The 72089-nt window shown below is 42.9% G+C and overlaps 1 protein-coding gene across 3 annotated transcripts; it reads right to left on the bottom strand.

Moving 5' to 3' along the window:
- Positions 1-26102: 26102 nt before the first annotated feature.
- LOC311596319 (uncharacterized protein C18orf63) lies at positions 26103-60778 on the bottom strand. 3 transcript variants are annotated; one of them, XM_084779557.1, is made up of 14 exons: positions 60622-60778; positions 59066-59237; positions 57885-57963; positions 56511-56567; positions 53278-53389; positions 52685-52726; positions 51295-51371; positions 46294-46403; positions 40863-40959; positions 40671-40756; positions 38979-39162; positions 28014-29021; positions 27214-27293; positions 26103-27093 (listed from the first exon to the last, which is right to left on the bottom strand). In XM_084779557.1, exons 2-14 carry the CDS (start codon positions 59197-59199, stop codon positions 27078-27080), a joined length of 2082 nt encoding a protein of 693 aa, XP_084635683.1. In that variant the 5' UTR covers positions 59200-59237; positions 60622-60778; the 3' UTR covers positions 26103-27077. The 3 variants fall into 3 exon arrangements, with proteins under 3 accessions (XP_084635683.1, XP_084635681.1, XP_084635682.1); XM_084779555.1 differs by lacking the exons at positions 26103-27093; positions 27214-27293 and having other exon boundaries at positions 27659-29021; XM_084779556.1 differs by lacking the exons at positions 26103-27093; positions 27214-27293 and having other exon boundaries at positions 27659-29021; positions 46294-46397.
- Positions 60779-72089: the final 11311 nt, after the last annotated feature.

The following is a 72089-nucleotide window of genomic DNA, read 5'->3' as shown; positions in this document are numbered from 1 at the left end:
GCCTCCTTGAGTGAGTGCTGGGATTAGAGGCGTGTGCCACCACACCTGGCTATTTTTCGCATATCCCTCAGAGTTCTCAGAATTCAACTAACTCCAGCTGGCAAAGACCACACCCCTCACAAGACAATTATCAGCTGTGGACAAACTAAAATCATACACTTGGTATTAAAACAAAAACATATTTATATAACTGAGTTTACAGAGAAACCAAAACTTCCATTACGAAAGGTAATCCTTACAGGCACCCCAGGGGCCAGCTTGACCTACGTGATCCCTCGCAGGTGTGATGGAGGCTTTCCTCTTAGGTAAGTCTAGATCTGGTTAAACTGACACCAACAGCATCACACTTGTCTTCTTCAGTAGATTGCTGGACTATTGAGTAAAATGACAAAATGTAGCATGGAAAGTGAGTGAGTTAAAGAGATCTGGAGGAGCAAGGAGAAGGAAACTCAGGATTGATCAACTGCTACCAGGAAAAGCATCTTGGATGAAAAAATGTTTTTAGGAAAATGTCAGAAACCCATGTGATATGTAATAATATAATATAATAATAAGATGTAATATATCCACCTCTACCTTTACATAACTATTCAATAGAACCAACATTTTGAACCCTTGCTTCTAGAGTCTGTAGATGAGTTTCGCAGTGATAAGCTTTGTATCCACTCATATGCTACTTGGGCGACATAAACATAAAAATCTATAGTAATAATAATAATGATAATAGTAATAAAAGCAGTAACAGTACTAATAAAATAGTAAAGTAATAATAATGTAATGGTTATGGTGATATTGATAACAACAGCAGGAGTAAGAATCTGTCTGGCTGGGGCTTTTTTTTTTGTTTTGCTTTGTTTTGGTTTTCAGCTTGACACAAGCTAGAATAATCTGGGAAGATAGAAGCTCATCTGAAGACTTGCTTCTGTTGGATGGGCCTGTGGGCTTGTCTGTGAAGACAAGGGCTTGTCTTCTTGATTAAGCATTGATGTGGGAATGCCCAGCCTATTGTGGGTGGTACCATCCCTTAGCAGATGGTCCTGGGTGCTACAAGAAAGCAGTCTGGGCAAGCCATGGGAAACAAGCAGTGTTCTTTGCTTCTGATCCTGCCTTGAGTTCCTGCTCTGACTTCTCTTCATAATGAACTACAAATGACTGTAAGCTGAAATAAACACTTTCTCTTCAAGTCACTTTAGGTCATGGTGTTTATCACAGCAACAGAAACCTGAGACAGGTAATAACAGTAACAGTGGTAATAGTAATAATAGCAGTAATGCCAGTGGTGTAACAGTAATAACAAACAGTAATAACATTAATAATAGCAATAATGCCAGTGGTGTAACAGTAATGATAACAAAGACAGTAGTAACAGTAACATGACAGTAATAACAACACCAATGGTGACAGTGCCTTCAGTGACTTGTGTGTCCTTTTTTCATGTAAAAGGAAGTCCACAGGCAGCGCAAGGCAGGTCCTTGGCGAGAAGACTTGCCTCTCATAGCTAAGTAACAGGGATGCTGGCAGCTGGGCTTACTAATTAGCAGTATTTATTGCAGTAAAATATACATAGCATAAAATTTGCCCATCAAATTATTTTAAGGTATATAATTCAGTATGCTGACAATGAGTAACTACCACCACTGTGTATTTCCTGACCGCTCCCTTCACTCCCAAAGGAAGCTGAATGTCCACTACAGCCACTCTGTGCTGCCCTCTCTCTTCCCACTGACTGGAGGTCTCCTTACTGCCTTTTTTTTTTTCATTGTCTTTGACTGAACAAGAAACCTTCTAGAACTCTCTGGAGCAAAGGTATGAGAAGAATCCCAGTAGAGGAGACAGTCTTTCTTGCTTCATCCCCAAGTGCTGCCATGGGGCAGAGGAGTTTCTGAGGCGCATCAGGTAGTGCAGAGCAGAGAGATTTTAAGGACAGAAACATGACACAACTTCAGATCATTTCTGCATCTGTTTGGCACTGTCCTCTCTCACATTGCCCAGCGTGGCATAAACTCATTATAGCTGAGGATGCCCTGACCCTTCTGCTGCAAACTCTCAAGGGCTGGGATTATGGACTCTGTGACCACCACCAGCTCATGTGGTGTTTGGGGTGGAAGCCAGCGCTTTGCGCATAGGAAGCAAGCACTCCACCAACAGAGCCGCATCCTCAGCCCTAGACTGGGTTCTTTAGAGATTTAATTTTTGGTGTGTGTATGTAGAGTAGCTTAGCAGTTTGTGTGTGTGTGTGTGTGTGTGTGTGTGTGTGCATATAGAGTAGCTTAGCAGTTTGTGTGTGTGTGTGTGTGTGTGTGTGTGTGTGTGTGTGTGCATATAGAGTAGCTTAGCAGTTTGTGTGTGTGTGTGTGTGTGTGTGTATGTGTGTGTGCATATAGAGTAGCTTAGCAGTTTGGATGTGTGTGTATGCATATAGAGTAGCTTAGCAGTTTGGATGTGTGTGTGTATGTGTGTGTGTGTATGCATATAGAGTAGCTTAGCAGTTTGGATGTGTGTGTGTATGTGTGTGTGTGTGTGTGCATATAGAGTAGCTTAGCAGTTTGGATGTGTGTGTGTATGTGTGTGTGTGTGTGTTGAGTAGCTTAGCAGTTTGTGTGTGTGTGTGTGTGTGTGTGCATATAGAGTAGCTTAGCAGTTTGTGAGTGTGTGTGTGTGTGTGTGCATATAGAGTAGCTTAGCAGTTTGGGTGTGTGTGTGTGTGTGCATATAGAGTAGCTTAGCAGTTTGGGTGTGTGTGTGTGTGTGTTTGTGTGTATGTGTGTAGAGTAGCTTAACAGTGTGTGTGTACATGTAGGGTAGCTTAGCAATTTGGATGTGTGTGTGTGTGTGTGTGTGTGCATATAGAGTAGCTTAGCAGTTTGTGTGTGTGTGTGTGTGTGCACATATAGAGTAGCTTAGCAGTGTGTGTGTGCATATAGAGTAGCTTAGCAGTTTGGGTGTGTGTGTGTGTGTGTGCACATATAGAGTAGCTTAGCAGTGTGTGTGTGCATATAGAGTAGCTTAGCAGTTTGGGTGTGTGTGTGTGTGCATATGCGCATGTGCGCTTATGTAGGGTAGCGTAGATGGGTGTGGCTACAGTTGGACTAGCAGCCACTAGCAGAAGTCTAGTACTTTCTGTTCAAAGGCACCTTTGAAATTGACGCATCAGATTTTATTTCTAACAAGGACCAGCAGCAGGTCTATGGTTCCATCTGGGTCTCCCTTCCCACCCTACCTTGACTCCTGTGTGCCCCCCCCCCCTCAACCTGCACAGCCGGCAACACACACACACACAGACACACACACACACAGACACACACACACACACACACACAGACACACACACACAGACACACACACACAGACACACACACACACAGACACACACACAGACACACACACACAGACCCTGTGGTGTTAACTGCCCTGCTCATTTCCAAAATAGGGAAACCGAGAAGCACCTTTGCTCAGCTGGCCATGCTCTCCCTGGGGCTCCTCCAGCAGCTGCCGCACCCCCAGCTACCCTGACTGCACAGCCCAAGACTCAAGGTCCCTGCACGTGGCTCATCACCGCCTTGCTTAACAGAATGTGGCCTCTGACAGGCATCACCGTGTTGTGTGACGAGAGCAGAAGTGCGAGGACACTGGGGTTTCCCTGTCAGCATAAAATACTGCAGGTGATAGGGACACTGTAGTAGTCAAATCCCAGGGGCAAGCAGCTCCTTTCCTGGCTGTCCGGGGTGACAGGAAGTAGCAGGTACTGCCTGGCATTTGCGGTATACACAGCATGACCTGTGACCTTGAATAGTTATAAACTTTGACACAACACAAGGGTAGAAGTAGCCTACCCTAAGCTTTCCAGAGCACAGCTGCCTTTTCACAGGCGAGGTGCTGAGAAATAAATACCTTAAAAGCCTTTCAAAGTGCTTCGGCAGTTACAGGCCGCTTAAGGAGCAAGCACTTGCTAAGTGTCTTTTCCTCCTGGCTCCCAATTTTTTGCAGGTGCCAGGGAAACGGCACATTAGCTCTGGCACTGCCGACAACCGAGGGCTGCACTGTGCCGCTGATGTGTTCGCTGTGGTATTTCAGGTTGGGAAACACAAGAACATGAGCTGTGAAGTCAACCCTGAGCGCCGACCACGCCCCCAGGGAGCTTCCGGTAGATGTGAGTGGCACACTTCCTGAATCTGAGAAGTAAGGACTGCAGAGCTAGCTGCAGACCGGAAGAGCATGTCTTCGTTTTCTCACGGGCTGGGACCGGCCTTTTGGCTTTCTCATTTACAGCCTGTCGTGGCCCAGGTTGGTCTCGGCGCTCTTCCTGGTGTAGGCTGGTCGCTAATTTAGCCTTATTTCCCAAGTGGCCATGCTGACCTTCAGGCCCTGTTTTTCTCTTGCGCTCTCAGCCTTCACTGCTCATGACTAGCATGATTCACTAATGACAGGCCAGGTGCTGCCTCAGGTGTGTCCGTGGAGTGGGGGTGGAGGATTGGCACGAACCTGGGTGCCCAAGGGTGCTTGTGTTAGGAGAAGGCTCAGGGAACAGGGAAATCTGCCCTCCACAGACTGTCTAACGTGGGGACAGGAATCTACTTCCAGCTAGGTGAAACTTGTGACCCCCAAGTGCAGAGGCACAGACCTGCTTCTGCGGAGGGCAGCTTGGTGGCTGCAGCCCTCGGTTTAGATGGCTGAAGATCAGGATCAATGTCAACATCTGGTCTGAAGACAGTGGGAAGACTGGGACCCTACAGGGTTAAGCAGGGACTTCACCACACATCCCGGCCCAAAGGGACGGATGCCGATACTGAGGGTCGAGCCAGATGGAAGAGGAGGAGGCCGTGAACTGTGTTTTCCTTTTAAGAGCCACACGTGTTGAAATCCTACAGACTGAGTGGTGAGAGCTTCCACAGTTGTGGAGAGTTGGAGTGTTGCAGAGAGAAAGCCGAAGTCATCTTGTGCTGTGCTTAGCACACTCAATAGTCCTTCACCACTAACTTCTGCCTCTAACGTCCTTTTAATATTCAGGTTAGAGCTTTGGAACATGTTAAATATGAACATGCTTCTAGCTTCTGCCAACTCAGAGCTACAGTTAATGTCAAAAGGCAACTGAGACCATAGCAGGGACCTCACTGCCCTGCTGTAATTGTTAGTCAGCATGACAGGGTCTAGAATTGCCTAGAAGACACAGCCTCTGGGCGTGTCTGTGAGAGTGTCTACAGTTGGTTAACTGAGGTGAGAAGACTTGCCTTAAATGTGGGCAGCACCATGGGCTGGGGGCCCTGAATGAATGAAACAGAAAGTGAAAGAGAAAGAGAGACGCACTTGCTTCTCTCTGCTTTCTGGCTGTGGGTGTACCGTGAGAAGCTGTGGCCACCACTGCCAGAGCCAGCTCTGGGAGGCTGGAGAAATAAAAAAGATATAGGAAAAGATAGAAAAGATATAGCAAAAGCAGTAAGAAAAAAAGGACAAGTATCCGGGAGGACTAACAGTAAATACTGTAGCCCTGAGTTTATTTCTCTCACAGCTTTTATACAGTATTCATCCATGTGAACCGGAAGATTCTTGGAACAGAAACAAAAGCTACCAATTACTTTAGTTATCTATATGATTAGACTTCTTTCATCTCAAGGCTAAAGAAGTATGTCACGCTCACACCCACACCTGGAATTAATAAATAACTTTCTTATCTAGGAAGTTAGCCAACCTAGCATCTTGTCAAGTCCTCAAGGCTGTGTGAGAGTTTGCAAGCCAAGGCTGTAAGTTCTCTGGCCTGCTTCTGTTAAGCACTTAAAAAAAAGGCTCCTAGCACACCACAACACTTCCTTCTTTCCTTAGATTGTTTTTGTCAGGTGTTCTGTCATGGTGACACATATGTCCACACACTGGATGTCACCACCAGTATATTTGGTAAGTGCATTGTTTTGTGATTCCTTTTCTGGGGCTGGCTGTAAGAACTTCCTGTAACTCCTTCCATGCTGGAAGAAGATGTCCAGAGCATCCTGAATCTGTGTCAAACCACATGGTACCCACAAAAAAACAAGTAAAATTGAGAGTCCAAATGAAGGATTCTTTCCTATTATACAGTTACAGGCAAGAAGAGTGTGGGACCATGAGCCATTAGTCCAGAAGCCTCTGCAAGGACATGCCCAGCTGCTCTGTCAACCTCAGACTGCTGTCCTTCTTGCCATCAATCACTATGGTTAAAGACTGTTATTTGTTTTAAAATATCCTCATTTTTATCTTTAAAGGCTGCCCGTATCTCACTCTCTTTTAATCATTTACTGTAATATTACATCTTGATCCCTATGATAGAATACTTGGAAACAAAACAATTTTGTGGAGAAAGGGTTTATTTTGTCTTTGAGTTCCAGAGATGAAAGAGCCAACCAGGACAGGGAAGGCGTGTCAGCAGAGGGCGTGGTCGTATTCCTTCACACACAGGAAACAAGGAGAGCAGAGCGGAGTGTAAGCGAGAGACCGAGAGGGTGAGAGGAAGCGAGAGAGCAGGAGAGCCAGAGCGAGGGAGAGGGAGAAGGAGAGCCAAAGCGAAAGTGAAACAGTGAGCGCGAGAGAACAAGTGAGCGTCAGACGACAAGAGGCGTGAGGTGTGGCCAGGCTACAGATGTTTAGCCTGCCCACATGACCTGCTTCCTCCAACAGGGCTCCATTTCTCCATAACCCTTCAGACAGGGCCACCCAGTAGGGATCAAGTATTCAGATACATGAAACTTTGGGAGACTTCTTCATACAAACCTGCATTCATTGTGTCACACACGTTCCCAACACAATCATTTACTTTTCTATACTATACTATACTCAATTACATACTATACTATACTATACTATACTCAATTACATACTATACTATACTATACTCAATTACATACTATACTATACTATACTCAATTACATACTATACTATACTGTACTATACTCAACCATATACTATACTGTATTCAATCATAAACTATACTATCTTTCTCAAATAAATATAAAATCAGTATTCTTTTGAGATCCATCCCACAGAACTTTCTTAGAGACAGGGTGTCACTATATATCTCTATCTGGCCTAGAATTCAGGGATCTGCCTTCCTCTGCCTCCCGTGTGCTGTTATTAAAGGCGTGCCTCACCACACCTGGACAAGAATTTCTTAAGAAGCCAGATTGCTTGAAATATTCTTGTTTGTATCTTGCGAAGTCCTAGTTTGTAATTTCAAGCTCAAGTTTTATTATGTGGTAATCTGGAACTTTATGTTGCTTCTAGTTATGTCATGATGACTGTGTGTGCATGTGTGTGAACATGTTTGTGTGTGTGTGCACGTGCATGTGTGTGTATATGTGTGTGTGTGTGTGTACTTACCTACAATATTCTGGATCATGGTTTATTTGATTAAGATTCATCTGTTCAACAAAAAGAAACTTCATTGTTTAAAAAAAAACTCTGGTTTTCCTTCTTTCTGTTGAAGCACATTCAGTTTCTTTAAGTGAGACTATATGCACACTGCAGTGCACAGTGATTCCCCTAGGAAGCCTGTCTGGGAGGACTGGAGCACAGCTTCGTGGTGAGTGCCTGCCTAGGGTTACAAGGCCCTCGCTATGATGTCTAGCTCTGAAAAATATTGTACACGTTAAATGAAATACAGTATCCTGCACAAGATCCTAGAGCAAGAAAACAATGAATTGTACACTAGTCTAATAGGCATGAACATGGGATTTGATAAGCAAAAGAGAAAGAATTAATGTCTGACCAATTGTCTGGGCACCGGTGTTAACATCCAAATGAACATCTGAAGCCTCTGGATTCTTCCCAGATGAGGACACAGCTGCATAGGCCATCAGAGAGGCCTGCATGCAAGGCATGGCCACGGACACTGACGCTGCTCTGCCACACTCCGGCACCGCGCCTAGCGTCCTCCCTGTGAGGGAGTGCTGCTGTCTCCACCTTCTAGGGCTGCCAGCCCTGTTTTATAAAGGCCAGATGGATCACAAGGATGCACATTCCTGTCCAAAGGTATGCTGCGTGTAAGAAACCTACCACCTGACGTACTGCCTCTTTCCTACACAAGGTGCAAGAGCAGTGTTGGAAACACCAAGATAGTCTGATTCCCAGGCCAGCAGTGCCCTTTGCCCTGTCTTAGAGGAGCATGTTTTCCAGTCACTGGGAAAGGGACATGAAGACAAATTATTTCAGACCTTGCTCGTCTGACCCACTGTCGGTGTGCTCTGAGCACAGGCGAGCGTCCAGGGCTCGTCTGACCCACTGTTGGTGTGCTCTGAGCACAGGCGAGCGTCCAGGGCTCGTCTGACCCACTGTTGGTGTGCTCTGAGCACAGGCGAGCGTCCAGGGCTCGTCTGACCCACTGTTGGTGTGCTCTGAGCACAGGCGAGCGTCCAGGGCTAGACACTGACTTTACTCTCAGAGCAAAGAAGAGGCTGTTGCCTTGTGATGGGGCTCAGCATTCTGCTTGCTTGTAGCTGCTTAGTTTTTCTTTCTGGAAATTTTTTTTGGGTTGGAAAACAAAGTTCTCCACTGTTCTGACTCTGCACATGCTATGAAACTTTCCTATAGCATTGGGTTCTTCTGCCTAAGACCCAGGCTCTTACTTCCTCAAGATACCCTGCACTACTCCTTTCAATAATTCTCTTTAAAATAATTCTCATTCCTCTTTCATATTTTAGGATTGCCCCAGCTTTTCTCTTCTCTTACCTTTCTCACTTCTTTTTTCACATCTTTCTTTTTGGTCTAGTTTCTGGACTTTTCCTCATCTATATATTCTTTTCTGTGTATGCCATATTTTGTGGTTTATTTTTCATCATTTTTTTCTCAGTCATTTTTATTTTTTCAGTGTTAAAAAACTGTGATAAGCAGCATTGAGACATGTGGTTTTATTTGACAGTGTCTGCCAATATTTAAAACGTGTTTCTCCTTTGAGCCAAAAATTACATTTAAATAATTTATATAGCAGATAACCTGGCAGATGTGAGAAGTAGCATATTTATGAGAGTAGGTTTTGCATTGTGGCATATAATGTTCAAAGAGTGAAAATAAAGCTAGAGCCATAGCTGAGAGGTAAAGCATTTGCTCAGCACATGAGGGCCTCAGCTGGATCCCCAGCACAGAGTGGGAAATGCCCAAAGCGTGAGACAGCCGTGAAGATAAAAGGCTTAGCGTGTTCACCAGCAGAGGGCCGGCCAAACCGCCAGACTCTGACAGAGGGGATCCTAGGCAGCGCGTGGTTACAAATCTGACCTCCAAATACTGACTCCTGATAGAGGATGACCAGGATACTGGAGATGCTACTGTAGATAGTGGGTGTGGGGGAGCAGGGACACTCTTGTATATGTGGGAAACGTCACTAGAAGGGAATACAAGACTTTGACAGCTATCTGAGCCTGGGGAGCAAACTGCATGTGTAAGAGTCAAGGGTGAGGAAGAAATGTGGTTTTTCTTCTTTCATAACCTATGAGTTTTGTAGAATATATACTATCTCACCACAAATTTAAATTACTATATCAACAAGTAGTATAAGGAAATAAGTTGCGTAGGTCTGACAGGTAAAAACAGAGTTCTGTGACACACACGACTATTTAAGGAAATAGAAGGAAAGAGGACACACGCCCCAGGCTCCACCTTCATCATGAACTATGGCACTGCTCCATTCCTGTCGGCTGTGCCTGACCTGCCCACTACACTCTGTCTCTGTAAAGGAGGTCACAGACACTACGACGCAAGAGCTGAGATGTTGGGGACTGCTAACACTGCTAGGGAAAGAAGAAAGAAATATTGTCTGACTTCGACCCATTTCTAAGCACTGAACAGTCCTCTCAGCTACAGACTTCTGGATCATAGGCTACTCCGTGTGTCTGGGTAGGGCAGGGAGAACTCTCTGCCATCCCCTTATGGCTGTTGACAGGGAACCCTGTGATCACAAACAGCTCTATCCTCACTTCCACCTTCTAATTTCTCTATGAATTTTAAATTTTGCTTCAGCCACCAAGTTTTTATTGCTGTTTTCTTTTTGAGAAATAATATTACCCATGTTTATAGATAAAATAGTTCCCTTGTCTCTGAGAAAGTTAATGACCGTGTTTTGGAAGTTGTCCTCTTTCTACAGCCTTGTTCTCTGCACAGCTCTCTTCTGTCCACACTACTCTCCATCTTGAAAGTCAGAGTCCCTTTGAAAATCAGGTCCTCGGGGTTGGATCTAAGGCTTGAGTTCTGAGCCAGGGGGTGTGTTTGAGCCAGCATGCAGCTCACGTGACCTGCTGAGCTTTGCTGTTAGGCATCTCCGATACCGGTAGTGTCTTTAGGAGATTTCCCCCTGAGCTCCTTAGATTTCTGAGTAAAGCTTTTCATCACTTGATTGGAGGCCTTGAGTTCAGAGAAGGACTCGGAGAAGTTGAGGATTTCTGTATTTGAACAGCTCTCAGGGAACAGAACCAATAGCTCCCCTGACCCAGGAATTAACTTACCCTGATCATGGGACTGCAGACACATCATCAGTTCCTGGCAACTTGCAAGGTGGGCTGAGGACTGGTTCTGATGACCTTCATCAGAGTTGCTTTCCTCGGAGAAGAGACGCAGAGTCCAAATAGAGACACGTGTGAGGACATTTAGGGAATCAAAAGAAGTTGCTAATGCTGATCGCCCTGGGGACAAGAATTGAGACGCCAAGAACTGCACTCTATCCCAGGAAACCAAGCTTTGGTGACAGTTACACTCCTGGGGACTTGATGGACTGCCCTCCCCAGTGCGACTGGTGAGTCCCACACTATCAAGGATGGCTGAGGGAACAGTGTGTGGGTCATACTCCTGGCTTCCCATTGGTCTGTGGCTTCCCTGAAGACCAGTGCCCGCAGGAACACTATGTCCTTCCTCCCTGGTCATGTGTTTAACACACGAGGTTCATGCCTGCTGCCCTGAAACAGAGCCATGAGCAAAGAGTGTGGGTACAACATGAAAGGCCAACCAGGATGGTCCAAGGGATGTGGTCATGATGTTGGGATCTGGACATAAGGTTCTATCCCTAAAGTGAAAGCCCAGAGAGCCACCAAGAATGCCAGACCTCCTTGTGGAGAGGATGAAATTGCTGCTCTGTCATCTGCATGGCTTCCAGCCACCGGAAGGAGACACTAGACTTACCACCCTTTCAAACATCTAAGGTTTTGTGTGTTTGTTTGTTTTCTGCCCAGGTTTTTAGGAAGGTCTCTGTTTAGGGCTCTCTGGATAACATACATTATATATTCCCGTGATTTGTAATAAGTCAACATTCAAAGCACTCTGGACACAGTGTACTTGAGAGACACTTGCTGAATGAATCCGAGGGGACGGTGGAGATATCTGGTGACTGCTGTTGGATCCCAGCGCTGGAGAACATCTGCCTCTGGGTTTTTGTTTTGTTTTTTTTCTTCTTTTTTCCCTTTCCCGACTCTCTCTTACTTTCAACATGAAGATGTCTTTTTTTTTTTAATTAGAGGAAGGGCAGCAGATGTCTGAAATAAAATCATTAGTCTGGGAAGGCCCTATCCATGGTTTGGCCCAGCACAGCTTGCTACCTGAACTCTCAGCCCTTTTCGTGTTCCTCCATTCTAGCCAAGCTGGTTTCCTCACTCCTGTCAAAACACCTGGAACACAATATACCTTCAGTTGCAAATGTCAGGTTTTTTTCATCTCCCCATCCATTTCTCAGGAGTTCTTGTCCTCAGCTGGAGCCCACAGAAGACTCTTCTCTAATGATCTAGAGACAGGCACACCCCCGGAAGACCAGCGCGCCCCACCATTGCTTTTCATCATGCCACATGCCAGTCTTCTTCACATGAGCCTGGGTCCTGTAGAACAGCCCACATCTGTTGGTAACTACAGAAGCTGCAGCCCTGCAGCCCTGTAGCCCTGCAGCCCTGTAGCCCTGTAGCCCTGTAGCCCTGTAGCCCTGTAGCCCTGCAGCCCTGCAGCCCTGTAGCCCTGCAGCCCTGTAGCCCTGTAGCCCTGCAGCCCTGTAGCCCTGTAGCCCTGCAGCCCTGTAGCCCTGTAGCCCTGCAGCCCTGTAGCCCTGTAGCCCTGCAGCCCTGTAGCCCTGTAGCCCTGTAGCCCTGTAGCCCTGTAGCCCTGCAGCCCTGTAGCCCTGCAGCCCTGTAGCCCTGCAGCCCTGCAGCCCTGTAGCCCTGCAGCCCTGTAGCCCTGTAGCCCTGTAGCCCTGTAGCCCTGTAGCCCTGTAGCCCTGTAGCCCTGTAGCCCTGTAGCCCTGCAGCCCTGCAGCCCTGTAGCCCTGCAGCCCTGTAGCCCTGTAGCCCTGCAGCCCTGCAGCCCTGTAGCCCTGCAGCCCTGTAGCCCTGCAGCCCTGCAGCCCTATAGCCCTGTAGCCTTGTAGCCCTGCAGCCCTGCAGCTCTAAGTGGTCAACGGGCAGAATATGCAACATGGTGTGTCTCGCTCAGGGTCTCTGGACCTCAGCGCAGCTAACATTTTAGTAGGAGACTCTTTGTTGACCCAGCACCCGCCTCATTGGTGCCACCTCCCCACCACTCCCCGCTCCCATTACTTCCGTTAAGTATATTCACTTGTGGATTTCTTTTCATGTAATCATCTTTGATAAAACTGTCCATCAGCTTCAACACCATACACAGCCAAGTCTCCCAAGTCCACCTTGAAGATATGAGAAATTCTGTAACAGAAAGCTAGTGGAAATGTTCAAAACGCATTTTGTTGAAAAGTAAGAACTCTGAGCCACATTCGTGACAAACAGTGACATTTATAAGTGGCCTTATTTTAGAAAACTTGTATAAATGTCTCAAGGGACTTTGGCTATACCAGGGCAAATCCAGTGGCAGAACACACAGCAGCTGTGCCAACAGTTCACACAGAGTAGAAAAGATATTAATGTGGAGAGAAGGCGAACTGTCTCTGCCCTGTCCTGGTCACGTCATGCATATGGAAGCTCCTAGATTCGTTAGAGATATTACAAGCGGACTTCTCATCAGGCAGAAGCTGAGTGAGGACCTGTGGGAGTTAAAGCTGCAGCTGGACGGAGAAGTGGAGCACGGGGCAATAGCTGCCACAGAACTTTCCAAGATGTTGACAGAGACATAAACGTGATGTTTCAGACGTGGGACACAAGTGGCTATGAATTCCCAGCTCAGTGGTGGAGACCATGGTTTTAGTCCCCAAAGAAGAAATACACTTCAAAGGAGAACTAGTAGAGCTTCCAAGCTGTTTTAGGTTAAAATTGTTGCAAAGTCCCAAATGGCTGTTACACTTGCTCAACAGCTGTTCCCAATCCTTCCCACCTCTTCTCTTAAACTACAACATTCCAGAGAGGCAAAAAGTCACTATGTTTCTTCCTTCAAAATGTTACCAAATTGCTTAAAATTGGGCGGTTTTAAGCGTTTACAGGAATTTAAGCTACAGACTTTGGGGTTTAACTTCTTTTTATAATTTACTTTCAAAGTTTCATATATTTATTCAATGGGTATTGATTATATTCACCCACCTCCTCCCAGCTCCCCCTACTGCCCCCTCACTCTGTCTTCCTCCTGACGCCGTGTCCTGTTTACTGTCCTTATCACACACTGAGTACAGGCAGTGCTGACCATGTGCGCACTGCTGTGTGGCCACTTCCTGGGCCACAAGCAACCTACCAGCAGCCACTGCTCTAAAGGACAGTGACTGTCTCTCCCTCAGCAGCCATTAACTACCAATGATTTTCTCCCCAAGGGGGGCTGGGGCTTCAAGGGCTCCCTCCCATCCGCGCTGATGTACTGGCTGACTTGATCTTGTGTGGGTCATCATGGTGGCTGTGAATTAATGCTAACGGTAGACCTGTCATATCCAGACCGACTTTAGCATTTCCTCACTGTATTTCCGTCAACTGCTGCTTCTACTGTTTGTTCACAGCATGGCTGGAGTTGCCTTTATGCAATGTGATTGAATGATGCCGCAGAACAGCTGTGGTGAGACTAGGGCCCCAGTGTCTCAGACTTACCATTCCAATGTGTAGAGACCTGATCTGAAGGACCACTTTCTGGAAGCTGAGCAGAAGCCTGGGGGGCCTGGGGCTGGCTTATATAACAGTGGGTACCCCTGGGACTCAGGCTACATAAAGAGAGCAAAGTGTGCTATACATTGTCTGGCTCATGTTCGTGTCTCAACATGTGGGTTTTCTTCTTCATTAATCAATAGCCATGAACTATGACCTGGGGTGATACAGGATCTCAAGATGTATGTATCTCTATCTATGTCTTCAGTCAAGGAAGACTTTAATTTGTGACAACATCTCGCCTTTCAAGCATAGGGGCTTAGGTTTAAACTTGAGACCTGTGTTCTTCCTTCATGAGGATCACTCTGGCAGAAAGAGTGTTTTCTCTGGACTCTGGCTTTTGGGACCTGGCCACCTTTGCATAACAGCAGCAGGCTGCAATTACTGTAGTCAGAGCTGCGTGGTTCTTGGGACTTTTAGAACAATTGTCTTCCCTACAGATGGATTTGGGCTCCACTGTTGTTATGTTATTGCTTATTTCTGTGGAGATGGTGCATAGAGCCTATGGGGCGGTCCTAAAAGAGATCTCTGGACGTTGGGAGAGCCAGGTGGCATGACTTCTCTGCACTGGAAAATATGACTCAAAAAGGAAAGAGAGAGACTATTGAAAAATAGTCAACAACAAAGGCAAAATAAAGGTACAGTCAGGTGGGGCGGGGCTAAGGAAGGTGGGCGGGGCTAAGGAAGGAACCAATTGGGCCCCGTGTAGCGCAGAATACATGCAAGTGTTCGTGCTTCTCATGATGTAGTATTTTAAGAGGAACAATATGACCTTGGGAAACGGATGGAGGCTGGGGCATACACTGTAACTCTGGGAGGCTACTGGGCAGAAATTTCCCAATTCATTTTCATGAAGGATTTTTAAAATTCATAATGAATTAAGGTCTCTCTCTCTCTCCCTCTCCCTCTCCCTCTCCCTCTCCCTCTCCCTCTCCCTCTCTCTCTCTCTCTCTCTCTCTCTCTCTCTCTCTCTCTCTCCCTCTTTCTCTCTCTCTCTCTCTCACACACACACACACACACACACACACAGTGTGTCTCTCTGTGTCTGTTTTGTCTGTGAGTCTGCATACATGTCACAGCACCATGTGGAAGTCAGAGGACGGCTCGCACTAGTTGGCTGTCTTCTTCCACAGTGGGCTTCAAGGATCGGACTCAGGTCATGGGGCTTTACTCCGTGACTGTTTTTAACTCTGCACCATCTTACCAGGAACTTTTCTCCCAGTGTATGGCTGTACCTATTGCTGGCTACAGAGGCGTTAGCAGCTTATAGCAGCTGAGCATCAGAGTGGGATAAATATACTCAAGGGAAGGTTGTGAGTGAGGTGTTCTGAGCCCCAGTGCTTACTTCTTTAATGAGTTGTAAGTAATTCAGAGTTGACCTGTGCAGGAACAAATGCATCAGGACCTGACATTCCCTCCTCTTTTCACCAAATGGAGTTTGGAGTTTGCTGTCCACCTGTGGACCACTCAGGAAACCTCAGGCATCCGTAACTTGCTTTTCCCATGATCTCAAGAGAGTGGCTGCTGGAATGAGGTTGGGGGAGGTGGGAGTGTCTCATATATACCCTGGATGGATCACTGTTATTATTCCTCACTTGTTCATATTTATTTCTCATCACTCACTATCATTTGCTGAGTTGTAATAAATACTATTCTTTAAATTACATATACACAAAGTTGTTTAAGTCTTTGATATTTTTCACAACAAAAGGGGTTAGCTTTTTAAGGCAGCAAAATAAGACCCTAGAGGAATGCCATCTATTTTCTTGTTACCATGTGATTCTACACCTCAGCTCCTTCCTTGTAAATTATGGGGGGCTGGGTTTCTATAGAGGAAGGCCACTTTCTGCTCTAATGTTTTGCCACCCAGTACACAGCAGGCAGGCTGGAGAGAGGCTGTGAAGTCACCTGGCACATCTCCATGGTTCAGCAAAATTACCGCTTAATCAAAACCAGTAAAACAGTTTGACTTGAAAACCCCCATTTCTTATCCCCTGAATCCCAGCGCTTCCTCCAAAGAAACTACCCACCCTTGTTAGAGAACCAACTTCGAATGTCTCAGCGTCCACACTCTGGACTCAGACAGCTTCTCTGCACTTTGAGGCCTCTTTTTGAGCAAGGCAGCCTCAAGGATGAGGCTGCCTGTCAGGGACATCATGGTCTCCAGCGTGAGGTGGCCATTGTGCCTCCCTCCCCAGGCAGGACAGGTAGAGGTGGTGAGCATCCAAGTGTGCATGTGGAGAGGAGGGCAGCGAGCAGTGCTGGTCCATGTTCTCCTTGACCACAGGGCGCTCATTGAGCTGATACAACAGGTGGACCATCCAGTGGTCTCAGTGGGGAGATCCTGCCTGTGCCATGCTATGCTCCTGTCAGGCAGGGAAAATGAAGGCCATGTGTCCTGATAATGTGGAATAAGCATTCTGTTTCTCATCATCCCTCAGAACTGAGCTGCACTTGAAATCAGGTTAACGAGAGCTAAATTTAATCATTGCTTGACCTGATTGGGCCTTTGCAGCTGGGGTATCGGATATCCTGCTTTCTGTTGCTCTTCTCAGTTTCATCTCATCATTTCCTTGGGGACTGCAAGGCAATGGGAGGCAGCAAACTAATGAAATGTGGTAAATCTGGTCAGAGAAAAATATGACAAAAATATTTCCTTTGTTTTATTTCCACAGCCCCATATTTAGTGTGCCTTTTTTTTTTTTCTTACAAAGTACTAAAGCTAGTTCTTGGAAGTAAAGAGGAGACAGAACTATTGCTCTGGAGGGCACCAAGACTGCTCCACTTTATGCCATAGAAAAGTCTTTTGTTTTATGATACATTATGAAAATAGGCCATATCATTAATTCCCTTTGTACAAGTTTGTGGAGCTTCTGTGGAATCGTCTGAGAAGGCATGTCACCGGCCCCCAGCGCACACAGAGGGTTTTTCTGCACCCAACGCTTCTCTCCTCACCCCTGACTAACTGCACAGATCTGGAGGTCATGGCAGCAGGGAAATGTGTTTCTCTGAGAGACTTTGGACTCCCTGATCATAAAGGCTTTCTGTTGGTAACTATGAGAAATTAGCACTTGTTTCTCAGATAAGTCTCAGCATTGTAAGCTGGGAAAACTTTTAGGCATTGGCCTCAAACCATGCAAGAGTGATTCTCAAGAGAAAAGCAGTAGAGAGCCACCTAGAGGGGTTTTTAAATTAATTTTTTCAGATTATATCCTGATTGTTATCCCTTCACTTATTTCATCCCTCCCTCTTTCCCCCTATTCCCCTCCCCTAGACCTCTGACAGAGGGGACCTCCTCCCCCACCATATGACCACAACCTGACCACAACCTATCAGGCCTCATCTGGACAGCCTGCTTGCTCTTCCTCTGAGTGCTGCTGGTCCTCCCCACCAAGGGAGGGTGATCAAATCAGGGCACCAGAGCTCATATCAGAGGCAGTCCCTGCTCCCCCCACCAAGCATGGATAATGAGATGTCCATTGGCTAGATCTGAACAGGAGGTCTAGGTTCACTGGATGCATTGTCCTTGGTTGGTACAGCAGTTTATGCAGGCCCCTCTGGGTCTAGATCCACCAGCCTTGACAGTCTTCTTGGGGGGATCCTGGACCCTCTGTGTCCTTCTATCTCCCCATTCTTCCATACCACTCTCACCTGGAGTCCAGTAGTGAGTCCCAGCATCTGTCCCAATCCCCTGCTAAGTGGAGGCTCTCAGGGGACATCCATGTGGGCTAATACCCACTTATAAGTGAGTATATACCATGTGTGTCTTTCTGGGTCTGGGTTAACTCACTTAGGATGATCATTTCTAGTTCCATCCATTTGCCTGCAAACTTCAAGATTTCCTTGTTTTTAATAGCTGAGTAGTATTCCAGTGTGCAAATGTACCACAGTTTCTTTATCCATTTTCAGTTGAGGGACATCTGTTTTCAGATTCAGGCTCTTATGAATACAGCTGCTATGAACATAGTTGAGCAAATGTCCTTGTTTGGTAGAGCATCTTTTGCTTATAAGCCCAGGAGGGGTATAGCTGGGTCTTGAGGTAGCACTATTCCCAATTTTCTGAGAATGAGCCAGATTCATTTCCAAAGTGATTATACAAGTTTGCACTCCCACCAGCAATGAAGGAGTGTTCCCCTTTCTCCACATCCTTGCCAGCATGTGCTGTCTCTTGAGTTTTTGATCTTAGACATTCTGATGGGTGTAAGATGGAATCTCAGAGTTGTTTTGATTTGCATTTCGCTTGTGACTAAGGACTTTGGGCATTTCTTTAAGTGTTTCTCAGCCATTTGCAATTTCTCTTTTGAGAATTCTCTGTTTAGCTCTGACTCCCATTTCTTAATTGGGTTATATGGTTTGGTGGTATTTAATCTCTTGATTTCTTTATACATTTTGGATATTAGCCCTTTGTCAGATGTAGGGTTGGTGAAGATCTTTTCTCAATATGTAGGCTGCCATTTTTTTTCTATTGACAGTGTCAAGTGCTTACTGAATGAGTTGTTAGTTTTCTCCTTGCCATGACAGAATGCCTAGTATAAACAACTCAAAATGAGGAAAGTTTTCTTTAGCTCAGTCTCAGTCCATCAAAGCAGGGAGGGCATGGCAGGACCGTTCGCATCATGAGCCTAAGAAGAAGTAACAGGACACCACACCTTCCATAGCTTCTCTGCCTCCAAAGTCTGCTCCCATCAATGGATTAAATATATTCTTTGGGTCAGATCCCTTAACAGACTATGGAATCACATTAGCAGACACACTCACAGACACGTTTCTTAATCTCCTAGGTATTTCCCAAGCCAATCAAGCGAGTGGACAAGCTTGGCCATCACTTACACTGTGCGGCAGGATCTATCATCCTCTGTCTGGTAACAAGTTACCTCCAATGCTGTGTCTTACAACACTAATGAAGATTTATCTCACATGGTTTCTGTGAGTTGGGGCTTTGAAAGTGGCTTGGGTGTGGGATAGATGGCCCGTGCAGGGCTCTCTGGGAGGCATTTTACAAGCTTCTGGTGGTGTCCATAAGGTACCTTTTTCTTCTCATTGCAACACTGTCTGTATATAGATTCTGCTTCTCCATGCATTCTTTGGATAATTTAGCTTTTACATGTCTGTCTCCTACGTCTCCAGGTAAGTTTGGGGTTGGGGCATTTGATAAGTTGATAGATATGCTGAGCCCTGGGTACTTTGCCATAGCTCTTACTATAACACTCGTGTTTGCTTTTTAAGTTAATGAAAGGGTAATTTTCTGGCTTTCTTGTTCTTTATAGCTAATCGCCAAAATGATAGAGTTATTTCAGGTCAACACTGGTCGTATGTGTGCCTAACATGAAACTTCCTACTTCTACCTTTTGTTCTCAGGCCTGCCTGCCTCTTGGTATCTTCATTATGTATTAACTAAACTGGAAACTTTATACTTTATACCAGAATGCACATAAATTGACTCCTTAAGAACAAGTCCCATCAAGTAAAAGTCATATGAGGCAAACTATAGGCCAAGACTGCAGCTCAATTTACTACTCATTACTTTTTCTAATGAAAATTCCTCAAATGGCCTGATGTAATTAGACCATTTAACTTCATGCTACAGTAGGTCATGTGTAAAATTTATAATCTAGTTCTAGCTAGCTCAGCAATGGCATTTTCTGAGAACTCTGATTATTCCTAGATTTATTTCTAAAACTGTAGCACTTCCTTCAAAGTCTCACCAGTTAAACCGAGAAATGCCTCTGTACCAACAGAAGAATTTCTCACATAAGTACCAGATCAGGAAGACAAGTCATTTCTTCTTCCATTTTTCTATATTTCCTGAGATGGAAACACATTTCCTGGGATGATGCTAGATCTCTCTCCTGCAAAGCAACTGTCCTGAGGAAGACTCCAGCTCCATAACCACAAGCGGATTGTCCTTCCTGGAGGAGAGGGGCTCAGCGTACCGCACAGGACCTGGCCCCTCCCAGCAGTCAGTGGCATGCACACGTTTTGGGCTGTACAGGGCTTGTATGTCTAAGAGGGGAGGCACCGGAAGCTGGTTAGACTTTAGAGTATAAGAACTCTAATGTGGGGCTGGCTGGCTGAGTCCTCAGGGAGATGTGTACTGTTCTTGTGGAGGACTGGAGTTTGGTTCCTGGCACCAATGTGGCTCACAAGCTCACAGCGCCAGCCCTAGGGAATCCTAAGGCTCTGCACACACTTGGGTCCACATGCACGTACCCTCACATATACACACAACTGGCTTAAAAATATTTTTTTTTAAACCCTCTCACATTTGCCCATCCCTGTGAGAGGAGAACAAGGAAGTGCAGGGGAAGCTGCAACTGAGCAGGGGACTGGAATTCAGTGTTCATAATGACTTGTCTTTGTCACACACCAGAGCTTTCTCAGCTCAGGGGAGGCATATTTACTTTTTTGTGGCTGTTACCATGGACTTTAGCCTGACCCTGCCACTTAGTTAGATGCATTGGATTGAGCAGCTTTTAGAAATTCATCTGTTTTCTTGCCTCAAGAGTAAAAAAAAAAAAATTATCATTTTTCTATCACATTGTGAAATTTAAATGGAAATGGTGGCAAAATACTTTTAATTGCAAAATGTATTTAGCAAACTATTATCATATGTATTTTTTCAGGATTTGGTTGGTATAAATGACAATAATCATCAAAAAGCTCTTTTGAACTTGAAAATGAACTGTAAACTTTTAAAAAATTGTCTTGTGAGTAATGATAACACAAAGATATTAAGACCTGGATTACTGCCTATAAATTGTATAAGCTATGTCTTAGCTGGTTTTCTAGTACCATGATAAACCACTGTGACCAAGGCAACTCACAAGAGGAAGCCTTTAATTTGGGTCTCCTGACCAGCATGGCAAGTAGCATGGCAGCAGGCAGACACATGCAGCAGGCAGACATGGCAGCTGAAAGCGTACATCTGAGACATATCCATGAAGAAGAGGGCTAACTAGATGGTCCGCCCCTAGGGACACACCTCCTCCATCAAGGCCACACCGCTAACCCTTCCCAAACAGTTCCACTAACTGGGGGCCAAGTGTTCAAACACATGAGCCAGGGTGGCCGTGCTCAGTCAGACCACTCTGAGCTATTTCCAAACTACAAATTTTCATTTTTTTCTTTTAAAAGACAAATGTATACACCTCCCTCTTTTTGTGTTAGCTTTTCAAAGTAGAAGGAATTCTAGTGAATCTTAGGTGCTGTGTGTTTGTTAGGTTGTCACGGCACTGAAACACTTTGGCTAAAGCAGTAATCACTCTATTTTTTAAACAAATAAAGGAGTTGCCTACCAAGGTCCCCTAACAATATCTAGTATAGAAAGAGAATCAGGTAGGGATTGGGACACATAAACCCAGTGCTTCTGCCTGATTGAGACAGCACAGGTTCCATGACGAAGGAGGCTGGATCCCAGCCCTTGCCGTCCTTGACCCATAGGGACTGCTCATCAAGGTCACCAAGTGGCCTACCACACTCTGTGAAACCTAATCGTCCATTCTGTTCTTTCTACTCCAAAGTCTGCTTTCAATTTTATTTTTTATTTTTATTTTTGGTTTCTCAAGACAGGGTTTCTCTGTGTAGCCTTGGCTGTCCTCGACTCACTTTGTAGACCAGGCTGGCCTCGAACTCACAGTGATCCGCCTGCCACTGCCTCCCAAGTGCTGGGATTAAAGGCGTGTGCCACCACCTGCCTGGCTTAAAAAAAAATTCTTAATGTAGATGGACATGGTGGTGCACACTTTTAATCCCAGCACTTGGGAAGGCAGAGACAGGTGGATCTCTGTGAGTTCAAGGCCAGCCTACTTTAAAAATCAAGTCTAGGACAGGCAAGGCCACACAGAGAAACCCTGTATCAAAGAAAACCAAAACCAAACCAAATCAAAATATTGCCCCCAAACAAAACAAAACAAAAGAAATCTTATCCAAACCAAGAATATTAGAGCCATTCCAGACAGCCCAGAACCCCTACCCCCAAGCCAGTGAGCTCTACCTAATATATCCAGAACCATTTTTTAAAAACTTCCTTAACTACAAACATGATGGTCTGGGCATTTATCACCTGTACGATTCTGAACTGGTTTCCCACCTTCTCCCCTATTCCTTGGCCAGCCTGTCCATAACACAGCAGCTAGAATGCCCTGCCAAGCCTTGCCACATGGGGCTACTCTGTGGGCCTGAGCCCATGCCAGTTGAAGTAAAGCCAGTGCTCTTCCCAGGGCGATCGCTCCACTGGCTCTCTGTCACCTTTCACTCCAGCCACTCCACACTGCTTGGTGCTCCTGAACCACAGGTCATCTTTCCCTGCTCTAAGCCAGTGTCACCACTTCCTTATAAACCTCTATAGTGCTTGGCACATAGCAAATACTTTAACAAATAACTTTTTAGAGAAAAATGAAGGTCTTCTGAGATTAAATCTCAATGACCTAAGGACCTAAGCTGGTTTCCATAGCTTAGCAGCAAGTGCTCATATGGAAATAAACTACAGCGAGAAAGGAATTTTCAGGGGACTCAGGCTCTTCCATTTTTCTGTACAGTCACTCTGACATCTGAAAAGTGCATGCACTTGAAATGCCTATACTGTTTGTCATCTGAAATAATATACATCATGAACATTCTAAGCATAAATACATAAGGGTCATGCATCTGTAAGTCCTTATGCTGGCTATTCATAACTACCTATAAATAGTCACATATTCACAGTACAGCATAAAAACAGATCATCTGCAACATGAAAATTGTGAAAATTGGTTGCTAAATTAGTCAAATAGGAGCCAATTACTGAGATGCTCAACATTTTTATTTGCTACAGTGAGTAATAAATACAAATGAAGTAAAATTAATGGAACATATAATAAAATATAAAACCACATACAAATACAGTGAGCACTAATAAACCAAGGAACATTTTTACATAACTATAAATATGACAGTTGGCATTAATTTTGGCCTGTTTCCATAAGTTCCTTTTAGTGTGGTGGTTGATTTCTAAGCCTCTGGATACAGGCAAACATACAATCATTTATAGTTTAAAACTGTAATGCAGAATTGAAAAGCAAGGAATGAATTTTTGGAAGGGGTCCATATTACAAACAAAGCATCCAAACCTAAAAAAGGAAAATTTGCTTTTTTTCCAATTGGTTGTGCAATTATTTTGGTGTTTAGAAATTGAAGTCTTTTAAAAAAATATTAATTTATGTCTAAGAGTGCTTTGACTGCATGTATGTATGTGTATCATGTGTGTGCCTAGTGCCTGAGAGGCCCGAAGAGGGTGTCAGATTCCAGATCCCGCTGGAACCCAAGCGTGAGTTACAGATGCCTGTGAGCAGCTAAATGGTGCTGGGAAATACACTTGCATCCTCAACAAGAGGAGCAAGTGCTCTTAGCTGCCGAGTTATCGGCTGGAATCTTTAATGGGGACCAAGATCTTCATTGATTTCTCTGGTGAACTTTGAGCACAGAAATTTGGTGTGTATATATAGATTATATATTTATACAAGGAAATAAGCTCATATAACTCATTTTAGCATAACAAAACTTGGATATATATGAACATTTATCAAAAATTAAATACTAGTGCTTAGGATATAGCTCAATTGGTAGAATGCTTGCCTCACATGCACAAGGCCCTGTGTTTAACTTCCAGAATGACATAGCCTGAGCCTGCCATACCTAGTACTCTGGAAACAGAGGCAGGAAGATCAAGAAGTTCAAGGTCATTGCTACATAGTGAGTTCAAGGCCAGTGTGGGCTACATAATGCCCTGTCTAGAAAGAAGTATTATGCTGTCAGTTCTAAGTAGTTCTGATTACTAGAGGAGGGATTATTACCAAGACTCTTTGAAGAACTGAGAACGCTGTGCATGGCTTCAGTGGTGGACCCACTTTTGACCAGTTTACTGAGTTGAGTAATATGATGCTGTCACAGCCTAGGCCGTAATGATGGAGCAGCTTCAGGAAGCAACCAGGCAAGGCTCGTCCACACACACACACAGACACACAGACACACACACACAGACACACACACACACACACACACACACAGACACACACACACACAGACACACACATACAGACACACACACACACACACACACACACACACACACACACACACACGTACATCGCTCTCAAAACCAAATATGTTTGTATACAGGCAAACACCGTCCTAGTATTTGCTATGTCCTGATGGTGTGCATGACATGGACGTCATGAGAAAGGAGAGCTTAAAATGCGCTTTGAATCAAATGTACATTCTTCCAGTGAGGATGATAAGTTGGGAACAAGGGAGTTCTGGAAAGCAGAAGTGGTCACAGAATAAGGTATAGAGAAAATGAACTACTAGGCAAAACTTCAGGAGTGGGAGAAACAGTCACTTTGTTAACTGCAGTGTTTTGATGAACTGGTAGCAACAGCATCCACATTTAAACAACCATAGCTCAACTGAAACTTGTTTTTGGCTATTTTTATATACATAATAAAGGGTTATTATAATAGGATTTTCAATGAAGAGTTTGACTTTTAAAATATATGCTAATTATATGCTATCCAACCCAATAAAAGCCTAAAATATTTGAAGTGAGGGAATTTTTCATTAGGAGAGCGGCACCATTTATGCTCCTCTTTTTCATCCTTGTGATTATCGGAAACTTGTCTGTGGAGGACAAGCAGGCAGCTCTGGGCACTTGCTTCACACAGAGACAATGCTAGGCCCGAGCCACCAGCCCACATGAGTTTGCTAAAGACTAGATCAGCCTTCAGGGCAAGTCCAGCCATTTCCGGAGTAGACACGGCCACTGCCTGGACCTAGCAGGGCTAATAAGCACATTGGGCACAGAGACCTCCCCCAGTAAAGGCTGTGATTCTGCAGCGAGGCTGACCTTGTGTCTCTAAGGGTTCCCATTAGTCACATATAAAGACAAACGTGAAATTTAGTGGCAATACCGCACACCATCAACCCCTAAATAAACATTAAAACAATGTGCCCAGGATTATGGAGAAGCACGTGATTATAAAGAGTCTCCTCGTGTAACTGCAAGTAATATGGTTACTTTGGAGGCGAGGATTCTAAAGGTACAGTATAAACATTCATGGGAGGTCTTGCCTTTAAAAGTCCACTATATGTTCTGTTCTGAAGTATTTATGAATGGAGCTTTAAGATTCCTTGAATTTGCTTTAAATGCTGCAGTAAACAGTCCTCGGGAGGAGCAGAGGGGAGAGTGTTGACAGGCACTTAGCTTCTTCGCACTATCTTTGTACTACTGTATTGGTGATGCCCCAAGACTCTGACAATAAAACAGAATCATTTCAAACCAATTTCAGTAATAAAAATGGTAATGACAAAATAAAAGCATTTTAAACTATCAAAAGTACTACATTAGGTAAGGTGTCTATAAGCCAGCACTTGGGAAGCAGAGGCAAATGGATCTCTGTGAGTTTGAGGCCAGCTTGATCTATGCAGGAGGTTCCAGGCTAGCTGGGCCTACAGAGTGAAACTCTGTCATTATTAAAAACATTGTAATGTCTAAGAAAATTTGGTAACTTACAGTATTTTGTATAGAACAATTTACATAACTTGTAATACTGAACGGTTGTGAACAACTTAAGTATCCATCAATAGGAAGCCAGTTAAACATGACATACCCATATCCAGTGAAATACTATGTACAAATTAAATAGAAAATCATTGTGTAAAGCAAGAGGCCGCCGAGCAGCACATGCAGCCTTCTTCATCCGCACAGGCAATGTCTGGGAGAGCGTCATCAGTGCTCTGAGTGAGCGTCCCTGCAACGAGCAATTGTAGGTGATTTTTGTCTTGTTTTTGTTTTTTAGAAACTTGTTGCTTTAATTGATGTGCGTGGGTGTTTCACCTGCACGTATGATTGTGCAGTGGATGCAGGCCTGATGTCCACAGAGTCCAGAAGAAGGAGCAGAGCCCCTGGAACTGCAGTTACATATAATTGTGAACCGCAATGTCGGTCCTAGGAATTGAACCTATGTCTTCTGGAAGAGCAGCCAGTGCTCCTAACTGCTGAGCCACCCCCACAGTTGTAAACTTATTTACTGAACTATTCCATATTACTCAAAACCTTTTACAGAAGTGTCTATTAATTTTATAGCTGGGTGACAGTGCTGTCATATAGGAACCATAGTTTTCTTTTTATGTTATTCTTCCTAATAGATAAGTTCATGTTAATATCGTTCAAGGCATTAAGTAATTCAAAATAAGAAAGTGACATACTTCTAAGACAACATGGAACCTAGAAAAGATTTATCTCTAAAAATGCAAATAACCATTTCTAAGGCATATACAATATTTTCCTCAGCTACATGAGAGGATTAAAATGAGGATGTTTAAAACTACATAAAATACCACATCATAATATATATAGAAATAGGATTATGTACCTTTTAGGTAACTCAAATTAGGTTGGAAATCATATTAGCTATAGGAAGAAATAGCATGTGGAAGAGAATGACATTTTCTGGTTGGTTTTTAAAGAATCTGAATGTAAATCGGGCAGTGGTGGCTCACGCCTGTAATCCCAGCACTCGGGAGGCAGAGGCAGGCGGATCTCTGTGAGTTCGAGGCCAGCCTGGCCTACAGAGTGAGTCCAGGACAGCCACGGCTACACAGAGAGACCCTGTCTCAAAAAACAAACAAAACAAAAAACAAACAAAAGAATCTGAGTGTGGCCCATAGTTCCACGTGAAGACTCCTGTGCATGTTTTAGTGATGTATTTGTTCTTAGAACAGAGCAGGTGGCAACAGGGAATAAAACGTTATTTCCAGGTGTACAATTTTGTGGACTTGGTGCCAGGGACCCAGAATGAGAACTGACTCTCAAGCTGGCATGCAGCCGGCACCGTGAGCTGCTGGCGTGGACTTTAACCGTTATCGCTTGGGCTCCACTGCAGGTCTGGTGTTTGGGTCGTGCCCAAGCAGGAAGACATTTTAGTGGGGCCATACGCTTGCTATTCAGGCAGCTGTGGTTGTGGGGTTGGTCCTGGCTTCCTCGTCTGTGACAACTAAAGAGAAGGGAGCTGAGGGGTCCTCTCTCAGTGTCATTCCGTTTTGGGCCTACACAGTGTAAGACAGTCTCAGTCACAGGCTGTGCTGTTCCTATTTCCTGGCTAATTTAAGCTTGGCTCTCTCTCCCTAAGTAATGGAGGGAAGATGCGTGCACCCCAGGGGAGTTACCTGCTGGGCAGTCTCTGGTGCACACTGTACTCAGCCTCAGGAACGCTGAGAGAATTCTTGAGTTTTATCGCATTAGATGCCTGTATCAAAATGAAGAACAGCTTTTTGTAACAAACTAACCATACTGCTAGCAGTCTTGCTTCTTAAGAGAGTTAGTATCTGTTTTTAAATTCCTTTGACAATTTCTTACACCTGTATAATGAATTTTGGTCATTTTCATGCTAGCACTCTCTCCAATCCTCATCTCTCTTCCTCCAAAGCCGGTTAAAACAAGTCCTGCTCCCACTTTGAGGTGTTTATTTTGGTGACCAACTGAGTTTAATGTTGGTTACTCGCATGAGCATGGTGGGCGTTATTTTCTGGGGGATGGGCAACTTAGCAGTGATTACAGCACTGAAGGCAATGCTACCTTCCCCCTAGCATGCATTAGCTGATCCGAGTTTCTCAGAGTGGGTGGGCACCCCTGAGTCCCTCGCCATCTGTGCTTGGTTCCTGGGTGCTGTGGCCACAACATGTCCAGAGACCCAGGCTCACAGCACTCCTCCGGCTCCCTCTTCTGCAGTGCTGGATGAACCATGAAGGGACTGAGTTAGATGTCCTTGTTAGGGTGGGGCAGAGATGGCTTTCTTAATTATCACATTTCCACATCTACTTGGGAAGTTATTTGCATTCTTATTTAACCATCTTAAGTATAGCCAACTATGAAATGTTCCAGATTGGAAAAAACAAACAAACAAACAAACCAAAAAAAAAAAACACCCCAAAACCAAAACAAAACAAAAAAAAAACCCCAACTTTACCTGGTAGTTAGAAGCACTAGATTGGCTGTGTGCGTTTGGGCGATGCTTTGTAGAAGATTTTGAACACTCGGGACCTACCTTCCGCCTGTGGCTGTGGGCTGCTTTGCCCTCAGTTAGGACGAGCTCAGCCACATCACTGTCTTTAATCTTTTTTGCTAGCTGCTGCTGTTGGGACTCTTCAGTTTCTAAGTCTGATTCAAAAATGTGTGGCTGGCTTTTGAGTTTTAGTGACTCACGGCTTTTCCCCAAAATTTGTGTTATGACTCTGCTTGTTAGGTCTTCTTTTGCGCTGGTGTGGATGTCAGCACCGTTTCTTACCACACTCCAGCTGCTCCTTGACAGCTGTGCTCTGGCGCTAGAAGACAAGGCGCCAGCTTCACTGGGGTGCACAGTCCACTCTCTATCAGAAGCGGACTGTTGCCTCTTCTGCTCACAGAACTCACTGCTTTTTTCTTGCGGTGGTCTCCAGAGTTTCGGATTTAAATTCCCAACACGAGTGTGAATGTTACTGTTTGTTTTTTTCCGAGTGGCTGTACCTAAACTCGGTTTGCCTCCCTGAGGTAGACTAGTTTCCTGTGCCAACAGGATAGGTTCTGTAACTGCACTCTGTTTTCTTTTCACCGTACCAAGCCCTGAGACGTCTTTGCTCACTTGCTCAGATTTCTTTTTGAAAACCGGTATGAATGCCGGGGCTCTGTTACTTTCTAAGCAAAGATTTTTACGTTGAACTTGCGTGTTTTCTCGGCTGAGCTTTGAGTTCTCCAGATACAGCTGAGCTTCCTTGAGAGGCCATGAGAGCTTTGGGTCCTGAAAAGACCTTGGCTGCAGGAGAGCGGCCGAGAACAGGCCTGCCCTCTGCTGGCTAGCGGATGGCTCCACCTTGTGGCTGGCTGCTGCTGGCCGTGGGCGGAAACACAGAGCCCTGGAGGGTTTCTCCAACGTGGCCTGAGTTAGAGAAGCTCTCAAGAGTTTTTTAGTCGTCAGATTGGGCGGTTTGACTTTGTTTTCCTGAAAGGATAGCGATTAGGAAATTTTAAAAATGTAACAGTAATATAAGTGAAAAGAGAAAGAAAACACAATGTATTGGAATAAAAATGTAAATCAACACTAAAATACATAGAACAGTTGAAAAGGAAAATATAAATGAGCCTTCCGGCATAATGTGCACATTTCTCATGGCATATTATAGCCCTAAGTAAATCAAGTGTAAAAATTCCACACAACTACCAGATGTGTCTATACTGCCTGCCAGATGTGCTCAAGCAAGCTTCTGGTTCCCAGTGCTCCCTCTTCCTCCTCCTCTTCTTCTTTTAAAGCGTGAACTTCTTTTAAAAAAATATTTATTTTATGTGCACTAGTGTTTTGCCTGTATATATGTCTATGTAAGGCTGCCAGACTTGAGGTTACAGACAGCTGTAAGCCACCATGTGGGTGCTGGGAATTGAACCCCTGTCCTCTGGAAGACCAATCAGTGCTCCCAACCCTAAGCCATTGCCTCTCCTTTCTTTAGGTCCACCTGAGTCTTCCACCAGTCAGCCCGAAATGGCTTTTCTTTCCACTTTTCAAGGTTCTGTTACTAGTTAGTATTTGTCATTTAAAAACATAGCACAAGGCAGTGCAGTTTGAGTGTCCATGCTCACTCTGTCTCCCGGAACACCTTGCAGTGGAAGGAGTATGGCTTGTTTATTTCCTCTTACCTTACTAAGAAATACTTGCTGAAAAGAAATCTAGTGAAGGGGTGGGTACAACATTTGCGTGGACACTTTAAGTGAGATTTTGACTTCAGGGCAGGGCTGTCTGTCTTAGGCCTGTCTGTTCACCGTCTGCCACAGTTCCTGGTGCCTCGCAGTAACTCAGCAAGTATGTGTCAAACTGACTAGCTGGGGACAAAGAGATCAAGCATGGCTTCTTCTTTCAACACTTTGTGTGTGCATAAATTAAACGTTACCATGCTCACTTCTGAGCACACAGACCAGCCCTGGGACAACAGAGGGGACTAGCATGGCCCTGGCACAAAAATGACAGGCAAATGTGTGGCATGCTCCACACTTAAAATCAACCAATCAAACAGGCAAATAAATAAATAAACAAAATGCTACCAAAGAACCATGTTAGGAGTGTCATTCAGAGGCTTCATGCATACTTACACTGAACCGGGTGATAGAACCGTCACCGACCTTTTCTTCATCCCACACAAAACCAAAAACTTTGTACTTTGTAAATAGTTTAATGTTTTTGTTTTTTTCAAGACACAGTAGCCTTGGCTGACCTGGAATCACTTTGTAGGCCAGGCTGGCATTGAGCTCACATCAATCTGCCTGCCTCTGCCTCCAGAGTACTTGGATTAAAAGTATGCGCCACCACACCCGGCATACTTTGTAAATAGTAAATCACATTTCTCCTTACTCTGATAATTCCTGCTTTATTTCCTTTTACTATGTATCTGCCATTCTAGATACCTCATATGGGATTATACAATGTTTTCTTTAGTGTCAGGCTTATTTTACCCAATATGCTTTTTTTTTTTTTCAAGATTCGGCTATGCTGTCGCATGTATCAGAATTTCCTTTCTTGTGATTGACTATTCCACTGCATGTGTATGACAGTGTGCTTATCTGTTCAATTGTTGATTGAAAGTGTTTTGAAATAAATGTAGGTTGTGCTTTAGCCTCTGTGAAAGGACAATTATGCTAGTTAGTTCTTAGAGTCACTTGGGAATAGGTAATTTCAGGTGAGGCACTCCCTCTATCAGATTGGCCCATGAGCAGGTCTGTGGGGGTGTTTCCTTGATTAATCACTGATGTTGGTGGTGCCACTGCTAGGCAGGCAGTCCTGGGTTATGTAAGAAAGCAAACTTAGCAAGCCTGGAGAGCAAGCCATCCGTACCATTTCTCCATGGCACCCGCCTCTGCTCCCACTTCAGTTCCTGCTCTGAATTTCCCATTGATGGACCATTATCTGGTGGGCCAAATGCCCTCCTACCTTCATGTTGCTTTTGTTCATGGTGTTTATTAACAGAAAGTAAAGTAATAGAGTTGACAAGGAAATGTAGACCATAGATTTATCTTCTTACCCTTACAGATTAAAAATATGTCACAGTTTGAGACAAAAACTGTAAAAGTTATAGAAATAATATGCAAACCAGAATAACTGATTTTCTTCTACTAAGTTTCAGTTTTTTAATTTGACTGAGAAGAGACTAGGAGAGAGTTTTTGGAGGTCAGAATTACAAGCAGGCACAGAAAACTATAAGATTGGTCCAATTATCTACTAGGCATAACAAGGCACATAAAATGAAGTGACATAAAATTAGGAAAAACCACAGCTTCAGTATACACATTTTGGGGGAACATAATTCTTACTCCTCTGAAGAATGAAAAGGGGGTACAGAGGTTCTTCTGAATACTCTCTGTACAAGGAGCTAACATAAACTAACAGTTGTCTGTAACCTTGCCTAGCACCTTTGTTAAGTCATGTGAACAACGACAAGAAGGAAGGGCTCTCCTGCCCACAGCCGGCACCACGGCCTGGGGACAGACCTCCACTCTTCCCTTTGCTCCCTTAGCAACAAGAGCCTGCCAGGCCGGAAGTTCTCTCACTTGCCTTCAGGGTGCTGACTTAAGCCTGCCAATGAGAGGCACATTCAACTATTTGAAAGGAGAAAGGAGGAGGAAGCAATGCCTGTGCCAGCTTTGCTGAAAAGTTCAACTATAAACACTTTGGGGGCTGGAGAGATAGCTCAGAGGTTAAGAGCACCGTCTGCTCTTCCAGAGGTCCTGAGTTCAATTCCCCAGCAACCACAGGGTGGCTCACAACCATCTTTAATGTGATCTCATGCTTTCTTCTGGCCTGCAGATGTACATGCAGGCAGAGCACTGTGTAAATAATAAATAAATAAATAAATAAATCTTGAAGAAACAAACCACTTTGGCTGACCTCAACCGTCACTAGGCAGCCGCTGCGCTGTCTACTCACTAGATCTCTGGGTGTCCAGTGCAGACGTTCTCTGCTCATGTGCTACAGGGAACACCACAGAAGCTACCAGCATACTTCCGCACAGACCACTGTCCTTGGCTTATACATGCTGTGTAAGCACACAGATGCTACCATAAGAAGGATTCTTAAATTTGGTTGAAATTCTACCAAATACCAAGAGCTATTTTGTCAAAACTGATGGAGTCGTTCTGGAGAGCAAATGTTTTCCCATTGCCTTGAAAGGAACATATTTAAGAACTAAGCTAAAATTAATTATGGACAAGCAAAAAGATCCCTTCCTTTTTATATCCTTGGGTTTCACAAACTGTATGTTTTCTTTCTTTCTTTCTTTCTTTCTTTCTTTCTTTCTTTCTTTCTTTTTTAATGTATCCCTTACTTGAGATTTTAAAAAAAGGAAAACCATAGGCAGATTAGGGTGGGGACAAACTCCATGTAAGATTCTGAGAAAACGAGCGCCTGTGCTTGGGATAGGCTATGTTCACAGTGGCTTTTCTTCACTGTCTGAGGAGGGCACACCTGGTGAGACTGTTTTGCTCTCTGGTTTGTCTATATATTATTTACTCACTGTGTCAATTTTTAAATGCTGTACGTAGCCAAAGGGGAGGAAACTTTTAGGTTTATATTCAAGATGTATAGAAAACAACAAAAAGGACCTATGTTAACAGCAGATGAGAGCATAAATAATTCACAGAACTTAAATATTCTTAAATGGTCGACAAACGGAAGCTTTGTGAAGCCATGAGCTGATTAAAAAGCACATGTATACCTATCACTTGTCTAAGTCATTGAAGATGTAGCTTGGTTGACCTTTAATTTCTAGCACTGACATATAACGCATACAACTTTGTGTAGTGATAAAATTATATAAACTAAAGTTTTACAGATATCCCATGGTGGCCCACTGCTAAGGTAACTGTTAAAATGAAGTGGAGAAGTCTGCCACTTATCTATGCTATGTGCCTGGGTTTTTCCTGACGGGGAAAGTCCTTCTGTGGCTTCTATGCATTTGGTGTGGGAAAATCAGGAGAGTCCCTTCCTTCCTGTTAACCACTAAAACATCCATATCTATCAGCTTAGCTCTCTATGTAGGTTGAAGAAAAAAAGAGATCTGTATGCTTAGGCTTAGCAACACACACACACACACACACACACACACACACACACACACACACACCACAGCCCTCACACCACAGACACACCACAGACACACAGCCCCCCACATCACACACACAAACACACACACACATACACAAATGCACATACCACACACACACCCTCACACATACACCATACATATACTACACATACACACCACACACACACCACATACATACTACACATGCACTACAGACACACACACATTCTCTCTCTCACACACACACACATACACATACACACACACACACACACACACCACATACATACTACACATACACTACAGACACACACACATTCTCTCTCTCTCTCTCTCTCTCTCTCTCTCTCACACACACACACACACACACACACACACACACCATCCCCTCCCCATGTTTGCTGCTCCTGGACAGAACATAACTTAGGGTGATATGTGTGTACACTAGTAGTAATGGCTGTGATATAAAATGTCTGTGGAGGGGAAAATTGAAAAGTAACTGGAATGACTAATCCTATTTTCATTATTCATTAAATCTGGGTTCTGTTTGTGGCACCTCACTTGTCCATCTTGATTAAAGCAGGGCCCTGGTTTATGTGACATATGGAAGCAGGAAGATGATGTTAGCTTTAAGTGACGTAACACACAAAGAAGCACTGCCTCAGCCCAGATGCTGACTATGCGCCAGGGCGAGAGCTCCTGTGCAGCAAGCAATGGCCGTAAAGCACCTGTAGAATAAAGCAGACTTAGCAGATATAACAACCAAGGATCTGAAGTGGCCATGCTTAGATTTTAACTTGACAAACATTAAAAGTAAATCTTTGAGATAAATGAAAACCAGGGCGTGACCTGGTATTTGGTGATACTAAGGGACTACCGTTCATTCTTTTGGGTATGGTAATGACTCTGGGGCATGTAAAAATGCTTTTTAAAAGCTGCATGTGGTAGACGGACATTCTCACTGGTATTTGTTTCAAAACATCTACTCTGCCCTCACTTAATATTCATTTTCTCTTAAGCAAATTTGAAGTTTTCCAAAATTAAAGGTGAACCTAGTCTGGCTGAGCTCCCCCGCTAATTTAACTTTGTAAGAGGTCAGCTGCGGTTCGAGAGCTCAAGAGGGCGATGCAGCTGGTTCTCGTCACCAGAGAAGAACAGTGGCCTCTGGACAGGGCTGGCCACGCCGTGGGAACCTGCTCTGGCTGCTACTTTCCCTGCGTCCTTCACGGGATCTGCTGTGCAGCTCCTAAGGGCTGCCTCTGACAAGCCTGTGCGTGGGACACCATGCTAAACTGCTCCCACAGCCCATTAGGGGCGAGTGCTCTCATGCCTGCCTCAGCACACTTTAAGATGAGGACGCAAAGGCAGGAGGAGATCAAAGGTTCTCAAACCCACAGTGGCAAGGAAATCGGGTCTAGCCAGCCCAGTTTCAGAGCCTGAGCTCGCAGCCACAAATCTAAGGTTCATGTTTATTTATTTACTTATTCTGCATTGCTGGGTTAAGAGTCTGGCCGGGCTTCAAGTCAGAAACATGTTTTACTTTATGCTGGTCACTTGTGTGCCGCACTGTGGGTCCTCTGTAACGTTGAGAAAGCAATTCCTAATTTCAAGAATCACTACTGCAAATTAAACGAGAGAGCATACATAAAAGCAGCTGGCATACAAAATAACAGACAAAATAGAATAGATTCTTATTGTCAGGAGCAGTATGAAGACAAGAGTGTCAGTGAGCGCTGCTGTCAACAAAGCTTCACAGACGTCTGGTTTACTATTCATAGAACAGACGTGGGCTGGAGATACGAAGTGTGCAATAAGCTGTCAATACAAATGCACGTTTAAGTGTCCAGTCAGCAGCAATTCCTTAGGCTGGATTTGGCAAGCAATCTAACTTTAAAAAATGTTATGCCAAATGGATGTGGTAGTGCATGCCTTTAATCCGAGGGCTTAGGAAGCATAGGCAGGGAGGTGATTTCTGTAAGTTCAAGGCCAGCCTGGGCTACATAGTGAGTTTCAGGACAGTCAGAGCTATATAGTGAGATCCTGTCTCATAAAAGCAAACAAACAAAAGTTATAGCTGTCTCAATTCTGAGACTGTAATATAGGTATCAAGTATGCATTTGTTCACTCAGTCTCTTCTTACGAAGGGGCCATGTCTGTAGCCACTAGTGCTCAGCTTACTACAGATTTGCATTGCATTCGGGTGCTCCGTGACCAAGAATACAGTCCACAGGCTGCCTAGTGACAGGTAATGTGGGTGAGATCAGACCTGAAACAGTGGGCTCAGCTGGGGCTAGCAAGAGAGAGTTCAGTAACTAAGAGCACCTGCTGTTCTTGCAGAGGACCCAGCTTCAGTTCCCAGCACCCACATGCCAGCTCACACCTACCGGTACCAAGCATGTACATGGTACATGGTACACAGACAAATATGTAGGCAATGCATACATACACACAAAATAAATATTCACAAACTCCTTTTTAAACAAAAAACAGTCTAGGTGCTGAAGAGATGGCTCAGAGGTTAAGAGCACTGTCTGTTCTTCCAAAGGTCCTGAGTTCGATTCCCAGCAACCACATGGTGGCTTACAACCAGCTGGTGCCCTACTTCTGGTGAGCAGGCACACATGAGGACAGAACACTGTATATATAACAACTAGATCTTAAAAAAAAAAAAAAGACAGTCTCAGCCATTGGCTCTGGTAAGTTGGAAATGAAGACAGTGCAGCAGCTGAAGACAATGACATGGGTGTAGTGTTTGGCCATAGAGGTCAGCAAATTGCCATAGCAGAGGAGGCTACAGTAAACAGAAGCCCGAGTGACACAGCAGATCAATAGATGTGGTGCTGCAGAGAGAGACTGTAGGCCACGTGAGCGATCAGTGACACAGCAGACCAATAGACTTGGTGCTGCAGAGAGAGACTGTAGGCCACATGAGCAATCGCTCGAGTGCTAGTGGCTCCTAGTAGACTTCCAAATACAGTTTCCAGTCAGTGTGTCCTACAGAGCACAGCAATGCCCTTCTAACTATCAGCACAGTAACAGAAGGGCAGTCTTTGCACAGCAGTGTTGTCTATCAGCTGTGACCAGTACAGAAGGCACTCAGCACAACCTCCACACAACTTGGAGGAACACAGGAATTATTCCAGAATAGGCTCACAGACTCACCGGGTCTGAAGGAAAGGCAATGCTATCCTGCTGACAGGCTCCAGTGCCCTCAGTAGAGAGCACAGAAGAAAATTCAGCTGCCCACAGTGACTCTTATCACTTTAAGGTATCAAGCTGAGCCATGTACAACGTAAAATGTCAAGTTCAAGTCACCAGGAAAATAAGCAATTCCAAATTTTGTATTTTTTTATTGTTGTTGTTGTTTGTTGTTGTGGTGGTAGTGTGCACATACATGTGTGTGTATGAGTGTGCACACACGTGTGTGTACATGAGTATTTGTAGTAGCTAGAGGCATTGGGTCCCTAAAATGTGCTCTTTTAACTGCTAAGCAATCTCTTCATCCCTAAGAAAGACACTCTTAAGAAGTGTTCAAAAGAGAAATCAACAGAAATAAAAAAATATTTTTAGATAAAAGATAAACCATTCATAATGACATTAAAGCAATCAAATGTTAAATATAAATATAACATAAGTACATATACCCTGTACTATTATTTAAATATTAAAGTATATTTGATGTAGGTCAGTAATATCTGTGGTTATACATATGTATACATGTGTAGGTATATCTAAGTGTATGTGTAAGCTGACAAGCTTAAATGAAATGTCTACGAGATGCACGGATCAATGAGAGCTAAGATGCTGCTTGGCTTCTGGTACAGGTCTATAATCCCAGCAGCTCAGAAGGCTAAAGTTGGAGGATCAAGGTCAACCTGGACAGCCTAGTGAGACCCTGTGTCAAGGAGTAATAGAGGGCTGTAGGTAAGGGTTCAATGGCAGAGTGCTTGCCTACTATGTCTGGGGTCCTAGGTTCACTTACCAAGTACACGCGCGCGCGCGCACACACACACACACACACACACACAAATGGCTAGATGCCTTTTTTTATATTTAAAAATATTTTTAAAATTAGTGTTCATAAATTAAAGCTGCTATTAAGATACATAATTAAGAGAAAGGCAGCAGTGTTGCAGGATGGCGGGGGATAAAGCACTCTATACAGCTGATGAAGAACTCACACCTAGCGTACTGTCAGAAACCTATAAATAAAAAGTGGTAGACAAGCCCTTCAAAACAGATATCCAAATAACCAATATACATAAATAATCAATAACATGAACATTAAAAGTACATGATAGTAAGCATATCTGCTGAAGTAAAGATTGATAATACTGTATATGAACAAGGGCAAAGAGCAACAGCAAGAGGCTCATAAACTGCCTCAAGCACTTTGGGAGATAGCCTGGCATATGTCCTAAACTTGGAAATACACTTACTGATTCTACATTCATGAGATTCATGTACACAATCCTAGGGGATGTGCATTAGAGTGTTCACTATCACGTTACTGCAAATAGCCCTAAAACAATCCAGCTGTCAGCCAGGTGTAGTAGCACACGCCTGCAATCCCAGCACTCAGGGAGGCAGAGGCAGGTGGAACTCTGTGAGTTCCAGGCCAGCCTGGTCTACAAAGGGAATCCGGGAGAGCCAAGGCTACACAGAGAAACCCTGTCTCAAAAATAAATAAATAAATAAATAAATATTTTTTAAAAAAGAATCCAGCTGTCAGTCAGTGGTATTCTGGAAAAATAAACTATGGCATAATCATCTAACTCCATGGAAATGACAGTGGATGACTATAACTTAGTGGAACAGCATGGATCAGCATCACAAACACTATTGTAAAGCAAAGAGTCAGGACAGAAACACAAACACAATGCTTTCATTTGCATAAAGTTCAAAACTGGACATAACTAAAGCCTAGTTTTTAATAATGTACACTAAGTAAAGACAAACAAAATCCCCAGGAAGTCGTGACATGGCTATGTGGCTCTCTGGACATGTGTTGGGGACAATAGGGAAGGTGAGAGCAGGGACTTGCATGTGATTACACGAACAATTATTCAGCAGCTGTGTGATGGCGAGAGGTTCACGTCCAGTCTTACTCCATCTTGTTAGCCATGTTTGGTTGATATCACTGGAAGCCTGCTGTTTTCTCAAGGGAAACGGAGGAGGAGTGGATGTGCTCGGGACGTATTACATGAGAACCAACAACAACAGCACCCACAAAAGCCAGATTCTAAAATGCAGGGGGCAAAGCCAGAAGTAACTCTCCTCCCCCTAAAACTTTCCAACCCTAGTAATATAAAAACTCAGGGTCTAACTTCAAATCATGTCTTCTTCCCTGTTCTACTAAGTCTGGGTGCAGCAGAATCCGACTGCCATTTCTCCTCCCACGTGTGCACCTGCAGGGAGCCACGCGTGTTGGTTTCCTAGTGAAGTCAATCCAGAGACAAACACTGGTGTATGCCTTCCTCCTGACAGGCTTCTGAGAAGTTCTCTCCTGACTCCACCTAGTGGGTAGCAGACACCCAACTTCCACAGAGCAAGCTTGCACCCACAGTTCAATCTGTGCAGGTGAACACTCCACAAAAGTCTCTCTCTAATCTCCAATAACACATCTAGATATGTATGAAACATATCAGACTCTATTGTGTACCAAGTAAGATGCAACAGCAACAGAGGGCAGGGCAAACGGTTAAGGAGCAGTAACAACAAATGGCCTTTGTGAGATGCTGGACTGAGGAGAGCTTGTGCGCTACCAAAGAATAAAGAGACCCAAGAAAGGGGTAGGCAGTGGCCAAACTGCATGAGATAAAAGTGAAGCCCACCTTTGTCTCTGCTCTGTTTAGCTCCTGTGTGTAGTAGCATGGCTTAGTTGTCATCTTTATGGGAAATCCACATAAATGCGGCAGTATAGACTTTAAATCCGAAAGAAAGCTTTTCAACACGCCATCCAAATCCACCCTAGGGAAAAACTGGATGGGCTGACTTCTGATGCAGCCGAGAGGGTACCTGAGCAAGGCTAAGGAACAGCATGAGGCTTTCTGTCCAAGAGACACAGCGGTTCTCATGTTCAGAAAGGTTATAATGTTGACAAGACAGATAAACGGCTTCTCTTTCATGTTATGTTCTACAGATGCCAAAGCTAAAAAGTATTCCTTCTATTTGATTTTTATTAAAAAATCATGTATGTGTGTGGGTGGCTTTGAATCATTGTGTCCTTGTTTTGTAAAAAGAACTGTAAGTAGGGTAGATTACAATAGCCCAGAAAAGATTTACAAGGAATGTGCCATCACCTGTACAGAGCCATAAAGACAAAAGTGCAGACAAGACAACAAAGTGCTCCTTCTTAAAAAAACAATGAAAAACTTGGCACAGAGAAGAAACACATTATCAATTATTTTCAAACTTCAAAAGCAGTCCTTCGAGGAAAGCAATCATTTTCCCTACTGCAAAATCTAAACACCTGGGACAGCGTCAGCATCTAATAAAAGGGAATTGCTGGTGAGTGTGGGCACAGGTTGACCTGCATTGTCTTGGTTAAGAGAGGACACTATTGCCCTTCCTTGTCTAAACCCCAGCCTGTTGGACTGTGAAAGCCATGCTAAGTAAGACTCAAGAGCTCTACCTAAACGCATGTGTTGGTATTTTAAAGCTGTGTTAAGAAAGCCATTTTCCTAAATCAATGCAGTAAGTTAAGTGCAACGCAAACCTAAAAAATAATCTTCCCAAAAGAAAGACCTCAGTAACTTTTAATTTAACCCTTTCAATAATAAGCAAAGAACACTGGGGGGAGCACTCAGCTAAGGAGAATACTATGATTGGTGTCACGTTCTATTAGGAAACACATATACATACTTTTTTTTTTTCTATTCTGAATTTTCTTTTCTTGTCTAAATTTTTGCAATAGTCCTAAAGGGAAAGTCCTTATAGGCTGGAATAGTGGTAATCCCAGCACTGAGGAAGTTGAGGCAGGAGGATGACCAGTTCAAGAATAGCCTGGGTTACACAAGACCTTATCTCAACCTCCTTCCTGTCACCAAAGTGGCTTCATATCAGAAACAATTAAGAACTGATAGGTTAAAAAAAAAAAAGAATTGATGGGTCTTTTATTAAAAGAGGAGAGTTCAGGAATGCAGCTAGGCTGGCAAAGTGAATGCTTATTCTGCAGTGAGTGCTGGGTTCAGGCCTACTCCAGCATACACTGGATGTGGTGCTGTATGCTATAATAACAGCACTAGAAAAGTGCAGGCAGGAGCATCAGAAATTCAAGAATAGCCTGGGATACATAGCAAGTTCCCAGCCAGCTTGGGCTGCATGAGACCTGTGTCCAAAATAAAACCACAACACCCAAAAGAAACAACCACGAAAATTCCTACTAATCTCAGCCTCTAAGCTAAATTAAAAACAACTGTGCAGGAAAAAATGGGTCCATTAAGTCCTGACATCATGGGGCATGAGCAAGGCTGCCTCAGGAGGAAGACAGAAAGCATCTGCTATCTCTAGTGTGCAAAGGATACGTGAAGGTCCTTTTGTTGATCGTTCTGAAGTAGATGCTACAGTATATTTTCATATCTCCACTATCGTCTGAAAGTTTATAGCCATACTGTAAATTAAGCACACGATATAAATCATTTTAGTGGGACTAGTCTTAGCTTATGTGGCAAGAAAACAGATCAAATAACATTTAGTGATACATGTTTGTTTCCTACCAGGTCATCCCAGTGCCTCTGGAAATCTTCAAAGGAATGAAAGGGGCAGCCGGGGGGTGCAGCATGAAGGATATTTATTATCTGCCCCATTTTCATGCTATGAAAAATGAGATTTGATACATCATGTCAATGCTTAAGTATAGTTCATTGTTAATTGAGAAATTACTGTGATTTAGAAAGAATTCCAAAAGACTTAGCAAGTATGGTACTATCCAAATGTAAATCACATCCTAATGACTTGCCCCTAGTTCCAAATGCAATCCCATTAAACCTTTTATCTTAAGATATAAACTTTAGATACAGTTATCATGCAGTGAAATATAAAAAGCTTGCCGGAAGCCTTAACCAACTCATACACACATTACTTCACACATGTGCATGTTTTGTGGTAAAATGTTTCCCCATGCCTGAGGTCACCATTGATCAGCATCTCCCTGGTCTGTCCAAAGCTCCAGCCTGCCCCTGGTAACTGCAATTATACTGTTTTTATGAGTCCAACTTGTTAGATGCTACATATAAGACAACACAGAATTCATCTCTCTGGATTATTTCACTTAATATAACATGTTTCAGGCTTATCATCCATATTGTCCCACACAACAGGATTGCATTAAGGCTGAATAGTATGTGCTACATTGTGTACACCAACCACATCTTATCTGTCCCACCTAGTTAAACACTTAGGCTGTCTCCACATTTTGGCTACTGTGAATAGTGTTACAGTGAATATGAGAGTGCAGAAATATCTTTAACATATTGATTTTGTTTCCTTTGGATATATAGCATATAATATATTATAACTAATGACCATATGATAATTATATTTTAAAATTCCATATACTCTTTGGAGAAATTTCCATGTTGTTTTCCATAATGTTTGTACTAATTTACATTCTCATGAACAGTATGCTGGCATTCCCTTTACATGTGACATTTTTTCTTTAAAATCGTAATGTTATATGTTTTCTTTTAGCATCACAAAATGGGGACCAAGTATTCAAATGCCTGAGCCTATGTGGGACAATTTCACTTAACCACTAACACATGCTGTTTTTATTGCTATTGTTGTGTAATATAACTTAAAAATTTGTATGGTAATCCTTCAAGCATTATTATTTTTCAAATCCAGGATCGTTGTCATTATCCATGGCTTTTTGTATTTTCACATGAAATTTAAAACTTTTGTAATATAGAGTTTGAGATTGCACTGAATCTGTAAACTGCTTCTGGTAGGACGGTCAGTTTAGCAGAATTAATTCTATGAATCCTTGAGCGTTCCATTTTCTAGTGATTTCTTCCATTTATTTCTTAAGAAGTTTAACTTTTTACTGTAGCTATACTGGGCTTTCTCCCCACCCCCACCCCATCTGTTTGTTTGAAGATATTGTGAATAGGCATGTTTATATGGGTCCTTTCTCAGCATGTTTGTTATTGGTATGAGGAAAGATGTTAATTTTTGTAAGTTACTTTTGTATCCTGTCACTTGCTGAAATTGTTATCATTTCTAATTTTCTGGTGTAATATTCAAGATCTCTTATATATAATATCATACTATCTGCAAACAGGGATAATTTAACTTCTTATTTGTATCCTTTTGATTCCTTTCTCTTGTCTTTATATTCTAGCTAGGGCTTCAAGTAGTATATGGAAAATGAATGGGGATAGAGGACATCTTTCTCTCATTCTTGATTTTTAATTCATTTGCTTTAAATTTTTTCTCCATTTAGGATGCTGGCTAGTGGGTTTGTCATATAGTTTTGTTATGTTGACATATGCTTCTTCAAGTCCTATTCTATTAGGATTTTTATCATCAAGGGATGTTGAATTTTGTCATAGGCTCTTTTTTTAAACACCTATTGATATTTTTTCTTTTTGATAATGCCATTTTAACACATGAGGTGATATCTCATTATGACTTTAATTTAGATTCCCCTATTGTTGTTGAAGGGTTTTTTTTTTTTTCAGGTACTCACTGGTCATCTAGATATCCTCTTTTGTCTATTTAAGTTGGGTGTAGTGGTACCTGCTTTTAACCCCAGCACTCAAAAGACAGAGGGAAGGCAGAATTCTGTAAGTTTAAAGTCTAATTACAATTCTAGGACACACAGGGCTGCAGAGTGAAATCCTGTCTTGAAGAAGGGTGAGACCCTATCAAGAGGAGGAGGAGCAAGAGGAGGAGGAGGGAAGAAGAGAAGGAGAAGGAAGGAGGAGGAGGAAGAAGAAGAGGAGGAGCAGGAAGAGGAGGGCTGATGTCTCTTTTTTGTTGACTTAAAAATCAAAGAAACTTGTATCTTTACTACTGAATTGAGTTCTTGTTATGTCTGCCCTGATGTAGATGGAATGTTTGCTCCCTCCTAAATTTAATTAACATTGTAACACCTTTAAGTTAATTAGGCTGTGAAGGTTCTGCTCACAAAGAGTACATTGATGCAATTATTTCAGGCTTGAGTTCCTTATAAAATAGAGATCTTGGACTTTTTGTGTGTCTTTCTGGCCCTCACTTATCCTATACACCATGGGATGATGCAACAAAAAAACTCTTACCAGAGACTTAATGTGCTGGCACTTTGATCTCAGACTTCCTAGCCTCCAGACCTCTATGAGAAATCAGTTTGTATTGCTTATAAATTACCCAGTACTTGGCATTCTATTATAGAAGCACAAAATATTCTTATAGAATTGTGCTTCAGAAGTACTTTCTCCTATTTTCTTTGGTATGCAAAACCCCTTTTAGTTTGATGCAGTTCTACTGATCCATTTCTACTTTTGTAGTACAATGTTTCAGGCAATACACAAAAAGGCTATCCCTAGATGAAAGTCATGTAGTTTTTCAGCATAGCATTAAATTTTTGTATAAAGTAAGAAATAAGGGTCTAATTTAATTCTTCTACATGTGGATATACATTTTTCCCAGTACCATTTTGAAAAAGATCATCTTGTCTATCTTTTCTTCATGGTAATTTTTCTGAAAATCACTTGGTTATAAATACACATTTACTTACAGACTTGCTGTTCTGTTCTCTGTCTATATGTCTGCTCATATGCCAGTATCATAATGAAAGTTTGTAGGTAAGGTTGAAATCATAGTGTGATTCCTCCAAGATTGCTATAGCTCCTTGGGTCTTTTTAGTTCTACATGAAATTATTTTTCCCTATTGTTTGAAGAATGGCATATTTTGGTAAAGATTACCAAAGATTCTGGTATTGTGGATATTTTACCAATTTTAATTCTTCTAATCCATGACTGAGTTCTCTTTCCAATTATTTGTGTCTTCCTCAATTCCTTTTAAAACTGTTTTGTAATTTTAACATTCACTTCTTTGGTTGAATTTATTCTATAACTTCTTTTTGGTAGATACTTTGAGTGAGATTGTTTTATTAATTTCTTCTTTAAATAGTTCCTTGTTGAAGTACAGAAATGCAGCTAGCTTATTTCTCGTTGATGGTGGTTTGCGACAGTCTTGCTATGTAATCCAGGTTTGTCCAGGTTTGTCGTGAACTTACTATCCATCTGCCTCAACCTCCCACATTCTGGAATTACAGGTGTGCACCAGACACTTTGGATTTTTATAAGCTGATTCTGTAGCATGCAACTTTTTGAATTACTTCTCAGTTCTAGGTTTTGATGGGGTCCTTAAGGTTTTCTGTTTTTAACATCACATCTTTGGCCAGTAGCGGCAGTTTACCCTCTTCCTTTGCAGTTACAGTGCTTTTGATTTTCCTCTGTCCTAAGTGCACAGGCTTCTTTTTATATTTAATATTTTATTTAGCTTTAATCTATGTGCATTTGTGTGAAAGTGTCAGATCTTGGAGTTACAGGCAGTTGTGAGCTGCCATGTTGGTGCTGGGAATTGAACCCAGGTCCTTTGGAAGAGCAGGCAGTGCTCTTAACCACTGAGCCATCTCTCCAGCCCCAGGGCTTCTATTACTATGCTGAGTAGAAGTTGTGAAACTGAAATTCTTGTCTTGTTCCTGATCTTAATGAAAAGCTTCCAAACTTTCACCATTAAAAATGACCTTACAATGTATTTATTATGTGTGATTTTTACTTGTATTAAGCATAATAACTAAAATGGTGAGGAAAACTGAGTTGAACAGCTACAGACAATGTGCCAATAACACACTCAAAACAAGCACAGAGTTCCCATCCGCAAGGATGCCTGGTGCTTGTTAAGATTGTTAAGAGATAAGTGAGTCAGAATCATGCCCTTCCCCTTCAATATTTTACCATGTGTAAGCTCTTAATTTTCCTGAGCAAGTTAAAACATCTTCTAAATAGTTTTTTTCTGTATCATAAATGAATCATTTTTTTCTGATGGTAATACAAACAAAATCAGTTTATGTTAAATTATAATAAATCATTATTAGGTAAAATTCATAGATTTTGGTATTAGGATTGCTGTGGAAGCAGATCCAGCTGGGTGTGGTGACACAGCCTGTGATCCCAGCACTCAGGAGGCAGAGGCAGAGGCAGGTGGATCGCTGTGAGTTCAAGGCCAGCCTGGTCTAGCAGATCCAGCTGGGTGTGGTGACACAGCCTGTGATCCCAGCACTCAGGAGGCAGAGGCAGGTGGATCACTGTGACTTTGAGGCCAGCCTAGTCTACAGAGTGAGCTCCAGGAAGCTAAGGCTACACAGAGAAACCCATCTCAAAAAACAAAAAAATTTAAAAAGGAGATCCAACAAAAATGTAAATGCAAAATAAATTATTTTAGTAATTCAAAAGGGAAAAGTTATAGCATTTGTTACTATAATAAAACTGTTCCAGTACTTTCATTTTTGTTTTTATGTATATAAGTGTTTTGCCTACATGAATGTATGAGCAGCACCTGTGTGCCTGGTAAAGAGGCCAGAAGATTGCAGATCCTCTGGAAGTTGTTACAAGCAGTTGCAAGCCGCCACATGGGTGCTGAGAACTGAACTGGGGTCCTCTGCATGAGCAGCAGGTGTCCCTCACTACCAAGCACCTCCCCAGCACTGCCCCAGTACTTTACAGTGCCATAATTGTATTTGGAAGTTCAGAGCAATGTGTAGCTGTGAACACAATGCTAAGGAAGCAAAATATACACCTCATTGTATTTTGAATCCACCTGCGATGGTTACACGTCATGGTCAACTCAGTTGGATTTAGAATGACTAAGAGATTGCTGAGGGGCACTTCTAGCAGTCTCTGTGAAGACCCTAGAAAGGACTGACAGCTCTCCCTAAATGTGGGGGACCCAGACACAATGAAGAGGAACATATAAAGTGTGGTATGCACTGGCCTTCTCCATTTCTGCTTCTTGGCCTTGATGACATAAACTATCCTGTCCCTCGGTCACTTACAGAACATGATGTTTTGAACCATCTAAAACTGTAAAGCCAAGTAAACCTTCCCTCCCTTAAGTGCATCTGTAAGATATTAGCATCACAATACGTCCTAAAACCTTACCTTGGCAAAACATAGCACCAGTTGTTTAAAATGGAATGTCTCTCGATGACAGCACTCTGATTGGTATGAAAATCCTCTATAATGTGCTGAGAAATATCAAACTCCTGTAGCTTTTAATTGAAATAAGATTTCAATATGTAAGTCCTCAAAGAATTTGCCACAAAGAGAAACATTAAAACAATCCACACTGACGATGGCTTGTAAATGTCTTGGTGAGTTACGCCCTTCTGAGTGCTGTATATGCACACTTTACACAACCGCAGCAGTTTCCGCACAAACTACTTCTCCACTGCACAGGAGGCAGAAACACAAGTTGTTTTCCCTTCCATCTTCCAAACCCTAACTATTAGTTTATGTTCAATTCAATCAATTTGATTATGTTAATATGTAGAAGCTGAATCCCTTCTAAAGGAAAGTATTTATATTCTGTGTGTATCTGTTTGTATATGTGGAGGTGTGTGCATGTGTTAGTGGAGGGCAGAAGACAGCCTTGGGAGTCATTCTTTAGGAATGTATCCCCTTTTTTGAGACAGGATCTCACTGCTCTGGACTCTGGCAGAGAGCCTAAGGGTCTGCTTGTCTGTCACTCCAGTTCTGGAATCACAAGTTCACACCACAATGTGTGTGCACGCATGGGAGCTGACTGCCTAGGGAGGCCAGAGGAGGGTGTAGATGTCCTTCAGCCGGGATTATAAGTGTTGTGAGCAACCTGATGAGTCTTGAGAACTAAATTCAGTTTTCTGGAAAAGCAATACATGCTCTTAGCTTCTGAGCCATCTCTTTAGCCTCAAGAGGTAAACATGTTGTGATGTACTGTGCTTGAGAAGGCTGTTACCCAAGCTATGCAATGAAAAAATATGAAGTTAGGAAGAAGGAAAGAAGGAAGAAAAGAATAAATAAATAGACAAATATGGCCAGGGTAGAGCCATGAATGTCACCATATACTGGCACGAGGTAGAATGACAGGCTTGAGAGAAAACAGAATCTAAAACCAAATTCTAAAGGTAGACATTAAAGGAGATGTTCAGAATTTGTGGGTTCTCACATGTACCTAACTTTATAGCTACTTGTCGACACTACACAGGCTCAAGCCAATTGCTGGGGGATTTCCACTATGCCTGTGTGCCTATGTTGGTCCTAACTTTATAGCTACTTGTCGACACTACAGAGGCTCAAGCCAATTGCTGGGGGATTTCCACTATACCTATATGCCTATGTTGGTCCTCACCAACCCAGATTATTCTAAACACTACGGAATTAGTCACCTGTCAACATACATCTCAAGAGACTGCTAACCATTGTATTTACTCACTTCAGAAATATTTACAAAGCATCACCATGCAACTGAAATCAAACTGACAAGAAGTACTAATAAATAAATAACTATTCTACCTAACAACAACCTAAAAAACTTGGACCTAGTTTTCTAAGCAATGTTGAGATCTCAGAGATATTTAGGTTGGGAAGCTTTGATTTAGAAATAGAAATCTGTTCACACTGTGAAGAAACAGGCAACACAGAGGAAAAAAACACCAGAAACAAGGCCTATGTGGAGATTAGTTGAGTGCTTGAGACAAAAGTGCAGGTCTAAATCAGAATAGTGGAAGTGGAGAAGAGGTCATTACACAGACCAAGGCAGGTAACAAATTAGTTAGTGGATGTGAAAAAGAACAGTACCACAGTAGCAATGAAGTCTCTACGGAGATAACTTACTGTCTCTTGATGACAAAATAGGAAATGCAAAGGAAGAACAGATGTGGGCTGGGGAGGGTGACAGACATTCACTTTAGGTATCATAAGTCTGGGTGTGTGGTGGTTTAAGAGAGAACATCTCCCATAAGCTCAGACCTGTGAATTCTTGGTCATCAGTAGGTCATACTGATTGGGTAGGTTTAGGGGGTGTGACTTTGTTGGGGGGAAGATGTCATTGAGGGTATGCTTTGAGGTCTGAAAGCCTTCTAATTGTTTCCAGTTTGCGCTCTTCGCTTTGTGTTTGTGGTTCAATATGTGGCTTTCTGCCGGTGACCTGCTACCTCTGCTGTGGGAAGCAGATGAAGTCTTGAGTGAATGTGGTGTTAACATGGGGCATAGTCATGTCAAGGACTCCAACGCCTCAGACACAGGGCATAGCAAACCTTTCCTGAGTGAGGCTCAGAGGCATCACAAAGCCTTCATCTGGTCCAAATACAAATATTTACAAACAATTGACCAGTATATGCAGAAACTATCAACCACTGCTTTCTCCTCAGGGCTGAGTGAAGCCTGAAACTGTTCCCTTACAGAGGCCTCCTACTGAGCCTGGAAACTAAGAGCATTTAATACATCTGGATCAAGGACGTGGGCTTATGGTATACAGCTGAACAAGGAGGTAGGTTAGGGGAAAATAAGTAGATTGCTCATGGTGGAACTCTTATTAAATGAAGATCTGAGAATTTTAATGTGAGTTTAAGCCAACTCTGAATATTTTAGGTGTGCAAATAGTAATGAGTGTTTTGTGAATGTTCTCATCTTTATGCTGACTTTTCTTCTTTGGAAAAAACACTTTGTTCATGGACATAATGATCCACGATAAATAGTTTTATCTGTAGAATAAACACGAATTTGTTTCCAGGTGCTTATTAAATCCTCAGGCAACAGTTTGATATCACACGTTACCTCTCTGGAACATGCTCCTCGGGCAGTTATGGATTCAACTACAATTGGGATGTATCAACTTGTGGCAGTTGATACATATAAATTTTTATCTAGATATTTACATGAGTTTTAGGAAAATAGTAGTTTAACACAGTGTAAAATTGGAGAAATTTCTATTATTGAGGAAAACATATGGATTTTTTAAATCACAAAAGCAGGGGCTGACATACCATTTCTTATAAGAAGTCATGATAAACTATCTTAAAGAGTTATGTAAACAAGATCAGAGCTCAGTGTTTAGGAAACTACTAGAATTTCTACTTACAAGACTGGACTTTAAGCGCTGAGTTACTAATGAATCAGAAGCTAGTCCCGGGCGCCACCCCAGCTTCATTTACTACACGTTTTACTGTAGCGTGTGAACTTAGATGAAAGAAAAGTTGGAAAGACAAGGCCCTTTGCTCTAAAACTTCCCAGCATAACGATACATTTGTATAATAAACACTATGAACTAAGAGAGATGACCCTTGAGAGTTTCAAAGTCTTGATGAACTAGGAGATGAACCAGGGGCACAGGTCTTGAGAGCTCAGAGAACAGTTTGAGCCAAGACTGGAGAGAGTGTAGGACTATGCTGCCTTGGAGAAACAACCGACATGAGCTATAGGAAGCAGTGATGGTAGAGGAGACCACATATGAGGAAAGTTTGATCAGACTGATGAGGACCTCATCCATCATACGAAGCAGCTGGGATTTCTTTATATAGTCAACGGAGAACATAGCACATGTTAAACAAGGGGAAGAGATGTATACAGGACAAGCTGGAGTGGGGAGTGTGGCACCTAGCAACAACATCTGTCACCCCATTAATCATCAGGATTGATTAGACTGACGAAGTTGGCTAGGCAGGTGCCTCCTTCCTCCCTCACACATACAGCTTTATGCTGGGTTGAAAAGAACCACCTTTCCTGTAGAGGAGAACCTGTCTTCAGGGTATGAGTAGCTGTTCTCCCTCAAGAGAGCCTTCAGACAAGCTCTTAACTCTGCACCACTGACACTTTGTGTGGGATAATTCTTTGCTGGGTAGAGGTGGGATTTGTTCTGCATACAGTAAAGCATTCAGAAGCATTCCTTGCTTCTGCCAGTTAGGTGCTAGTAACAAAAATCACACCCTTCTTCCCTACACCCTGGTAACCCAAACCAGCCTCTAGGTATTGTTGAATGTCTCATGGAAAGCAAAAACATTTATTTCCTCCTCCATCCCTTTCTGTCACTGAGGAACCAGTGGCACCATGTACAGACAACAGGTCAGAGCGATCACTGATGCACAGGGCTCTATGCCAGATGCTATGGGAATTAGTAAAACACAAGACAAAGACAGAAAGCATGTTGTATAAAAGAGATGTAGCCAGGCGGTGGTGGTGCACACCTTTAATCCCAGCACTTGAGAGGCAGAGGCAGGTGGATCTCTGTGAATTCAAGGCCAGCCTGGTCTACAGAGTGAGTTCCAGGACAGCCAGAGCTATTATACAGAGAGACCCTATTTCAACAAACCAAATTAATAAATAAAATTAAGCTAAAAAGAGATGTAAAAATGCAAGCAGAATGCCAAGAGCAAAAGATAAGCATATTTACAATGAGATAAAACTGTATTTTTTAATGTTTCAAGGTAAAAAAGTAGCAGAAATTGGTACTGAGGCAAGGTAAAGTAGTGACATTGTGAGTGTGTCTAAAGATAGTTTTAACAGGAACAATATGACGATACTGGGGGAACAACATGGGCATGTCAAGGATTTAGCAGGATGCATTTTATTTATTATTATATTTTAAGCTGGGCATGGGGTCTTATGCCTACAGTCCTAGTACTCAGGTGGTGTAGGTACAAGGACAGCTACAAGTTTAAGGCCAGCCAGGCAGATACCAACTGCTAACCAGCCTGAGCTATAAAGTGAGATGCTGTTTCAAAACACCAGATGCAAACAAACACATAACAACAAACAACCATTAAGCTCTTTTAAACATTAGCACAAAATAGCGGGCTTCATTACGACATTAGTGTGTACATTTGTGATGTGCACTTTGTTCACAGCCGTCCCATTGTTCTCCCGTGTTCACCCTGCACTCCTGCTAGTTCCCTCCCATGCCTTCTCCTTCCAAATAGTTCTCCTTCTGCTTTCAAATATGTACGTGTATGTGTGCACACATGTATATCTTACATATGACAGAAAACATTGCATGTGTTTGGCAACAAAACTTCCTATCAGCTTCCATGTTAAAAACTAAAGTCGAATAGCATGTTAGTAATAATAACATGTGTTTATTAAGTATATAGTAAATATAGGAACTTAGAGAAACCAAATATTTTGTACCTCAGGTGGTGGCAATCTGATAGTGTAGACTTCTATACTTAGACAAACTTGCGTTTCTGTTACATTGATGTCTAATGCTGAAAAAGAATTACCATGGATTTTCTGAAATTAGTGCTCCATGCCATCAAATGAGGCATTTTAGAAACACACAGCACTTTATTCAACTTACACACTAAGAACAGCTTCTTATACATATTGTAAAGCTGAGATAATGAACCATAGGCTTGACAGCCTTTCACTCCTAAGACAAAGATATGAAACAATGTGGATACATGTGGGGGGAGGGTCCTTCAGCAGGACGGCAGTAAGAAAAACAGTACTTCCTACAGCGTGTAGTACACTTGATAAATATTTTCTGCAAATCTGACACGTATTACTAACTTCCAGTGAGATCTCACCAGGCTTCTGACCTGACTAAAGCGGTGCTGCCCTGTCAGTGACGAGGCCCTGGGGAGAAGACATCATCTGAGGAGAGTGTGGGGAGCAAGGATGTAGACACCATTACTTTGTGAGCTGGGGGCCAGCTGTGTTTACTTTGTAAAGCTTTATCGAGTATACACTTAAAATTCCTGAGTTTTTTCTAAGTACATTTAAACAAAAGTAAAAACAAGCATCTAACAGAAACTGAAGAAACTTGTCTTTCTAAATTGTTGTCTTGAATCTCTAGCTAAGATTGAAGCTAAATTTAGGTGACAAACTCATTCATCCAGAATGAGATCAAAGTGACTGCTCCTGTCTGACTAAAACACAGAGCTAGTGCCAGACAGGACACACAGCTCCACAGGACAGGTGGCTCTGCTCCAGCAGTTGGGAATTATAGGTGAGGGTCTGACAACTATGTCCAAATGATGCGAAACCTACCACATCTGGTTAATAATGCCTACTGGAAGCTTACGAGCCATCTGTCTGCTACCTCAGCACTGATATTTAGGAACACACACACCTACAGTGCAACTATGTGAGCAATAAACAATTAAATAGCATGTTATAATAAGGTATATCTTTGAGATCATTCATGTTCCTCCAGATAATACTTTCAGTAGAAAAATAATATTCTAATAAAGCCACGCTTTAACATGGGGAACACAAATTTTGATAATATAATTTTGAAAAATATATTCAAACACTTGCAGAATTAAATATCTTTATAATCATTTTCTTAAGTAGAGAAATTAAAATACACCTTGCCTCTCAACTAAGTGAATTTTTTCTCAAGTAGATATAAAGTTTGAATAAGCAGTAACTTCCTGGGTGAAATTCTGATTGTAATTATGTCTTAGCATCTCCTGACACATGGTGATCACCAAGACTGTAACAACCCAACACTGGTTTTTAAACAACTGTCAGTCATAGTAATGCTTTGTTTATTGTGTTACATACTTTTACTTACCAACAGCACTTTGCTTTCCCATATGAGAAAGGAAATCTTTTCCTTAAAAAAATTCACAGGATATACCACATTATTATAATTCAGAAATAATCATTATGTATAAATATAACCATTTAAAGTATCAAGGCTATGAAAATTATAAAATAAATATATAATGACAGTTCACATAAAAAATATAATCACTCAAAAAGTATCTCTCCACTGAGAAGGACCAAAATACCCAATTCTTCCTTCAAAAAATTATCTCTTGCTAGAAGATACTTAGAAAACTGTCAGACTTCAGCAAAAATTTCAAGAGGGCCCTTTGGGTCCAACAATACTGAGAATCTGTGTTTATTTTATCAAATACTTCTCAAGTTTCAAGTTCATTCTCAAGTATCAAGTGTTACAATAATAAAAGCATTTGAAAGCAGCATCAACAGGCCTCTATGGTAAATTCACATAAGGAGATGACAGTGGTGTTATTGTGGCTTGTCTGAGTATGTTAAAAATTGGAGCTAAAAACTCTTCTCTAAAAGTAAGATAGATAGCTTCAAACTAAAAACAGACAGTCTACGTCATAAAGTCCCAAAGACTGGCCAACACAAAGTCACCTTGTACCAAGAGATGACCTGTTTTATTCCAGGCTGGAGCAAGTCTAGCAGTGAGTGAATATGAAAGGCAGTTTTGAAGAATCACAGGAATTACTCTTTGTGGAGCCTCCATCTAAAACATTAAAGAAAAGATGGGCAAATAAATAACAATTGCTATGTATCCACAAGCTCAGATAACACCTACAGTGTCAGGCCAACATGCAATAAACTGAGCAATTCTAGATAGAAAGTACAGTTGCTCCTAAGCTAGTACTGTTTAGTTACAAGGCTAGAGAACCACAGCCATGCTCAGCTTGGAGGTGCTGCTGGGCAGTGCTCCACGCCACCTTTTCCTGCTCATGCTCAAGCCTAAACTCGGGAGCTGTGCTGGGTCTTCAGCCCTGAGTCCTGATCCACACAGAGGAACTCAAGCAACAGAGACATTGTTCCTTCTGTTCCCTGTAGTTTAGCATTAGAAATGGCTAAGTGCAAAATCACACGTGCAAGCCAATGTATACCTTCTGAGTCAGAGTTACTCTTTAATATTAAAGCTTTCATTGCTCACTCCCAAGTAACAGGAATCATTGACGTCTCTTTTAAAAACTGGGCAAGTTATTTGAAACAATGGTTCCTGAAATACTGGACAGCATAAACAAATGTGAGTTATTCTCTATAGAAAAAAGACAACAAGGTGAGCCCTGGGAATTTACAGAGCTGGTCTTGTTGGCTTTTCTTCTATAGAGGGCACCCGTCAGGTTAGTGTGTAAAGGGTGTTCCAGCTGTGCTCACTGGAGAAGCAATGGTCTTCATGAGCTGAAGAGATAGAATTGAGTGTTCACAGGGAGTCTAAGCAGCTAGAAAGTGCTGTAGGGGGCAGCGCTGCAGGGAGCAGGCTGCAGATCAGTAGAGTGTTCCCTGCGCTTCTGCTGAGCAAGGATTAACACACAGATGCGAGGAAACCCTGAAGGTTAGAAGGAAAATCAAGGTTGTTTTCTTTTAAAACCTTGAATACAATCCAGAAAAATGTGCAGTGGGATCTGTAAGAAAGAAAAGTAGAAGAGTGAAAGAGCGCAGAATTGTCTCCCAGTATTAATCACTGGTAAATCAACATTTATAAGCAGAGATTTTGATACTCTGATCCCAATAACTAACATAAACAGAAAAGAAAAATGTAGTAGAATTATCACTGTCAACCAATGAGACTCATTTAACATTTATAGGATATGTGATACAATAAGACCAGAATACATACTCTTGTCAAGATGACAAGGGACATTTACTAAATCTATAATAGATTATACTCTGGACCTTTAAAAAAAATCTCAATTAAAAAAAAAAGTTAAAGCTTTATGAAACATCTTTCTAAATAAAAATTGAATGAGAAAGCAGCAGAAAGCTGTCTCCAAACCCCCATGTGGAAACCACGCAGCCTATCTGTAACAGGTATTAGGGAGCATTTATACCTGAGGTCACAGGGGACAGCCACCTAGAGAACATGTATAACACTAAGCACTAGAGAATACGAGGTTCCCAACTCAGTGGCCTCAGTGACCACCTTAAGTAGAAGAAAGGAAATACTGTATCAGTGAGATACAAAGTGGTAAAACAATAGAGAAAAGTCAGTGAAGCCACACCCCCTCTCCTTAATGCTATCAACAATTGTCAACTCTCTAGCTAGACTGATCAGAGAGTACGAAAAAGAAAACAACAAGAACAACAAAAACTGGAAAAGATTGTATATGTAACCAATGGTAAAAATAAGAAAGGAGACATCACTTCAGATTTTGCACCAAAAGAAAATAGACAACTAAAGCAACTTTATTAAAATGAATTTGAGAGTGTAGATGAAAAGAACACATCCTTGAAAGAAATAACTTAATACTTAAGTTATTAAATTCAAATACTTAATAGCTCTATTCCCTGTTAACCTTACAGTTGAACTTCCTCAAAATCTAAGCTCCAGATATCCCTATGGATGAGACTCATGAAACATTTAGGAGAGCCGGGCATGGTGGTGCACGCCTTTTATCCCAGTACTCGGGAGGCAGAGGCAGGCAGATCGCTGTGAGTTCAAGGCCAGCCTGGTCTACAAAGAGAGTTCCAGGACAGCCAGGGCTACACAGAGAAACCCTGTCTCAAAAGACGAAAGCTACACAGTGAAATCTTGTCTTGAGAAAAACAAACAAACAAAAACAAAACAACAGCAACAACATTTAGGGGAGAAACAGCAAAGTTAGACATGACTTCTTTGAAAGGGATATTATTTTTACCAGATGGTTTTCAATGGTAAGGGTCTTAGCTGACCCACAGCCACTATGGCTCGTCTTAATGGTCAAATAGACTGACTTGAAAAGCGCTGAAGGCATGAGTAAACCTTCTGGGCATGTGTGCGAGGGTTTCTAGAATGAGCAGCCGAGGGATAGGACCCACGGTGCATGTGGCAGTGCTGGGCTCACAGGCTGCAGCTGAGACCAGCTTGAAAGAAGAGAGGACAAAGTAGGAACCGAGAGTGCTCCCACCTGGGTGACACGGTGCTCTGTGACTTCACCAGTGTGCTCGGCCCTCTGAAGCTGTGATGGGCTGCCCAACCTCACAGCAACTTTCTCCCTTTAAAGAAGCTCACCATATAGAACACAATCTATAATTGTGTTTCTCTACATATTGGCTATCTGATTGTGGCAGTAACACCATCTCTCAGGATTTCACTTTTTCCCCTGTGTAAAAATGTAGAAAGACCACTCATTCCTCTTTGTCCTTCAGTGTGCACAGCATAACTGTGGGGGAAATCCCGAGGTCTTCCCATGCTAACAGTAACTTGTGAGAAGGGAACTCCAGACTTTGCTGGTTGGCTGTGCTGGTAAGGTTTTGGCTATTTGTTTGTTTATTTTTGGCAACTGTTCATAAACTAGGGTCATTGGAAAAGAGGGAACCTCGACTGAGAAAATGCCTTCATCAGATTAGCCTCCAGGCAAGTCTGTGGATCATTTTTTACAATTAATGATTGCCATTGGAGGGCCCAGCCCAGCCCTTGGCAGGTGGCCCTGCGTTGTGTGAGTCGCACTGCAGGCCTGTACGCAGCTGTCCTCTGCTGACGGTGCGTGTGAACAGAAGGAGAAGCCAGAGAAGCCCTTCTCTCCCCGAAGTTGCTATTTGGTCACGACGTTTTATCAGAGCAACAGAAAGGAAACTAGGACACTGATAAAAGAAGTAGAATACACAACCGATATAACATCTATGTTATTTTAAATACATACCTTTGCTCTGTGGTTTTCAATGTAAGGACTGAGTCTCCCGGATTTAAAAAATGGTATCTATAAGACAAAGTCCACATTTGTAAAAAGGACTTAACATAGATATATAACAAAATATTGTTAGACATAAATATTTTAAGCAAAATACAATAGAGGGCATGCATTCTGCCTATTGTTATATGTTTCTACTCTCTATCCATTTGAAGAAAGATGCTGTGATAACCACTTTTCCCCTGAAACAGGATCTGTAACAGGTACAGAGGTCAAGGTACCTGCCTCATATAGGAATGATCTCCAATCCATATAAAAGAAAAGGAAAATAAATTTCATATAAGTAGGTATTTAACACCTTTTACAGATACAAGACATACTTAGCAGGAATGTGGAAAATGGACCTACAAAGAAGTTTAAATGTAAGTTTTTAAAAAGACTATCATTTTTATCTTACTAGACATTATTTTGCTGAAGACACAGTATCAAAATGGCTTCTATGTGCATTTGTAGCCGTAGATCAGTGCAGCACGCAGTCCTCACCAGACAAGCTTCCTCATGTGGTAGAGCCGGTCAGTGTGCAGAGTAGGGGCCAATGAGTGTTTCGGTCCTAAGCGGGATACTACACTGTACTCCCTACACCCAAGGCTCGCGGACATCACAGAGGAGGGGCAGCCAGAAAGACTAAGAGCCAGGTCAGGGCGGCTGCTGTTGGGTAGTTTCTTCTGGGTGTGGTGAATTCACAGCAGTTGTGTCAGTGAAGACAATCAACATGCCAGCATGGCTGGGGTGGGGTGCAGGAGACACAAGGCCTACTAGCTGAGCAGCTATTGAGACTGGTGACTACTAGGGAAGAGAGTGTGCTTTCTTTAGAGACATGGCAACTGCCAGGTGACCGCAGAGTAGACAACCACCCCCATGTATGGATGTATGGGCAGCGCTAATTAGGGTCAGTGAATTATTCTATTTTAAGAAGGTATGAAGTTGGGAAGAGGAAGGGGCTATATCTGGAAGGATGTGGAGGGGGAAAGTGAGGGGAGAAAGTGATAGAAATAAATTGTATGTATATATGATATTCTTACAGAATAATAAAAAGTTGATTTACTGAGACGAGAAACTTGAGTATAACGAAAATGCTGACAAAAGGCATTAAAACCCATCCTATCTCAGACAGTGTACCGTAACATGTTATGTTCACACTACTGGTCTTTATCTCAGCATTTATGCCAGGTAAAGTTAAGTGTTAATTTAGAATAACAGGCAGATTTAAGCATCAGGCACATCAAACTAAACTACAGGGTGGTTAGTCCTCGTAAGCCATCTTTAAGTCCTGATACCACGCTTGCATTGTTTGTCAATATGCTTCCAATAAGCAGTCATACTAACCGACATCACTACCCAAATTTGGTTTAATATTCCAGGCACGGGTGCTGTAAGAATGTCTTCATGTAGAAGTAGCAGCTGCCTGTGGAGAAGAGACACGTTATTTTCACATTGGACTTGTCTACTTCTGCACTTGCATGTTGCCGGCCTCTTGGGGACAGTCGGCACTCTCACTTTCTGCCCGTCTTCTTACTTTTCTGAGGGGTCAGAGGTGATCTGTAATAATTACACCCAACCAGGGAGGGCACAGACTTCCTGATGGGTGCACTCCCAGACCGTCTTCCTCATTCTGCTACTAGCATTTTGTTCTGTCTCTGAACCACCTTACTGTATCGTTCAGGACGCCTTTAACTTGAGAGCCTCACTCCTCAGCCCCCACGCTGCAGCCAGCTGGCGCCTAGAAATCTTACAGGTCTTATTCTTCTCCAGGATATTCATATAAATATATAACCGTGTCTTGAGTCCTTCTTTGAGGACATCTGACAAAGAGACTAGAACACACGAGGAGTCCTTAGTAATCAGCCTGCAGCTGAGCTGTCCCTTAAAGATTGTCTTGGGTCAGGTTGTTTCAAGATAATTCTTAGACAAGTATTTGTCATTGTCATGTTTTGGTGTGAACCTTCAGAAATTACATTAATCTTTTAGTATCTTTAAGTGTCTTGTAAAGAGTAGATAGCAAATATGCATTACTTCGTATCTCTAAGTTTTGCGGCGCCTCACTTAATTCATGGATAAAGTCTTATAGAGAATTAAAATGTACTTTTATTTTATGTGTGTAAGTGTTTTCCCTGCATGAATGTCTATGTAAGGGTGTTGGATCCCACAGAACAGGAGTGACAGACAGCTGTGAACTGCTATGAGGGTGCTGGGAACTGAACCTAGGTCCTCTGGAAGAGCAGCCACTGCTCTTAACTGCTGAGCCATCTCTCCAGCCCCAAGAATTTAAAAAAAAATTAAAGCACACACAAGTTCACAAATATAAAAGCTCAACAGTGAGCTATTTACCTCAAGTATTTTAAGTCTCTCTTTAAATGTAATTGAACATACTTGGGTTCTTTGCTTTCAAAGTATATATACAGACTTATAAATGTTTATAAATTTGTAAATATTTTGAAGAATCCTTCTAAAGTAGCTATAATGAGATTTTTAAAGTTTGCAAACTTAGTTAGAAGACACACTTTCACCTGCACATCTTCATCTGCATGCTCCTCATGTCTACTTCTGCCACCCCACTACTCAACAGTATCTGGACAGCGCAGAGTTTGTGTAAATCTGGAAGTATGACAAAGAACAGAGACTGCTGCCTGGACTCATTCATATTTTCTTGTTGACTATGACGTGTTCCAGCAACCAGACCTACAAACACAAACAACAGTAAAAAAAAAAAACCATACATAAACAGTTTAGCCACAAGGTTTCAATACTAACTCAGCAGATATTTGATGTCATGTTATAATAAGAAAACAAAAGTAAGTTAGTAAACTTTAGCCACATAAACACCACCGTTTCCCTTTTATGGTTTCCTTCCTACTCAGCTTTATTACGATACTGTTCACTTACAATTGTCCAGGGAGTATACAGTTCATTGCTTTATTTTAAAACTACATTCATGGACTCATGAACCTATTCATGCAATAAATTAAAACACTTTCATCACCTCTCCCAAGACTCTAAATCTTCAGTCCTACAACACAAATTGAATGGGTATTTTAAGTACTACTACTACTAATCATCATCACCACCACCACCATCATCATCAACCCCAATTTGTTAACCACCTAAGTCTTTTCTAGGTACTTGCTATATATCTGCCACGTTGTGTTTAATAATTTCATTTACAGATCCTGGCTATCCTTAAAGTTTTATTTTCAGAAAAACAAAATCTTTGCTCTCACATAATTAAAAAAAAAGTATAGCCCACTATTTTAGATTCTCTCTATAAACCCCTTCAAAGTTAAAGACTATATTATTTTTTACTTCTTTACATGAAAGAAAATGTTACCCGGGGATCTGTAACTGTAAAGTCGATTTCATTTCCAACAAATTTCTTGGCTTTAAACTTCTACTTGGGGCGCATTTTAAAGCTGCTAATTCGCTTTCTGCCTTTGAAGTATCTCACGCACTACAGGAAACTGGAATGTAAATGCAGGCTAGGCTGTAGAAGGTACTAGAAGGTTCACAAACCCATCAGTGGGAGGCGACCTGGACTGCAGAATGCTACACTTAACACAAACACATTTGCCCCGGAGTCTGAAGTGTGGGCGGGCCTTAGTCTGATCCACAGCAGTCAAATGCATTTGCGTTTTCATTGGAGGAATGCTCGCCGTGACCTTTGGCCTGGACACATCTAGCTCACTCAAACCACAGTATCTGAAATGTGCTTCAGCCATATTTTAGTGCTGGATTCGCTTATGCTTTCTACGAGCCTTCAGAATAATTTCCTTTCCCTCTTTAGGCTGCACTTCCCCAGTGACAGCACTATCACTGGGTGATTTCTAGAAATTTAAATTTTAAAAGGTGATTCTAGTAATTTCTAATGCCCCCTCCTGACTCCCCCTTTTTCTTTTCTTTCTTTCTTTCTTTCTTTCTTTCTTTCTTTCTTTCTTTCTTTCTTTCTAATCGAAACATGTGAGTTTTTAACAGTATAATAACTTTTTTTTTCTGGCCCTAGGGCTCGCGCTGTTCAACCCTGGGGTCTTTGGTGCGGTCCTTTCCCCTCGAGGGGCCCTTCCCGACGCACCTTCCTGCGGGCGGCGAGGGCGGCCAGGCCCGCGTGGAGCCTGCGCCCAGTCAGAGCCCGTCCTGTCCTCCCGCTGGTCCCCCGGCGCTGACGGGACCCTACGCTCCAGGCAAGCCTCGCGCTCTCCTCAGACCCAGCTCCTGTCAAGTTCCGCGCCCCAACTCCCATCAGGCCCTGCGCTCCCGCTGTCCTCACTCCCATCAGGCCTTGCGCTCCAGCCGGCCTCACTCCCATCAGGCCCTGCGCCTTGCGCTCGGTGGAGTCACGTGCTGTCTCTGCTCCAGCCTCGTGCTCCTGACCATCCCGCCGCCGCGTTGGGCCCGGAGCCGCAGCCAGCTCCCTCCCTGCAGGGTCCGCCCTGGGGTCAGGCCCAGCATGCCGAGGCCTCCGTGCCGCCCGCATCCCTGCCAGGCCTAGCCGGGCCTCTCGGTTGCCAGCACACCACACGGCCGCCCGTTCTTCACCGAGTGCTTCGGTGCCTCTCAGCGTCGTCGGTCCCCCGCGAAACACTTGCGTGCCGCCCCGGCACTACCCAAGGGTGCTCCCCACCAAAGTCACGGTTTGCTTAGCCTAAGAGTGTGCGGTGCCCGGGTCAGCGCCAAAAGATGGCTGTGAGGGCGCGGGCCCCACAGGGGAGTGGACGGCGGGCTGTTTACAGGACACGGTTCTGCTCGGATTCTCTTTGCTCCTCGCAGCCTCTCGAGCGCCTTTGTGATGACGAAGTCCTAACAAGCTTGAAACACGCTCCTCTTATAAGCACCTGGCAGAGACTTATTAAGCACATTCCGCACTCATCAGCTCTCCTAGGAGCCGGTAAGCAAACAGTATTTCTGTCCGGAAGAATTTCCCCCGAGTAGGAAAAATTAGTAACACCGGAGTGAACTCCTTCTTGTCACACCCAGAGAAGACGACGAGAGTGGGCAAGAGTGGGGGAGTTGTTGTTCCTGATAAGATCTTTTGCAAGACTCCAAAGAGCTTTCTCACAGATTCACAGATTTCTGTGACAAAGTTTACTTCTAACATTCTTAAGTTTCAAACAATTCAGACAAGATGTGCTTATCAGAATTCATGCTCAGAAAAAAAAGAATCCTCCACCAGCGAGCTCACCCTAACTGCTGATTAAGGCCTCCAATACTAATGAATTTTGTGCACAAACAACTCACCGGAGGTTCTTGCCTTTTGCCATCCAATATTCTTTCTCCTCAAGCTTCTGGAATATACAGATAGTTCATCGTGGTGCTGCAACTGAGTGGAGGAGAGTGTCTCTGAAGACTTTAGTGAGGCCTTGTTTATAAATAAATGGTAGTTTTCTAAGCAAAGCGGAACAATGCAATGGTGATGGGTTTGCCTTTGAGGATTGCTTAGACAATCCCCTAGCTTCTGGCCTGGGTGACCCCGTCATCGCTCTACTTCCTGGGACTGTCAGGGATCCTGAACACCCTGCATAGTTAAAAATCTGAAATTCTCCTATTCATATTGTTTTAATATTGTTGAAGGAGTCTCTGTGACCACATGGCCAGCAGAGTGACAAGCTGAAGTGGTAAGAAGGCAGTTTAATTCAGCACGACTCAGTAGCTGGTGTTAGTTCAAACTTCTGGAGTCTGACCACGAATAATTTATTTTAGAAATACTTAAGCACAGTACAATTTGGTGAAAACTTACTCTGATGATAATTAATTTTATGATCATAACAGAATATTCATAAATCTTTTTCATTCTTTGTAACGTCCATAAAAGTAGGTTCTAAGATTGACTGAGAAAAACAAGCTTACCATAAGGGGAGCATCCAGTACAAGAAAAGTCTCTACTCACAAAGATGGAGCAACAGTCAGTAGGCTAGTAAACACATTTGCTCCCAGCCTCTTGGGTGGATAATGGGTATAGCTTTCCTTTCTTTAAGAAACAACCCTGGGGCTGGAGAGATGGCTCAGAGGTTAAGGGTGCTGACTGCTCCTCCAGAGGTCCTGAGTTCAATTCCCAGCAACCACATGGTGGCTCACAACCATCTATAATGTGATCTGATGCCCTCTCTGGCCTGCGGGGGTAAAAGCAGGCAGAGCACTGTATACATACTAAATAAATCTTAAAAAAAGAAAAAAGAAAAGCAAAAGAAAGGAAGAAGAAGGAACAACCCTGTGCGCTTAACATCCCAGGTTCCCGTAGTGCTTACATATGTGTGAGCACAAACCCTCCTACAGCTTTTGCTGAAAACAAAAGAGTTGTAAAATAAATTTAGTATTTAAACCATTACCTTAAAATTTTTATTGTTCTTATTGCTCTACTTCTTTTTCAAGAGGGACGCACAGGCAAAGGTGCCAAAGATTGTTCTTAAGGTTTGAAAATGAAATGTTCACCATTGACTCATGTGTAGTTGGTCCCCAGCTATGATGTAAACTTTACTATTGTAAGCCTACCTGGAGGCAGCAGAATGTGTGGGGCCATGATTTTGGAAGTAACACCTGGCCCTCAGTTCTTTCCTCTACGTTTGAATTTCTTGTGAGCTGAGAAACCTGCCACAAGCTCCCATCCTATGGTTTGGACCAAGTGTGTGGGACCAAATGACCACGTACTGACCTCTCTGAAACTGTGAGCTAAAATCAGTAACTCTCCTCCTCCATGTATTTATGTATTTGGTTATTTGGTTGCAACTTTGCAAAGTTAACTAATGTAATGAATTTATATGGGATATCCTGCATATAATTAGCTTGCCATTGTCTGAAGTTACTGTGATAAATGGCTCTAGTCGTCAATGAACTCCAGATGCTTTTTAAGAGTTGTTTATTTTTGAGATTATGTTTTAATTACAATGTTTCTCCTCTCCCTCCCTCTAAACCATTCCATCTATTTTTCATTAATTGTTAATAGGACCACACACACACATACACACACACACACACATACACACATACACACACACACACATACACACACACACACACGCACACAGACACACACACACACACACATACACACATACACACATACACACACACATACACATACACACACATACACACACACACACGCACACAGACACACACACATACACACACACACATACACACACACATACACACACAGGCAAACACACACACACATACACACACACACACAGACACACACACATAGACACACACATACACACACACACATACACACACGCACACAGACACACACACACACATAGACACACACAGACACACACACACACACATACACACACACAGACACACACAGACATACACATACATACACACACACACACACACACACCTCCTTTTTCAGTCCATATAATGGTACTTGTATGCCTGGTTTCAGGATGACTGTTTGGAAGTGACAGCTGATCGGTCTGCTCTTCACTAGGGAGAACTGCGTCTCCGGATACTTTCCGGAGCCTTATGGGCAGACACAACAGGCTAATGCACTCCATTCCACACTGCTCCTGGAAGAATCTCAGCAGCTTTGTTGCTGTTTATGAACAGTCATGGGAGAAAACAACTTCAGCCCATAGAAAGATGTTTTATTTTTAAATGAATCTCTATTTGAGAAAATTTGGGAATTACCTCTGCCAGATGGATAACTGTTGGCATAAAGCTAAGTATGCGCAAGAGACAGAGAGAGGTGTTTTCCGGGAAGGAAAAGCTGGCCTACCTTACCGTGTTGTTCAGAAGGCACATACAGGGTAGGTGTCCTACCTTACCGTATTACTCAGGAGGCACAGATACAGGGTAGAGGCCCTACCTTACGGTGTTGCTCAGGAGGCACAGATACAGGGTAGGGGCCCTACCTTACGGTGTTGCTCAGGAGGCACAGATACAGGGTAGGGGTCCTACCTTACGGTGTTGCTCAGGAGGCACAGATACAGGGTAGGGGCCCTACCTTACGGTGTTGCTCAGGAGGCACAGATACAGGGTAGGGGCCCTACCTTACTGTGTTACTCAGGAGGCACAGATACAGGGTAGGGGTCTTACCGTGTTGCTCAGGAGGCGCAGATACAGGGGTCCTCTGTGCGTATCTAAATTGGAGTCCATTCTTATAGAAAAGTTTATTTGATAAGAAAGCTGGGAAAGACAGAGGGGCAAATACTTTTTATAGTATATTTTTATTTGCAGAAAGTTAGGAGTGGTTTTGACTTTCTAAATGTTTATTACAATGTTCTTGCTGTATGAGTCAGAAGGCATTTGTAAATATTTGTGTGCTTTTAATTTCTTAGGGTTCATGTCTAAATTTCCCTGTGTACAGTACCTTGTCAGGTAGGCCACTTCCTCATAGCTGTGCTTTAGAAGCCTTATTGAGTAATAATGACAATTGCACTAGGTAAAGCTCTCCTGATTTCTATGTGCAAAGCATGAGTTAATGGATGACAACAGTTGCTGAGTCGGCCACCACCATGTCCTTTATCACACATCTGATAAAACAATAGGGAGAATTCAGGTCACCAATCCCCAAGTGGCTTTGGTTTTGTTTGCACATGTGTATTAGTGGGTGTGCAGGTGTGTGCACATGTGGGTCAAGGCCTGGGGTGTCTTAGATGTCTTTCTCAATTGTTCTCTACCTTATTTGCTCTCCCACTGAACCTGCACTTGCCATCTTGACTAGTCTAGCTAGCAACCTTGCCAAAGGGATTCTCTGTTCCTGCCTCCCTGCCTGCCCTGAGCTAGGATTGCAGGAGCGCTGCCACGCCCACTTGCAGGAGTGCTGCCACGCCCACTCAGCATTTAAGTGGATTCCAGGCATTTATACTCCTGGTTCTTGCACAGCAAGCATGTACATACGATATATCTCTCCTGTTTTAAAGTTTTGTTTTGAAATATATCGAGAGTTATTTGGAACCAAAGTTTGAAGCAGCCTTTGATATTGGATTATAAAGGTTGTGTCACCCTCAAGAGAAGGCTGCAGTGAAGGCCACAGGGAGGTTCTGTAGTCCTAGGGGTTCAAGTGAGCAGTTAATATGGTTCACTAAATGCATATATTTGAAAAAAGAAAAACTAAAACACCAACAATCAAAGGATGGATAAAATAAGAAAATTATATAAGGATGCTTTTTTAAAAAAATATTTATTTATTACATATACAGTGTTTTGCCTGCAGGCAAGAAGAGGGCACCAGATTCCATTATAGATGGTTGTGAGCCACCCTGTGGTGGCTGGGAATTGAACTCAGGATCTTTGGAAGAATAGGCAGTGCTCTTAACCTCTGAGCCATCTCTCTAGCCCCATAGGACGCTTTTTTTAAATCAATAAAAATTTTTAAAAGAGGAGAGAGAAAGAAATCCAGTCAAACTAAAAACTTATCTTTTGCTCTTTGTCAAAATGAGAAAAATAGCAAAGTTCTAACAAAAGTGATAAGGAAAAAAGCACCTGTTACTAACGTCAGGAACTGAAGAGAGGACGTGACTTCAGGTGCTGCAGGAGAGACTAATATGGTCAGATCAACTCCTCATTACACAGTTCAAACGGCCTAGTGAGCAAAGCATGTGCCATGCAAACCCACAGGCAGTGACGTGTGTCGACAACCCCGAGCTGCTATGAGGACCTGGGCAGTGGAGACAGGGTAGTCTGGAGCATTCGTTCAGCCCCAAGCCAGGTAGCCTGGCACACAGAGGTAAAGAGGGAAGCCCTGCCTGAAATAAGATGAAACAGGGGAAGGAAAGCGCAGGGTTGTCTTCTAGTGGCACATGGTGTAGCTGAATTCACACACGTGACTATAGACACATCATACCCTATCACACGTAACTACACAGGCACATGCACATGCGCACAAGTTTAAAGGATCATAACTTGCTCAGTATGAAACAGATGCATTAAATAGTCCTTTAACTAGTCAGAAAAACAAAAAACAAAAAACTCAAAAAGAAGTCTGTTGTCCCAAAGTAGACCAATATGGTTTAACTAGAAATTCCAAGAAATCTTTAAATAAAACTATCCCACCAAGTCCCATCCCAGAAAAATATGAAAGAAGGCCACAGGCCCAACCTGTTATATGAAGCTATATTCCCTTAATATTCAATCCTGCAAACTGTAGTACCTAATACAAAAGTGAGGCTGCATCATCTCTTACAAATGTAGGCACACAATTCCAGGCAAAATATATATAGTATCCAGCAGTGTATACAAAAAAATTATATGTCACAAATAAATGAGGTTTGTTCTAGAAACACAATGCTAGTTCAAAAGCTCAACATTCCATCATAGAAAAAAGTTAAAGAAGGGAAATCAATGGCCGTTTCTACTGATGTAAAACAAAATAAAAGCTCTATTCCTGTCATGGAGAAGCTTTTCAAGTTTGTAAAGAAAGGACATCTACAGAAATAATCAACCCCACCACCTGTGGGGTCAGTCTTACCTGTCCACCTGGTGGGATTTGGTGTCTCAAAAATAAGCTTCTGAGAATGTCTTTGTGGGGTTTTCTAGATTAGCTTAACTGAATAGGAAGACCCACCCATTCCATGACCTGGGAGCCTGGGCTGAATGAAAAAGAAAAAGCCAGCTGAGCATACTCCCAGTGTGGCTCACAGTCTCCTCCTGCTGCCTGCACATCCAGATGCAGAACTCTCAGCTCCTTCTCCAGCACCGTGTCTGCCTGCACGCTGCCATGCTTCCCACCATGGTGATAATGAACTGAACCCCTGAAACTGTGAGCCAGTCAAAAATTAAGTGTTTTCCTTTATAAGAGTTGCCGTGGCCATGGTGTCTCTTTACAGCCATGACAGACATTGGTGCCAGGGACTGCGGTACTGCTGTGACAGGCCCGACTGTGCTTCCCTTCTTGGGCTTTGTAACTTGGGATTAGGGAAGCCCTAGAACACTTTAAGGAGGGGGCAGGGCTTAGTAGGCCATACTAGGAGGAACATGAAGACACTGGTGTTGAGGGTGATTTGAACTGTGAGGAGCCTGCCTCAAGGGGCTTCAGAGGAGAAGAATGTTAGTCTGTAGTCTAGAGACTGTCCTATGATATTTTGGCAAAGAATGTGGCTGCCCTTTGCCCTTGTCCAAAAAATCTGCCTAAATTGAAGAGTTTGGATTAATTGTATTGGCAGAGGAAATTGAAAAAACAGTCTAGTATTGACTCTGCTGTGTGGTTATTAGTGTACACACTTTTTCTAATGATATTTATTTTTATGTATATGAGTGCTCTATTGCATATACACCTGCATGCCAGAAAAGGGCATCAGATCACATTATAGATGGTTGTGAGCCACCATGTGGTAGCAGAAAATTGAACTCAGATCTCTGGAAGAGCAGACAGTGCTCTTAACCTATAGCCCTCTCTCCAGCCCTAGTGTTCACTCTTATTTGTAGAGGCTGTTCTGGCAAGAGATCACATTCAAAGAACTTCTTAGTCCGTGTGATCTGGCTGAAATACAAGCACCTTTAATCTTGGTGGCAGAGACAAGTAGATCTTAGTTCAAGGCCAGCCTGGTATAAAGCAAGTTTCAGGTAAAGAAAAGCTTAGGTCCAGATATTTAATTCCAAACAACGAAGATAAAGTTAGTTTGTAGAAGGAAGCAGACATGTTTGAAAGTGATGTTTAATTGACTGGCAGAAAAAGTGACAAGTCAGAGAAAGACTTGACAGAATAGAATATGCCCAACTCTCAGGTAGAGAGGAAAAGGAAGCTACTTAAGAGGCAATGCAGACAATGTGGGTTGTAACCTGAGCTAAATAACAAGGAGGACTGTACGGAGAATGCATAAATTCTCTTATCTTTTTGGTTGTGAGCCGTCTCATTCAGAAGAGCAGATGAAATAGACACCAGAAGCAGCTGAAGAGAGGGAACAGGATGGAGCCGACCATAGAGGTGCTCTGAAAGACTCCACCCAGCAGGGGATCCAAGCAGATGCTGAGACTCACAGCCAAACTTCGGGGTGGAGCACAGGAAGTCTTATGGAAGAGTTGGGGAACAGAGGCACCTGGAGGGGACTGGAGCTCCACAAGGAGACTAGTGGAGCCAACAAATCTGGGCAGAGGAGGGGTGTGCTGCAGAGACTGATGCATCAACCAAGGACCATGTACGGTGTGGACCTAGGCTCTCTGCTCAGATGTAGTAGCTAGGCAGCACAGTCTCCTTGTGGGTCACACAATATGGGGAGTAGGGACTGCTTCTGACAGGGATTCTGGTCCCCACTCATTGATCACTCCCCCCTGGCAGGGTGCCACAGGGGAATAGGATACAGGCAGTCCAGATAGACTTGACAGCCTGAGTCAGATGTTAGGGGAGGAGGGCTCCTGCTTTCTGAGGACTAGGAGAGGGGTGAGAGGAGATGAGGAAGAGAGGAAGGGAGGGAGGGAGCTACAATTGGGATGTAAAGTGAATAAATTAAAAAAAAAAAAAGAGGCAATGCAGAGAAAGAGAGAGAGAGAGAGAGAGAGAGAGAGAGAGAGAGAGAGAGAGAGAGAGAGAGAGAGAGGAGACAGTTTTACAAGGACTCTAATAAAACACACAGGCTGCAGAGAGTAAACAAGCTAGACTCAGGTGAAGACCAAAGGAGCCAGAGAATGAGGGGGGCCAGAAGGTTAGCGCACACTGCTGGAGTTACTTTGAGGCCAAGCAGAAAAACTCAGGAGGCCGAGAGAGAAGCCAGATTGAATAAGTCAGCTGGGAGAGGAGTTTGGGCCAGAACAGCTGAGTTGAACCAGCCAGCCCACAGCTCACTGAGAACAAGCAAGGGTGAGCTGATTAAGCAGTTAAGTCTCAGAGGCTGAGAACATTCTAGACCTAAGTTAGATTCTATGGAGGCTAGAAGCTTCCAGGACTAGGCCTAGGTCAGCAGAGGGAGGCGGTAAGCCTCTGAGATAACAACTGAAACAGACAAATGAAAGTTCCTTTTACACTTATGACAAGGGAAAATACAAACTGCAATTTGAGGAGAATGGAGCTAAGTCCTGTGCCCAGGGAGATGATGTGATTAAAGAAAAGCCAGGCATTAGATGGAGTAAAGGAAATGGTGACCCCAAGCCAGCTACACTTCTGAGCTGTGAATAGAGAAAGTGAAAGGGAAGTCAGGAAAAAAAAAAAACCCAATCCTCCCCCCCCCAAAAAAACGGGTCAGGGCCTGGTGTGGTGGTGCTCACCTTTAATCCAAGCATGTAGAAGGCAGAGGTTGGCAGACACCTCTCCTCTTTGCTTCTTTGAAAAAAGAAAATTAGCTTCATATATTTTATGTGTGACTGTGCCCTTCATGTGTGCCCTGTGCCCATGGCTAGCAGAAAAGGGTGTTGGGTTTCCTGGAACTGGAGCAACAGGTGGTCATGAGCTATCTTATGGTTTCTGGGAATTAAACCCTGGTCCTCTGTAAGAGCCGTCAGTGCGCTTACCTGCTGATGGGGGTCTCTGCAGGCACTCTCCCCAGTTCTCAACTGCAGTTTATCTGCCTCAAACTCCTGCAACTCCGCCTTCTCCACCAGCCTAGACTATAGCCTCAAGGGGGGGGGGGGCAGAAAAACCTGTCCTTCTTTAAAGTGTTTTTCCCAGTTATTTTATTGCAGTAGCAAGCAAGTACCTAATATAGCCACCTTTCAACATGGTTCTAGTCAATGTGATGAAGGATTTTTAAAGAAGAAGGAAAGAAAATGAAAGGTATAGGTCATTGTCAGTGACATAATGGCCCACAAGGACATCTCAAAACATGCAAAGAAACTGAGTGCATCAAAGTGCAGGCTCAAGAAAAGTATAAGAATTAGTTCTGTAATTAGATATTGAAAATGAATATGTGATGTATGTAAGAAAATTCAACACCATTTGTAATTCCAAAAAATGAACATTTAGGCCTGGCAAGATGGCTAAGTGTTAAAAGGCACTCACCCGGCAAGCCTGGTGACTTGAATTCAATCCTTAGAACCTACATAAAGGCAGGAAGCCGGAAGCAGAATTGTCCCCCTGACCTTCACATACATACCATTGACACGGGCATGCTTCACACACACACAATAATAGTAAGGAATACATGAAAGCTTATGTAAGAATGATATTTAAATGAAGCACACGGGACTGGTGCTGCAGGCTATTTGATCCCCCTGTGATCCCTGAGATTGTGACCTGTAAAAACCACCTGTCTTTGATCCCACTGTGATCCTGAGACTGAACTATAAATCTGTTTCTTGTAGTTGAGCCTTAACAAACCTTTAATCCAAGAGCTATCTGTACACAGGACCTAATAAAGTTAACCCTAGGTCAAGAGGTGGAACAAGAAACCAGCTGACAGAGATTAAAAAGTAGGAGGGACTTTGAGTTGAGGGGTATTTCAGACATCGAGTAGAAGTAGAAGCGTCTTTGGCTCTTCTTTAGCTCGGCTCTTAGCTCTCTGGCTCTTGAGGACCTCAGCTCCTTGGCCTTTGGCTTTTCAGGCTTGAGCTAGCAAACCTTGGCCTTGGGTTTTTTTTTTTTTTGTTTTTTTTTTGTTTTTTTTTTGTTTTTTTGTCCTTCTCCTGGGCTGTCAGCTGAGCTAGTGAGCCTTTGGGCCTTCTCCATTGGGACATGAGCTGAGTAGGACGGTCAGCTGGTGCTTTCTGTGCCTTGCTGAGCTAGCTGTATTTTCACCATAGCATCTGGCTCCTGAGTCTTTATTGGTAAAATAGAATGGTTTGGGATTTTCAATTAAAACAACCAACTAGTATGCTTGGCACAGCCATATCCACCGGGAAACGTGAGAGTCATGAAGCCAGCACAGCAGCTTGACATAGTTCCAGCGAAGCTGAGCAGATTGCTGCAATCACTATCCTATCTGTAACTTCCGAGTTTTGGTCTCTGCATATTATATTTTGGGGACTTTCTGCAGTATGATTCAATTAATGTCTTTTCCTAAGAAAAATTATGTCTGAAGCTTTATAGGAAGATCCTAAAATTAACTTTCTCCAGCCACTATTTGGAAGTCTTCCTTATGCCCTGGCGATAAGCACGTAGCTGGATGAGGATGTTACTAAGAATTCTTGGGGTGTCTGTGCCTGAGCTAACTCAAACAGAATATTTGGTGCAGGGTAAACAGCTGGCCAAGAGAATCGTTTACAGAGCCAAGCTCTCCTTTTAGTATAGGCTTAGAGCTTTCTGAAAACAGAGTTTAAAGATAGGGAGTCATACAGGGTACACCCCTAGAGTAATAAAATTCAGTAAATAAGATAAAGTATAATAAACTTTTCCTAATTTGTAGAGAAGATGATGATACATATAGTAAAAAAATGTTAGGTATTAGTATGTGCTATTCAAAAAAAAAAACAATTCAGATATTTTCTGTTTGTCTGGAGTGCTTTCAAGCCAGTCAAAAGCATGCTGTCATATATTAAATATGTTTGCTTTGGACAAGACATTCTTTAAATGGAGTTATAGGGATAATAAAAACAACAACAACAACAATAATATCATCATCTGTTCTGTTTGTATTTTCTAATTATAACTAAACTTATAACCCTGGACATGTAATGAAAAAAATCAAACATATAATTTGTACCACTTGAATAATCATCAGTTTGTCT

This window comes from Acomys minous (assembly GCF_964271855.1).
Source record: "Acomys minous genome assembly, chromosome: 4".
NCBI lineage: Eukaryota > Metazoa > Chordata > Mammalia > Rodentia > Muridae > Acomys > Acomys minous.
Note: the sequence above shows the minus strand (reverse complement) of the source record. Positions and strands in the feature narration are given on the sequence as shown.

Excerpts from the sequence above, each read along its gene's own strand:
- LOC311596319 (XM_084779555.1), bottom strand. The coding sequence starts at position 59,199 with ATGAATGAGTCCAGGCAGCAGTCTCTGTTCTTTGTCATACTTCCAGAT. Across the intron at positions 52,727-53,277 it reads AGGTCATCTCTTGGTACAAG|GAAAAGATTTCCTTTCTCAT; the intron begins GTGACTTTGTGT and ends AATTTTTTTAAG. Across the intron at positions 39,163-40,670 it reads ATCAACAAAAGGACCTTCAC|GTACCCTCTCGGCTGCATCA; the intron begins GTATCCTTTGCA and ends AGCCTTGCTCAG.